General features: G+C 35.7%; 4 protein-coding genes, 1 long non-coding RNA gene and 1 pseudogene across 9 annotated transcripts in view; all 6 read left to right on the top strand.

The window, feature by feature from the left end:
- The first annotated feature begins 18,076 nt into the window (after window positions 1–18,076).
- Window positions 18,077–19,156, top strand: LOC120136855 (phospholipase A(1) DAD1, chloroplastic-like). The gene has a single exon (XM_039152799.1). It carries the CDS (start codon window positions 18,104–18,106, stop codon window positions 19,154–19,156), a length of 1,053 nt encoding a protein of 350 aa, XP_039008730.1. The 5' UTR covers window positions 18,077–18,103.
- Window positions 19,157–20,320: 1,164 nt separating this feature from the next.
- On the top strand, window positions 20,321–22,386 carry LOC120136726. Of its 2 annotated transcripts, none has more exons than XM_039152685.1 (2): window positions 20,321–21,001; window positions 22,369–22,386. In XM_039152685.1, the coding sequence occupies exon 1, from the start codon at window positions 20,380–20,382 to the stop codon at window positions 20,986–20,988; it is 609 nt and encodes a 202-aa protein (XP_039008616.1). In that variant the 5' UTR covers window positions 20,321–20,379; the 3' UTR covers window positions 20,989–21,001; window positions 22,369–22,386. The 2 variants fall into 2 exon arrangements, with proteins under 2 accessions (XP_039008616.1, XP_039008617.1); XM_039152686.1 differs by lacking the exon at window positions 22,369–22,386 and adding an exon at window positions 22,342–22,356.
- Window positions 22,387–24,321: 1,935 nt separating this feature from the next.
- On the top strand, window positions 24,322–27,058 carry LOC120136752 (RGG repeats nuclear RNA binding protein A-like). 3 transcript variants are annotated; one of them, XM_039152715.1, is made up of 8 exons: window positions 24,322–24,419; window positions 24,493–24,842; window positions 25,313–25,613; window positions 25,705–25,770; window positions 25,876–25,990; window positions 26,118–26,273; window positions 26,359–26,415; window positions 26,575–27,058. In XM_039152715.1, the coding sequence occupies exons 2-8, from the start codon at window positions 24,644–24,646 to the stop codon at window positions 26,749–26,751; spliced, it is 1,071 nt and encodes a 356-aa protein (XP_039008646.1). In that variant the 5' UTR covers window positions 24,322–24,419; window positions 24,493–24,643; the 3' UTR covers window positions 26,752–27,058. The 3 variants fall into 3 exon arrangements, with proteins under 3 accessions (XP_039008646.1, XP_039008647.1, XP_039008645.1); XM_039152716.1 differs by having other exon boundaries at window positions 24,352–24,419; window positions 24,510–24,842; XM_039152714.1 differs by lacking the exon at window positions 24,322–24,419 and having other exon boundaries at window positions 24,432–24,842.
- Window positions 27,059–27,512: 454 nt separating this feature from the next.
- On the top strand, window positions 27,513–29,171 carry LOC120136751 (annotated as a pseudogene).
- Window positions 29,172–50,524: 21,353 nt separating this feature from the next.
- Window positions 50,525–60,948, top strand: part of LOC120136813 — a 14,633-nt gene continuing 4,209 nt past the window's right edge. For both annotated transcript variants that reach the window (XR_005517379.1, XR_005517380.1), the window contains exons 1-3: window positions 50,525–50,535; window positions 59,728–59,732; window positions 60,943–60,948. The exon at window positions 60,943–60,948 is cut by the window's right edge and continues 66 nt beyond it. This is a non-coding gene — a long non-coding RNA (uncharacterized LOC120136813). The remainder of the gene's footprint in view (window positions 50,536–59,727; window positions 59,733–60,942) is intronic.
- Window positions 57,700–58,557, top strand: LOC120136812 (uclacyanin-3-like). The gene is made up of 2 exons (XM_039152771.1): window positions 57,700–57,932; window positions 58,184–58,557. Exons 1-2 carry the CDS (start codon window positions 57,776–57,778, stop codon window positions 58,555–58,557), a joined length of 531 nt encoding a protein of 176 aa, XP_039008702.1. The 5' UTR covers window positions 57,700–57,775.

Raw genomic sequence — 60,948 nt, 5'->3', positions numbered from 1 at the left:
TTCCAATTAGGTATCTGAATAGACTGGAGTAATCCTAAGAAAACCTAGTGTTCCACTTTAACCTGATGACAGACTAGACATGTAGCGACAAACTCTGACACTTCTCTTTTCATGCCCGACCACCAATACAACTAACGAAGATCCTGGTACATCATGTTACTTCTTGGGTGAGCTGAGAGTAGATTGCAATGTGCCTCAAGAATAATCTTATTATGTAATTGGGCATCAGCGGGTACACATAATCAATCCCTGAAGTAAAACACATCTCTATCATGTAACTCAAAACATGGGGCCTCACCCTAGCAAACCTGCTCAATCCGAGTCCTTAACCGGTCATCTGAGCTATACAACCTGTTGGTCTCACCTACCAATTTCAGTTAGACTCATAACTTAGCTAATAATATACCTTCATGGGTTAAACTTAAACGTGATAGGAGGGCTCGTAACTCTGTTATCGACTTCCTATTCAAGGCATTTGCTACCATATTTTCTTTAGTCGAATGATAATCTATCAAACAATCGTAGTCCTTAAGCAACTCAACCCACCTACGTTATCTCAAGTTCCACTCTTTTTACGTGAGTAGATATTTGAGGCTCTTGTGATCAGTGAAGATGTGCCACTTCTCACCAAATAGGTAATGCTGTCAAATCTTCAAGGCAAACACTACTGCTGCTAGCTCAAGTTTCTGGGTGGGGTAATTTTGCTTGTGAGGTTTAAGCTAACAGGACGCGTTAGCCATAACCTTACCCTCTTGCTCAATACACATCTGTGACTATTCACCGAAGCATTGCTGAAAACATTAAAGTCCTTACCTGATTCTAGTTGGGTCAATATTGGGGTTTGAGTCAATATGACTTTTAAATGTTCAAATATTTTTGCCACTTTTCATCCCAAACAAAGGATGCTCCCTTTTGAAGAAATTTGGTTAAAGGAGAAGCTATCATCGAGAAGCCCTAAATGAAACGATGATAGTACCTAGCTAGACCAAGGAAACTATGCACCTCTAACACATTTTTAGGTGGCTCCCACTTAACTATAGTATGAATCTTTAGAGGGTTGACTCGGATGTCGTTTGCTGACATAACATGACCTAAGAACGACACTTCTAGCAGCAAAAAATAACACTTCCCAAACTTGGCATACAACTGTCTATCTCAGATGGTTTAAAAGATGTTCCAGAGATGATGTTCATGCTCTTCTTCTAATTTGGAGTACACTAGGATGTCGTCTATAAACACTACCAATAACTGATCTAGGTACGAGTTCAAAACTTGGTTCATTAAGTCCATGAATATCACTGAGGCATTGTGAGTCTAAATGACATTACTAAGAACTCATAATGATTGTATCTTATTTTAGAAGTTATATTTTCTACAACTGTGTAACGTCCCAGATCCTGGGTTAGAAGTTTGGGCTAGCTCGAGATGGACCTTGGATTAATTTTAAACTTATAGGAAGCCTAGATCCAAAAACAAGTGAAATTGGGCTTCAATTTAGCCCAATAGAGTTTAAAAAAGGGCATTTTCAGCTTACAACCAAAGTTAGGAGGACCAAGAGTGTATTTAGACCTTGATCATAAATTAAAGCTGATTTTCCATTAAAATTGGGTGATATCATCTCCGAGCAAGTTTCATCTTTTTCTTCATTTTCTTTGTTTTCTCCTAAGCTTTCATCTTTTATATTCTTCTTATTCCTTTAAGTTGGATAGTTAAAGGAGGCATCTTGGTAGCCTTACAACTCTAGTTCTGTAACACCAAGGTAAGAAATAAATTTAACATCTTCAGAGCTTTCAATTGAGCTCTTAACTTACCATTTCACCATGGGAACCGAAAATGGGTTTTTGTGATGTTTAAGAGATTTCAAGGTTTCAGCCCGTTTTTAGTGATTTCTAGCCTTATAAAGTTTTTCTAAACCACTATTAACCTCTAAATTCAATTAGTAATCATAACTTTTCTTCTAGTTTAGTGAGAGAGGTTGGTCAAAGCTCTTAAGCAAGGGGGAATTATAAGCTCACCTTGGGTTGATCTTTGGACACTCCTAGCAATTTAGAATCATCAAGTAACTCACTCTTAACTCATCTATATCATGTGTAGATCATTTATATGATATATGATAGGATGCATGAGTTTGAGTATGTTCGTGGTAGATTTTAGTGTCTATGTGTTTCAACATTGTTAATGGATTCTTTATGACCTCTATTATCATACATAACATTTAAACATTAGTTGGGGACCTCTTTAGAGGTTTTTTTTATTATAGAAATATATGATTTTTATGCTAAAATGTTGCACTCTGTAGGTTGGGTCTTGATATTGGATAGTCGGTATCGAGACTGTTCTTTAGTCTGGGTAAAAACTCATGATTTCTGGACAATGGTGTTGATATCGAGTTAGGGGTGTTGATATCGAGTTAGGGGTATCGATATCGGGGTCATGGTCTCAAGACCACCAGGCTTGGTATCAAAACTAGGTCAGTGGTATCAATACTAAAGGGCCAATATCTATACCAACAAGTAGTTTTGGGCTAATAATTCAAATTGTAAGGGTTTAGACTCGAGGTACCCCAAACACTTCAGTATAAGACTAAATAAGTTTTTAAGCGATAACAATAGTTAATATTATAATAGTTGAAATAATAACAACTAGGATTACATAAAATTAGCCTTGTTAGACGCTTGAGAAACAACCAGGACACTCGAGTCTCTCTTAGCAGAATATGTCAGTCAGTGGATATCCAAGTCAGTGCCAAGGCACTTCAGTAGCAAACTGGGCGCAGGTGCCCCAAGACTCGACGGAGTAAGTTGGTGGGTGTATGTCTCCGATGCAACTCCGGATCTCACCCTATATACCTGAGGGTATCTCAGAATGGCTAGATAGGTATGTGAGCTCTGAGATGTAAAACCCTCAGCCACACCATGATGCCTACTCCGTAGTTAAATCAGTAGCTTGTATGTTAAGACCTATTATATTAGCTATCTCATTTAGTTAATGCATATAGTATAATATAATTATTAGTGAGACACTAAGCTCGTAAGCTCAACATTCAGAATGTGTTTCTGTTCGTAGGTTCTTAGGGGCAGATCATGGGGAGTTATTGTTACCAGACATTCTAGTGCAGCTGACCAGCATTCCAGAGACCTTTAGAGTATATCTTGAGTCATTCTTTAGAGGGCACATACTATTATGGAACCTTTATGTATTCAGTTGTAACTTTATTTGGTACTCAGTATTTGTATTTTGTGGATGTATTTTGGAAGTTCCCCATTGATTTGTAAACCCATATTATTATCAAGTTTATTTTATTACTATGGATGACTTAATTTTTTGATGATTTATAAGCAGTTTTTAAAGAAATAAATTTGGGTTACTATTTTGATAGTCCCTTTTAATATTGTAATCCATGGATCTTCGTGTCAGTCTAGATTTAAGTGTTACATATAGTGGTATCATAGCATTCAGTTTTAGTCGTTCCTAGGACCCGTATGTTAGAGTCAGTCAGTATCTGTAAATGTACATGCCTCTAGGAAGTCAAGAGTATTATCACAACTGAAATAAAAATGATGACCCATTTTTCTTTTAATTTCATATAGAACCTATAGAAGACGACCCAACATATATTTGGGATGGAATAGATGATAGTCATGCCTCACTGCCAGCAGATACCAATGAGGGATTTATCTTGGATACCTATGAGCGACATGCTCCAATATATATGGGGGTTGAGGAGGCTACCTTCTTTAAGGACCTCACCTCCGTACTTAGGTAGATCGCTAGGTCTCTCCTTACTTCGTAAATTGCACCACCTCCCCTACCAATACCCCTAGCTCAGCCAATGGCCATTCTCCATGAGTCCCCAGTAGAGTGTCTCTATAGATATAAGACCACTGAGTTTTTTGATCCAGAGGAAGACAACCATATAGCGGTCGACTAGTGGCTTAGAGAGACTCTCCATACCCTCAGACAACTTCATCTTACCCTATATAGAAATCTGGAGTGCGTCACCGCCCTTCTCAAGGGTGATGCCATAAATTAGTGGGAGACGATTCATATGGCTTAGGAGCCAGAGATGCCGATTTGTTAGCAATTCCTCTAAGAGTTTAGAAAAAAAGTATATTGAACAAACTCATATCGATGATTTGATGGAGCAGTTCCTACACCTAACTTAGTGATGGAGTATGAGTGAGAGTTTCTACAACTTAGTAAATATGCTTTAGAGTTGATTTTGATAGAAGAACACCGCTGTCACAGGTTTATATAGGGCCTTCGCTGTGACATTCTGACGCTCCTTGCAATTGACCCTTGCAGGGTATTCGCTCAATTGACCCATTAGACGAAGGCGGTAGAGAGGGTTCTAGATAGACATGCTATATAATTTAGTGAGACTATAGGATAAATTATGAAAGCTCCTGAGATAGTGAGGCCATTTCAGACTCCAGCCAAGAGAGTTAGAGACAGTCAAGGTTCGTCAAGACCTCCGGTAACGCAGTCGAGGAGGACCGAGTAGAGTTTGGGCCAAAGAGGTAGGTTTTATACTACGAGGAGACCATTGAACTTAGCCTCTTGGGGTAGCACTTGTGAGTTGACCAGTTGGTCAATGCTTGTGTATGATTTGTTTCCTTGGATTTTCATTTAATACAAATTGATCCTAATTCTATTTTTAATTTGTCTAATGCCTTAATTTGAGCATTAACTTTTAAATATTTTATTCTAGTAATGTATTATATTTATATATTAAATCCCCTAGATTTTAAAATTAATCAATTTGATCACCAAGATTAACTTTAATTCTTAATTTTTAATTAGATTTTAGTTTTAATTTAATAAATTTATTTCTCCGATCAAATTGTGACTCATGTCACAATATGATTAGAGGATTTTTTAATTTTAATTTAATTAATTTAATAAAATTTTAATTCAATCAAAAGGTGACACGTGTCACCTTTTGAATTGAAGTGAAAATGAATAAAGATGAGTTTTGAAATCTAAAGGAATCCAACTTGGGTCCTAAGCGTAACCTGCGCATGCCTTAACCATTGAGCTAATTCTCATGCTTATTAATGAGATAATACATATATTATATAACTTGTTCAAGTTTAGGAAGGAAAAAAATAAAATAACTTAATTAGATTTGAACCCAAATTGAATTAGTAATCAAGCAAACCTTAACCAATAAGCTAAATCTAATATTCATGAATAAATTATAATATATATATATATAATGATAAAAAAACGGATAAGTGAGAACTTATATATAAGCCAATTGAGAATATGACAACACTTAAATCACTAAAATAAATCTAATAGTTTATTTATAATTGATTTAATATTTTTTAACTAAATTTATTGTTTTCATATTTATTTTTTAATGATTATTTATGAAATCATCAAAAATAATTTAATATTGAAATTATAATCATAAGAAAAAATAATTAAGATTCAAATTATAATCATTCACATATAAATATAAAATAAACAACTTTAACTTTAATATATTAAATTAATTATAAATATCATATTAGATTTTTTTAGTAAATTAAGTGTTATAATATTTTCAATTGGCCTAGATTTATGTCCTCACTTGTCTATTTCTATCATTAACTATAATGTATAATATATAAAAAAGTTATTTTAATTGATTCCTATATATTAGATTTAGCCTATTGGTTAAGGCTTTGTTTGGTTACTAATTGATATTGGGTTCAAATGCAATTAAGTTATTTTAGTTTTATTTTTCTGCCTAAACTCAAACAAGTTATATAGTATCTTGATAACAAGTGTGAGAATTGACTCTACGATTAATTCTAAAATCAATGGGATTTAATCTACAAATTTGATACATGACTATAATAAAATATTTAAAGTTAATGCTCAAATTAAGACATTAGACAAATTAAAAACAAAATTTGGATTAAATTGGATTAAATGAAAATCTAAGGAAACAAATCATATACAAGTAGTTGTCAAAATGGAAGAAAACAATGCAGGGTGTCAGTGCCACAAATATGTAACTTTACAAGGACCCACAACATAATTATACCAATTTTGTTAACTCCACGTAGACACTTCCGTTAATTGTTAACGACATGTGGCTATATTGAAACTATTTAAATAATTCAATGGTCATATTGGCTCAAATTTGAAAATAGTGGTCATTTTGCAATCCAACTCATAGTTATGTGGTCATTTATAGTTTACCCGAGTAAATATATTGCCACAAGGAAAGATTAAAGGAGGACAACTATCTATTATATACATCTATCGATTGTAGAGTCTATCACCATATTGAGTCTATTATATTCATGTGAGGGATTATTGGAAAATTTTGATAATTTTAGAGCTTTGAATGAGAAATTGATCCAAACGTTGTTGAGGAAAATGTGGAACCAGCTGTTGGTTTGTACATGTGCAAACGTGCACGATGTGAGTAACGCGAATGTCCGAACTGGTCGGGCCTTACATAGGCTTGTGAATATTTTAACCCAAATTTAACATATTTTTCCTCAAATAAAGCATATCTTTTCAAAATTTGTTTTGGACTTAAAATGATAAATATTAAAAGATTCCTTTAATTCAATTAATAATTTTGAAATTTATTGTTATGATTATTGATTCTCTTTTATTTAATGTTTTATTAGGTAAAAAAATTCCAATAGTTTACACTGTGAAATCGCTATAAATATCATGTAAACTTACTAGGTTAAGACACAACTCAAACATCTCAAAAGAAAAAAAATATTTTCTTCTCCTCTAGTTTTTCGTTGATAGATGAAGGCAAGAGAATAGTTTGTGATTTCTGCAAAAGTGCAACTGCAGTTGATCATCTAATTGTTATATCTTGTGAGATAGATGACCAATGATCTCAAGCACCATAGGGGTGACTGAAAATCTGTCTTAAGAAAAATGCGTAATTGTACATCTCAACTCGTTTCTAATCGTATATTTATTTTTATACTCTTCCAGATTATTTAATAAAATATTCTTCTTTTATTTTTATCATCTCAAATTGTTATATCTTTTAACATAAAATTACATATTCACCAATTTTCTAATGATTTAGAAATAAAGACAAGGATTAAGGAAAATGGTACAACTATCATCATTTCATCTTCATCATTCTAGTGATTTAGAAAAAAAGAAAAGGAATAACGACAATGGTAAAACGATCATCATCATTGTCATATTTATCTTCATCGTTATCATCAAGTTATGATGCCACACCAAGAGATGAACATGCTAACCAGACAACGTGTAACTCAAACCTAACATGCAATATGTAAGTTCCATGTCTTTGTATAATATTTATTGATCACACACGCACTATAAGAAAATGGATATAAAAAGTTTTTCTTGCCTAACATGTCATTATCATACATGCTCATATAGATATACACGTGATTTTATGTTGGGAGTAAAACTTCTAAAATTTTAAAAGGAAATAAACATATAAAATTCTATAGGAGGAAACAGAATTATTAGTAAAAGGTATAAAAAATATTTAAAGTATATGATAATTTAAAAGTTTTAGAAGAGTAAGTGTTCCCGACAATCCCTTTCGATCTATCCCTAAATGCTCTTTAATAACGATGAGAATAATATCATTTCGTCTTCTACTTAGATTCAACTTTAATAATGAATTTAATTTTTGTATCGAATTAGTAGTTTTTTCTTGTGATAAAACAAAATGCAGACGTCAATTCAATTTCAATATACTATAATGGATTTTATTCATTTAATTTGTCAACTCCATGGAAAGTTCATACCGCATATGCAACTTCACATGATACTTTGGTCAGATGGCAATTATATTGGAAAGGAATGTAAGCTAAAAAGGCAAACTATATGCCCTATTTGTCACTAAAGTACTTTGCTTTACTTTGCGGCAATTTATGCAAAGAAACAATTGGTCTAGTGGAACAAGGCAATAGATCTCTTAAGTAAGATGAGTTCGAATCTTGACGTTTGTGAATGGAGCAAATTAGGTTGGGAGGGTCACCACTACCCTTAAATACATGATCTGGACTAAACAGTTAATAGATTGGATACCAATGATTAATTAAAAAATGACATTTTGTCACGGAAAAAAATTATAATATTTTAATGCAACAAATTACTCAGTTTTTTCGTCGAATTAATTAAGTCACTGAAAAGTAGAGAACTGTACTTTAAGGTAGATTGATCTTTCTATTGGAAAAGTTATGATAAATTAAAATTTTTGAATCATATTTTTAATAAGTAAAGATGAAGACTCAAACAATGAATTTACTGCTTCATATTTTATTTCATGAGATCTTTATAGTATTTCATACGCTCAAAATGGTTGAATGATGAATGAGAAATCGATGCTCAAAGTAGAATACTTGATAATTGTGTAAGGAAAATGAAAAACCTATACCCCACATTAGTAGGATAATAAGCATAAGAATGATTTATATACTCCAAACTCATAAGGTTAGGGGTATACTTGCATAATGTGAGTGACGTGATTGTTTGAAAGTTAAAAGCCCCAAAAATCAGAAACTTTCCATTTCTAGAAAGTTTAAACCCTTCTCCTCTCTCTCTATCTTCAATCTTTCCTCTTTCAGAAGGAAATTTTTAATCAGCATTTCTTCGTTAAATGTTGTTCCATTTTCGACACCTCCCACACCATCGTGTTCCTTGCGTCGTCCTGAGTCTATCGATGTCCATCTTGTCTCCGTTTTCACTAACGTGTGAGGGGGTAAGGAAGATCAAGTTTTTGACGTTACAAAATTGAGCTCTCAATCGTTTACCGCTATGAACCGAGCTTTGCAAGTGTCTCAAAACCCCTTAAAATGCATATATGATTTTTTTGTAATTTTTGCGACCCATAAAGGCCCCGCACACGCCCCCACGCGTCGTCGCTGCACGTGGGGAAGGTCCACCGCCTTGTGGGCTTCTAGAAGCTACCCGACCCGCCTACCTGATCCAACCCACCTGCCTGATCCGACCGTCCTGTCCTACCCGATCCAACCCGACTCAGTCCAACCCGAACCGATCAGTCGTTTATCGTTAACTGTTGATCGTCATTGACTTTTCTAAAAACCTCCATCTTAACTTTTTTTTGAAGTCCCGAGTGGGTATGGAGAGCAGGAGAGATAGAGACCGAGTTGGATGACTCAGGTATGAGATCAACAGTTGCTACCCACTAGGAGAGGAACTTTGATGCCTTGGTTGAGATAGCCAATATCGTTGAGTAGATAGAGCGAGTGGGTATGGAGAGCATGAGAGATAGAGATCGTGACTGATTAAGGATGCCTTCTGGTTTTGTTGACTCTTCTACATACCCCAACAAGAAAGGCATGGAGTCCTTTCAGAGAGTCGGTGCAAGTGTCAGGCCTGTGGCGTCAGGTTCGTTAGCTATAACGCCTTATAGTAAGGGTAGTTCTTCTGGGTTGCAACCTTTGCTGTCATGTGAGAATTGTAGGAGACGCCATTTTGGTGAATGCTGGAAGAAGTTGGGTACCTATTTTAGATGTGGTTCCGGTGACCATCTCCTGAGGGATTATCCAGAGCAAGCTCCTACAATTCAGACACCAGCTCGTACCCCCGCTCGTACTGAGAGTACAGTTCAGACTCAATAGGGGGTCATATTTAGGAGAGAGCATCAAGATCGGATAGTATAGGCTGAGCTTCCCAGAGTATGGGTCTAACAAGATCTGAGGCCAGACAGCATGGGTTGGTTTACGCTGCTAGACGTCAATAGGACAGCGATGAGCCTAATGTGATTATAGGTACTATTACTATTCATTCAATTCCATACTTTGCATTATTTGATAATGGATCTACCCATTCCTATGCATAACATTCCATTTCTGGGGGCCTTAATATTCCGGTTAAGAATACTGAGAGTTCGGTGGTAGTTCAGAGTCCTGTAGGTCAGTCCATAGAGTTAGATCGTATTTTTTAGAGGATGTCCTATAGAGATCCATGGGGAGATCTTTCTGGATGACCTGATGGATTTACCTATGGAAGTGTTTGAATTGATTCTTGACATAGATTGGTTGAGCAAGCATCGAGTTAATCTCGATTGTGAGACTAAGAGAGCTATTCTAAAGACTCCTGATAACAGGAAGAGTGTGCTTTGATAGCTGAGAGGATAATCAGGAAAGGTTCTGAGGCATTTCTTCTTATATTCTGGATGCTAGGAGTTCCCGATCTGACATTGAAGGCATCCAGACCATTAAGGAATTTCTCAATGTTTTCCCTGAAGAATTTCCTAGATTGCCACCGGATAGAGAAGTTGAGTTTGAGATTGAAGTCTATTCCAGTTCCACCCCAATTTTGATGGCTCCTTATCGTATAGTCCCAAGGTATCTTAAGGAATTGAAAGTCTAACTCTAGGAGTTGTTGGATAGGGGATTAATTTGAACCGGTGTTTCACCGTGGGGAACCCAGTTATCTTTGTTAAGAAGAAAGATGGGACATTGAGACTCTGTATTGATTACAAGAAACTGAATAAAATTACGGTTAAAAACAAATATCCCCTATTTAAGATCAATGATATGTTTGACTAGTTTCTATGGGCTTCTATCTTTTTGAAGATAGACTTGAGGTCTGGTTATTACCAACTCAATATGAAAGATTTTGATGTTCCAAAGATTGCTTTTCATACTCGATATGGTTATTACGAGTTTTTAGTGATGCCATTAATGTTAACTAATGCCCATGATGCTTTTATGGATTTGATGAATAGGTTATTTTGACCCTATCTAGACCAATTTATGGTTTTATTCATTGAAGACATACTGGTGTATTCTCGAACTGAAGCAAAACCTAATGAGCACTTGAGGATTGTTATGCAGACTCTGAGGGAACACAAGTTGTACGCCAAGTTGAGAAAGTGTGAGTTCTGACTCAGCGAAGTGACTTTTCTGGGGTATATCATTTCTACTGAGGTTATCCGAGTGGATCTGCGTAAAGTGGAGGCTATTTTGAACAGGAAACAACCCAAGAATGTCTCATAGATCCGTAGTTTCTTGGGCTTAACTGATTATTACCGTTATTTTGTCGAGAGGTTCTCCATTATTGCAGCTCCTCTAATGAAATTGTTAAGGAAAGATATTCCATTTTTCTGGTATGAGGATCAACAATCTAGCTTTGAGAAACTGAAGAATGTTCTAACTCAAGCCCCAGTGTTGATTTAGCCTGAGTCTGGGAAGAATTTTATTGTCTACAGTGATGCTTCTAACTCAGGATTATGATGTGTTTTAATTCAAGATGGGAAGGTTGGCGCTTATGCGTTACGTCAGTTAAAGCCGCATGAGTGTAACTATCCCACTCGTGATCTGGAATTAGATGTCGTGATCTTTGCTTTAAAGATCTAGAGACACTATCTCTACGGAGAAAAGTGTTATATCTATACCGATCATAAGAGTTCGAAGTATCTTCTTACTAAAAAAAAGTTGAATTTGAAACAACGTCGCTGGTTAGGGCTTCTAAAGAACTATGATTGTGAGATAGAGTATCATCCGGGTAAGGCACGTGTGGTGGCAGACGCCTTAAGCAGTAAGGCGATATCCAATCTGAGAGCCTTGTTTGTTAGTTTGAGTTTGTTTGATGACGACAGTCTGTTAGCAGAGTTACAAGTTAAACCAAATTTGGTCGAGGAGATTAAGGCCAAATAGCTCATTGATAGCTCCTTACTTCCCATTATTGAGCAAATTGAGCAGGGAACGAGCTTAGAGTATACTTTCGATGAGGATGGTATTACATGCTTTCATTGCTGTTATTATATCCTTAAAGATGATGAGTTGAGACGGGTTATTCTTGAGAATGCTCAGTTCCCGCATCTATTTCCATCAGGTAAATTTCAAGGACGAAATTTCTTTGAAGGGGGAGAGTTGTCACACCCCAAATTAGGGTTTAATTTTTTTAAATTTATTTCAAGGAATGAATTGAAATTTTAATTAAATTTAGGGACTATAGTAAAATTTTGATTAAATTTGAATTCAAATTAATAAATCAACTAAAACTGGAGGACCTATAGTGTAATTATACCATTTTTCAAATATGGGTTTAAAAGCCCCAAAAATCAAAAACTTTCCATTTATGGAAAGTTTAAACCCTTCTCATCTCTCTCTCTTCAACCCAAAAATGTAATAGACCGTAGACTAGCAGACTTGGCATTAGGAGGACAGACTACTCCTATTTTTGTACTACTGTATATCTCTATATGACATTAGTTATACTTTGGTGACATGTTTTTGTTATTGTCTTGGTATATTTGCATTAACAATTTTTTGTTTTATATATGTTTTATACAGTTTTCTGATATATATATATATATATATCGTTTGAATCTTTCTTGTGGCTTATTCCATATTATACTATTATATGGATTTTAATGTTATTTTAAATATGAAAAGAATTTTTGAATATGATATGTAACCGCCTAGAATTAGTCATAAAGTCTAAGTCAGGTATAGGGTATTACAATATCAAAAGATATGTAGGTTTTGTGATACTTTTTAGGAAGATTTAATAATGTGAAATTATAAAATATCAAAATTTATGAAGATTTAAAGCATAATGGACTTAAAAAATTGTCCATTAAACACCATAAATTGGTGATTTTTAGAAAGAATCGATTACAATTGGTTTCTTGAGATAATAACAGAGAAAATTAAAATTTTTTTTGTTAGATCTTACTATGTGAAAATAGGTATTTAAACACCATTAAATACCTATTTATTATACTAAACAGTGGTAAGGACAAGTAGAAAATGATTACAAAATAAAAGAGACAAAGATTTCACGTAGAAAACTTTAAACATGAAAAACCATAAGAAAAAAATTATTAATATAAAAAAAGAACATAAAAGGATTTATAGAAATTGACTTATTTCTAACCCTAATTCTTAGTATCTATTTATAGAGATAATTACTTGATTACAAATGAAACTTGCTTTGTAGAAATATATTTAAACTGGAATTTCTAATTCTAATCAACTTCTAATAGTATAAGTATAGTCTTATACAAATCAAATGTCTAATAATAATAAAAATCAAATTAGATTTGTCTAATTATCTTATATTTTTCACCAAACGAGTTCAAAAGAGGTGAAACCTGACATGAGCTCAAAATAAAAAAATATTAATAAACAACCTTACAGTCAAAAAAGAATCATAAAAAAAAATAATAATAAACTATGGACATCGACAAAATAAAACCCCATCAAGCATACCAAAAGGATCTTATGACCCTAGTGCGATTAGAGAAGAAAAATAGATGAAGAAGAGAAGAAATAAACAAAGAAGAGAAGAACAAGATTTAGGAAAGGAATTTTCATTCATTGATTGCCTAAGTTAACATTCTATGGCAGTACTCTATTTATTTGTTTACAGGTACCGAATCTAAAGCTTTGCTAGCTCTTGTCATTGGCTAACAACCTCAACTTTCACTGTTGGTATTAGGCTTCTCATTCTGGCCTCCTCAAGTACAAGATAAGTAAAATCCCTAAATCTTCAAATACAATCCCTAACCCTTCCTATTCGATCCCCAATTCTCCTCCTCTTCTCCGATTTCTATATCTCTTATGATCATAACAATACCCCTTCTATGAAAGGATCCTTGTCCCCAAGGATCAAAACCTAACAATTGTTCCTTACGCACAATATAGTTTACCCCAATGACGTTTTCCAACCTTAAGTTCATCCACTGCAACTGGTTGTACTTCTTCTCCCTATGTTTGTCAAACTTCATAGAAGATTGAACTTTCAACTATCCCTTATATTCAAACTTGAAAGGCTCCAATGAGGTAATGTGTTGATCTCCATATTCATTTTTCAACCAACTATCATAATTCATTATTTGCACCTTCGAGGACTCATATAACAAGTTATATGCTACTAACCCCATGCAATATAAAACAATGTATGTACCATAGACTCTTGTTGCTAGCCTTAATCCTTTTCGAAGAGAAAGTAAGGTTTGATGGTAAGGCTGAAACTTCAGGTAAATTCTGTCCTCTGTCTTTATACCTCCGTCTGTCAATTTTATTTTAGCAAAAAATTGAGATTCAAAAGTTGTTGTTTTAGTAACTAATTCCTGCTGCTTTCTTTGTTGACTTCTCATATAGTTACGACATTCCCCTTCCCTTGAAATGATTATTGTCCCCAAGGATCAAACAATTTATTCCTTACAATGATGTGCATCCCATTTTTTTCAGTCTTTGTGAAAACAATTTGCATACATAACTCATCTTTCCCGAGCAATGCCCTTGCCCGTGTAAGCACCCACTTAGTACCAATTTGATTTATTGCCTTGGATTCTAAAAATAAATCACTTGCCTCCTTGAAACCATTATTAATCCCAACAGACCTCGAATCAAGCTTTAAATAAGGAAACTTGTTCAAAGCATGAACTTCAATGCATGTTGCTCCAATATCATCCAATCTATTCTCAGACCAGAACCAACAAAAATCCATATTGCTTTCTTCTGCCTTTTGGTTATTCGTTGACCACCTATTGAGTACAAATGCCATTCGAAATCTGTTACACCTTCTTAAACCCCTAAATTCTTTTCATCTATAATTTTCAAAAGGTTTTCGATAATTTTCATATTAATCAAACCAGTATATTTCTTTTCCTTCCCCATTTCGACACATAGGACCTGTAAAATCTCCTGACGGATCCATGATTGTAGCCTTTCTGAGGCTCCACTTGTCCTCTTCGATAACTTGTATACAAGCTCCCTTATTTCATCCATGCTCAATTTACTACATTTTGATAGATCGAGTGTAACTACTTTTCTCTTAAATATTTGAATTGCTCGTGGGTTTAGTTTAATTTGTTGTTTCCTATAACCATGGCATGGGTCAAAACTAGAACCATATGAATAAACTACTCCTTTATCATCCATGAGAACAAGTTTGTGCTCAGCCCTCCATCCCGTATCATAATAAGTGGCAGTGTTCTTTCTCAACTCTTCTGGAATCTTCATTTCATTAGTCTTAAAAAGGTTAGGAGTACTTACTTGAGCATTCTTTGAATTGGTTTGCTCTTGTTCCTTGACTTCCACTAGATTGTCAAGAACACGAGCTGCTACACCTTCACGTAGCAACCCAATAAGAATATGCTCAAATCCAATATAGTTATGGTCAAGTTGGTGGGCTTCTTTCAACGAGTTCCAAAATATATTTGGCAGGAAGAGTAAATGGAATCTCCACAGCAACAAAACCACATCCCTTCCTGTCCTTGATGGTGGAATGAAGATTTGTGATTTTCAAAGAAACTTGGTGGTGCAAACTCCCATGATGGTTTTGACAGAGGTAATGAACATGGTATTTTAAAGAAATTGAAGGTTGTCGCAATTTGGTCCCTACAAACTGAGTTTGCATATTAACATCCACGCTCACCACACCATTATCACTTTTGTTTTCAATATCTATAACTTCCTCAAACTGTACAAGCCTTTTACCAAATACAAGACATATGTCATCTTCAACATGGTTCTTTATAGTCTCAATGGCATTGAAAGAACCTATACTCACTGTTTCATCATATTGAAAATCAAGTTCCTTATAACTTTGATATGTTTGGTCTCCAATATTTTTTACTTTTGATGTTGGCAATTTATCGAACACTTGGGAATCATCATGTTTTTGCTCACACTTTTTACCAGTCAGAATCTATAATATGTGCTCCACCTCTCTCTACTGCAACGCCATTTTGGATTCCAACATACTCAACCGACTGTCTTGCTTTTACCACCATTTAGGAGGGGTGGACTCATCAGCTGTTTGCTTGACCAACTTTGTTAAGTACTCCATCTGCTGTTGAATCGCAGAAAAAATAGAGGATTCAGCCATTGTTTTGCCAGGATTTGTGGCTCTGGATAACATTTGTTATGACCCTAGTGCGATTAGAGAAAAAAAATAGACGAAGAAGAGAAGAGATAGACAAATAAGAGTAGAACAAGATTTTAGGAAATGATTTTTTCATTCATTGATTGCCTAAGTTAACATTATATGCCAGCACTCTATTTATTTGTTTACAGGTACCCAATCTAAAGCTTTGTCAGTTGTTATCCTTGGGTAACAACCTCAACTTTCACTGATGATATTGGGCTTCTTATTCTTGCCTCCTCACGTGTAGGGTAAGTAAAATGCCCAAATCTTCAAATACAATTCCTAACCCTTACTCTTCGATCCCCAATTCTCCTCGTCTTCTCCGATTTCTATATCTTTCATGATCATGACAAAGGAATCAATGGAATGCATACATATATAAAAATGGAACAACCGAGGACAAAAGGAAAATGGGTGAGCAAGGAGGGCTGACTGACTCTTGATGATATCAGGTGTAAGCAAAATTCGACTAATATTTGACTAAGGGAAATAACAAAATTATCCCTAAAATGTGATTGATATTTTTGACTAATTCGTTTTGATAGGTGTAAAAGAGTGAGACATATAAGGGTAAAGAATGAAATATAAGTGTTGTTATTTGTTGTCTTTTCTAATATGACATTTTGAATGAGACAATTTTAAAAATCAAAATAGAGATATTTAGTGGGACTGGGGGAGTATTATAAATTTTTTTTTATAATTTTAGATTGAATTTGACTTATTAAATAATATTATAATTTGAAAATGATGAATATTTATATATGTATATCTTATATGATTAGAGAAAGTCAATAAATTTAATCTAGTTCACACCATAATATTATAAGTAACTATAACTAAATATTTGTCTAAAAACTCGAACAACTGGACTCGATAAAATTTGAAATAAAATTTGAGTCATAAAATATGATTCATCAATTCAAATAGTTTGGTTTTTTTACTCAATTCAACTTGATTGAATGTTGACCCCTATCCTTGAAAGGAACTTTTTTCTCATTCTTCGATACACCTAATTTTGGGGCTTGCTAGTAGAGGTGTAAATAAACAGAGCGTTTGGTGAACTGTTTGTAAAACGTTCGTTTATATTCGTTCATTATGCTAAATAAACGAGTATGAACAAAAATATTTATATTCATTTAATAAACAAACGAACACGAACAGAGATGTGTTTGGTTCATTTATGTTCACGAATAAGCTTATTTATGAGCTTATTTATTAGCTCGTTTATCGACTCATTCATTTATGTTCATGAACAAACTCGTTCATACAGTTCTCTTTTTCCTTTTATTTTTTTAAATTTTAAATATTTGTGAAAGTAGGGACTAAATTGAACACATGGTAAAAGTTGAAATTTAAACTATGAACTTTAAACAGTTTAAGCACTAGCGGCATAATTTTATCATTTTTATCTTGCAAATGAAAGGGTAAAACTAAAATTTGAATATATACGAACGATAAATGAACATTAAACGAATATGTTCATGAACGCTGACGGAACATGTTCGTGAACATTAAACAAACATATTTGCGAATAATAAATAAACAAATACAAACACATTAAAAAATAAATAAATCAATAATAACAAGATACTAAAAATTTAAACGAACACAAATAGAACATAAACACCTTATTGAACACGAACATAACCTTATTAGTTTAAATTCGATATCTTTTACACCCTACTTGCTGGATTGTGACTAGGTATAAGTTGTTAGTATTAAACCCACGTGGGCAGAAGAGTCAAAAACTCTCATGGTCGGAAAGAGGGAGATACAATTTTCATTTCCTTGAGTGTGGGTCCCTATTGAAATATTGTTCACTTTATTTTCATAAATTGGCCAAATCTCAATCATCATCACAATCAAGACTCACCTATATTTATTGGAAACCCCACGGCCGTTTTTCCCGTTAGTTTTCATCCTACCAAGTTTATGCCATGTAAGTTCCCACCTTCACTGTCTCTCCGCTTGTACCAACCACCGCCGTCCACGACTGTACCACCCTCTCCTCCTCCTATAAAACCCCACCATTTGACCTTGAGATAGACAGCATAAACATTAAGCTTTCTTCTCCAATATGAGAGTTGCTGCCATTGCTGTTACTTTCAACACATTCACTTCCCCTACTAAACACAGTCTTACCCAGATTCCTCTCAGGCTCACCAATCATGGGCAGCAAGAGCTTTCATGGAGTCATTTGAATCATTCTAACTCGGACAAACTCGCCAAGAGTTGGATGGAGTATCAAGGGATCAACAACTGGAAAGGCTTGCTCGATCCGCTCGACGATGTTCTACGAAGTGAGATTCTGAGGTACGGACAGTTCGTGGAAGCGGCGTATCGTGCTTTCGATTTTGACGACACTTCGCCGACTTTCGGGTCGTGTAAGTTCTCCAAGAACTCGCTGCTGACTCGGGCTTGCGTTAGGGAGACCGGTTATAAACCGACCAAGAACCTGCGTGCGACGTGTGGGATTCAGTTGCCGGATTGGATAGACCGGGGGCCGAGTTGGGTTTCTACTCGGTCGACCTGGATCGGTTACGTGTCGGTGTGTCAGGACAAGTCCGAGATCGCCAGGTTAGGTAGGCGTGACGTGGTGATCGCCTTCCGGGGTACAGCCACGTTCTTGGAGTGGGTCGAGAATCTACGCGCCACGCTAACCGATGTGGGTGGTCGTGACGGTGCCTGTGGGGCAATGGTGGTAACCGGGTTCTGGAGCCTCTACACTTCCGGGAACACCACGTGCCCCAGCTTGCAGCAAATGGTGAGGGAGGAGATCGGGCGAGTAGTCGAAACGTACGACGACGAACCCTTAAGCTTGACCGTAACCGGACACAGTCTCGGCGCAGCTCTAGCTATACTCGCCGCGCACGACATAAACTCGAACTTTAACAATGCACCGTCGATCACCGTCATATCGTTCGGCGGACCACGAGTCGGGAACCAAAGCTTCAGATGCCAACTAGAGAAAAGCGGGACGAAGATTCTACGTATAGTAAACTCCGATGATCTCATAACGAAAGTACCGGGCTTCGTGGTGGATAACAACGACATAAAGATCAATTCGGCGGTGTTTCCGAGCTGGGCTCAGAGGCACGTGGAAGATGCGCAGTTAGTTTACGTCGATGTAGGGCAAGAGCTGAGACTAAGCAGCAGGGTGTGCCCGCACCTGAGCAAAGGAGGCGTGGCCACATCTCACGAACTCGGCACGTATATGGAATTAGTAAATGGTTTTGTTAGTTCAAATTGTCCATTTCGGGGCACTACCAGTAGAGGTTTTTTTTATTAAATAGAGAATATGTAGAATTAGATACTGAAAAGTGAAGATAATAACCTATTAGCTAGGCATTGTACATGAAAAAAAAATTTATTAATTAAGGGTGTCATTATAAAAAAAAACCCTACAAATTCATTTTTTTTGAAAAGTACCCCTAAGAAAAAATGTTAGAAAAATACCCTCAAACTACACACATATGACTAACTCGCGTCTTGGGAAATGCGAGAAAAGGCCTCGACTTGTCAAAGTGTGATGTACGTCCAACGTGGACGACCTTTTCAGAGAGTGCAATTTAATATCATGAGATATCGACACTTTATCGCATTCGCATAAGATTTAAAATTTAAAATTTCAAAAGATTTTCGAACCTCACGCTTCATAGAACGCGTGGTACCTTTAACCTCGCTTATGGGGTGGTGTGAGGACAGCTATAAATAGGCCCCCCAAAACCAAAATTCTCACACCATTCTCCAAAAAAAAATCTCTCACATATTTTCTCTATGTTATTATTATGGCGGGAACACTAAGGCTTGATCATAGGCATGTATGAGATTATTAGCGGATAAAACTGGAGGTAATTTTTATTTATTTATTTATTTGAAGGGGTATGAACGTTCGTTGGTGTGTTATATCAACCATTTCCTGAGCCCTCATGTCGATATAGTTGGTGGTACGAAGTTGCATCTTCCATTGATAAACGCGTTGTTAGAATGGTAGAGACCGGAGACGCACACGTTTCATTTTCCTTGTGGGGAGGCGACTATTACCCTTGAAGATGTCGCATTCCATCTTGGACTACATGTTGACAAAAATTCTATTACCGGTATTGCCCATAGGCACTAGAGCGGCTTGTGTGCATAACTGCTCGGAAGTTCTTTGACAAGTGACGATATGGATGAAGGAAGATCTACATTCAATTTTTGGACGACAATTTTTTGGAGTCACCTGTTTGATGTTGCTCCAGAAATTAAATAGGTAATTTATGAAATCAATGTTTATTTATTTATAATATTAAAATTTTATTTTAGTTTATGTTATTGTAATTTTTTTACGATAAATTTAAAATTTATTCGTCCCATTTTTATTTTGTTGCAATTTACTCATGCTCATATTTTACAAGTTATTAATAGGGATCTTGATGCTTGATAAATCCCAGAACAAATACATATGATGTGGCATCTACGCGTTTCTCTTCACAACAGAGCCGAAAATTAGGGCTTCGAACTTCAATCTCAATGGGACGAGAGCTGGACCCAGAGATATGCGCTTGCATTCTCGAATTCCTTGTCCATAAATCACCCGACGATATGTTGTTGAAGAAACTCATCCGAGTTTTCCCGCCTCTTAACCCCTCTCCGCGCTTGAAGAAATCACTACTACTCCGTTCTATCCAAAACGTGATCACCGCAGGAGAGATTCCCGAGAAGCTACTCGACTATTTAGAGATGATATCGCGCATCGAAACTAAGCAAAGGGTCCCGATTCCCGACTCCATGAGGGATGCTTATTGCGCCGTCGCAATGGACTGCACCACCAAGTTTTTGGCCGGGTCCCCTGATTCGACTGTATTGTATTCTGATGCCGTGAACAGAATCTGGAGGGGTCGGATTGAGAATCTGGAAAGATCCGAGGCATCCGGTTTGGTTTCCAAGAGACTGAGGAACCTTCGGCGTCAAGTTGAAGCTGCCTTTGGGGACGAGGAAGTGGTCCGCCGTTTAGTCGCAATCAATACTCGAGCCGACGCCTTCTTCAGCCTCAGGCTTTATTTACGCGAAGCGGTTGCCACGATGGGGCCGCCTCTCCTTGAAAGAGCATGGTTGGGGTTCACAGTGGGACAAAGTTGAAATTCTTCGGAAGGTAAATTTGCTTATTAGTCCACTTTGTATATATGTATGTATTATGGCTGAACCCATTTCCAAATATCATTTTGGAGTCACATCGTCTGCTACTACTTGGATGTGGATTTTGTATTTAAACCTATGGTAAATGATATGATGTGGGAAACTTTTAAGCTTTAAATCGACATGAAACATACTGTGTCTGAGTGCATGAGAGCCATAATTAGGAGTCTTGAAGAATCTTACTTAGCAATATGGTTAAACTTGTTGGCAAAGCCTATTATAATCAGGCGATGTACCGACGAATTTCGGGGTGCGGTGGGAGCATTTCACTCTCATGGAGGCTCCCTTGGCATTAACAGTGACAGACACGGTTAAAGGCAATGTCTTGTTCATGACCAAAACTTTCTGTGCTCTATGTGAAAATCATTGCCTCTTAGAAAGCAAACAATCCGGGAATCAGAATTTTAGTCTATCTCCATAGGCAAACTAGATTCTATTCTACCAGTTGTAAACCTGCATTTGAGCATTCACCTATTAGTTGAAAAGCAACAAAATAGAAGTTACCTTATTTTGTTTGTGGGACAGCAAGGGAAATGTAGTGACTTGGTTATATAATAAGATAGGAACAAAACGGAAACTGTCAGACGAAAACAGAACTAATAGATAGGGTTGGTCTCGACGGAAGCAGCTTGTATAAGATTTTTGTTTGCAGATTATACCATCATACAAACTTGGGTAGAGATACCTAACATAATTTCTGTGTTGTCCCGTTGTAATACCGTCCCCGATACAAGTAGTGTTTCATCTTTGAAACTTCTTAAAAACTTTGCCTAGTGTTACAGCCGGATTGATTTCTCTATCACATATAAAATGGCTGTCCCTTGTTTCCACATGTAGGGGAAGGTAAGATAGTAGGCTGCCCCCACATTAGGTTGAGAGCAGCTTCCGTAGGAGACCTCCAAATTATAAAATGCTCTCCATGAGACTCAATCCCACGACTTCAAGGTTAAGAACATTTTAACAAAGGTAAAGTTTTAGAAAGAATGCACAAATAGGAAGAGAAACAAAGTCGAATATGCTAATTCATCTGTGCTGAAATTGCCACTTTTTTCCTTGCAAGAATTCAGACAATTTCCTTTAGTTTGACAATTGAAGATAGACCTCCCATGTATTTACACATCCCAAAAAACCCTCAAAGTAAAAACAACAATTACCGCCTCACCGGACTCTTGCAAGTTTCTATCTCACCCGAGAAACCACTGGAAAGCCTATTTGGAGATTATTCAGAGTCGGAGTTCAAGTCACCTCCATGCTTTGGCATGCCTCTGCATTTCATCTTCCTCACTCCTCTGGCAGGCTGCAAGCTGTGATTTCTTTTTTCAGCAAGGGGATACCCGAGCATCCAGAACCGGACCATGGTCAGGTTCCAAATCGGGCGGTACTATATCAACCAGAGTTAGGGGTGTAAACGACCAAAGCGTGCAGTGAACTGTTTATGAATCAATCGTACAAAATATTTTTTATGTTCATTTAATAAACAAATACATAAAAAAGTTGTCTCCGGTTCATTTATGTTCACCAACGAACTCGTTTATTGACTTGTTTATTTATGTCAATGGACAAGCACGTTTACATGATTCTCCTTTTCATTTTACTTATTTTATGTTTTCAATATTGATGAATGTTGGGTCTAAATTAAACACATGGTAAAAATTAAAATAAAAATGTGAATTTTAAAGAGTTTAAACACTAGTAGCATAATTTTAATATAATTTAAATTATTTATGATTGATTGAGTCTTAATTCGATTAATAATATAATATGTAGGACATAAGTTCGAACATATTTTTTTTAAAAGATCTAGATCTAAACTCATACACACATGTAGACTACGTTGCTTAAAATCGGATCATCTAGAGAGAATAATATATTTTTTTTATCATTATGACTCCTCCAAAGTTCAAATTCAAAATACTTAAATATAAAAAATTTTCTAATTTAGAGGTATAAAACTCTTGGCTACATAACACAATTAGAAGTAGATTCTACTTGTTTCACCAATTCTGTTTTCCAAATCATTCAATGTAGTAACAACTGAATCTCTTATTCCTTATCTTATAACTTGTACTCAATGGAAAAGGGAAATTATTCCAATTGAAAGGAAAAAATATAATAAAAAATAGGGTGAATTACGCATTTAGTATCTAAACTATCAGTTTTGGTCTATTTTAATACTTTAACTTTCAATTTTTTTTCATAACCATACCTGAAGTTTAGATTTTGTTTTGTTTTAGTAACTATCCGTTAAAAAAGTTAGTTTTTGTTTCATTTTAGTACATCGTTCAAAATTTAACGTTAGATTTTACATTTTTTTGAAAGTTTAGACATTAAAACGAACTAAAATTGATAGTTTAGATACTAAACACATTAAGTTTTTAATGACAGATACTAAAATAAAATAAAAACTAGATATGATTTTGAATTTTTTTTAAAAGTTTAGGTATTAAAACAGACCAAAACTGATGTAGTTTTGAAATCATTTGAAAGTTTAGGTACTAAATACGCAGCTTACCCTAAGAGTGTGTTTGATTCACGGAATGAAAGATTACCAGTGGGAATAAAAGATTACTATGGAATAGGATTAATGAGAATGTTGTATTTTGTATTTGGTTGGTTTAGTAGGAATGTAAGATTACTGTGTTTGGTTAAAGGAATAAAAGATTATTGGAATGTATATTTTACCAAATTGTTCTTATTATATATTTGTTTTTTAACAAGTTGAATTCTACTATAATATTACAATAATTAATTTATATATTTTCTTTAAAAAATTTAAATTCATAATTTTTTTTACAAAATTAAAAAGATAAATTGGTTTAATGAAAGGGTAAAATTTTATTTTAACCCCTGAACTTCATATAAAATTTTAATTATAGATTTTTTTATAAACCTAAAATTATTTAAGGATAAATTTGTAATTTAACATTCGTAGAATTTTTATTATTCAACGACAGAAGAATGATATTTTTGAAAAAAAAATTAAAGACATTTTAGTCCAAAATATCGATAATCTAATAATACCTAAGGGAATAAGTAATCACATTCCGGTAATATATTCTAAAAAAAATCACTGTTGATAATAAAATATTACTAAAAATAAAATTACCGATCAATAAAACAAAAAAAAATTGACTATTTCGTTCCTCCGATAATACAACATTCATTGAGTTAAACGGGGCCTAAAAATTGATGGAAATGTCGGATCCATCTCATGATGGCATATTCGTAAATCCGGGGAAAGCTTAGTCCAAGAATTGGAAGCCACCCTCCCCCAACAACTCTCCACTTTCGAGTCCTCAACTAGTGATAATATTATAATCTCTATGGAGTGAGCTTCCTACACGCAACTGCAGATACATTTTCATAGAGATTAGGTTTCTCTCTCTTTTCTTTTTTGTGGTTAGGTTTCTTTCTCTCTCTTAACTTCATTTTTCCTTTTTTTTACAGATCTATTTTATTTGAAGGTTCGTTTCATTTCATTATAAGGAAAATCTCAATGGAGGTTTCGTTGTAGTGATAAAGCAAAGATCATATCTTTGGGAGGAGAAAGAAAGGGTTTGGAGGGGGTTTGGTTTGGGTTCATTTTTTAATTTGAGAGATGACGAGCTTGAACCCTTTTGGTTTGTTGGGTGATGATGATACCGGGGAACTATCATTGTTGATCGCTGCTCAGCAAAAGGCGGCTTCCGTCGCCGCCCCAAAGAAGGGGCCGGCTCAGTCTCAGGTTAAGACACAGCCTGCTGCTCAGAGTAAACAAGCTAAGCTTCCCTCCAAACCTCTTCCTCCCGCTCAGGCCGGTAAGTTTTTCCTTAATAAAAATGTTACTCTCTTTTTTCTTTCATTAATTTTGCTGAAATTATTATTTTATTACATATTAACTGTATGCGTTAAGTTTAAGTTACTTCGTTTCAATGGTCTTAGCTCTGTGCAGGGACGGAGGCATGATTTTGTTAGGGTTTGGCGAATTTCTAGAATTTAAGGAGACGAGTTTATAAAATTCTACTGGCGAAAATGGATTATCGATAGAAAATACAAAAAAAATATCTTAAATATATGATAATTTGAAATTTTTTTGAGTTTGTTTATGTTAATTATGTTTGGGTTTTAGGTCTGGTAAATAGAATGTCGAGTCTGATTTGTTGCTGTTACTATCCAATGATGTTCTGTCGATAGGGTTCTATTTCTGGTTTCTTGAGCTGTGTTCAAATAGGTGCTATTGACTTTTTGAGGCTTCACACTGACGTGTGCATTTTGGTCTTTTTGGAAGTGAGGGAGGCAAAGAATGAAACTGCAGGAGGCAGAAGTCGTGATGGACGCGGATATGGGCGTGGTGGATACAGACGTGATTTTGCAAATGACGAGAACTCTTTCAGCGATATTGGTGCACATGCCGGTCAAGGTGCACCTGAAGATGGAGTGAGTGGGAAACCCTCTGGTAGGCGTGGTGGCGGCTATGGTGGTCCTCGACCTAACCGTGGTAGCCGCTCTGGTGGTTTTAATAACGGGGAAGTTGGAGATGGTGAGCGACCTCGCAGGTTGTATGAATGCCATAGTGGGACTGGACGCGGGTAAAAAGAAATGTTTTTGCTTTGATTTTAGATTCGACGTTTCATTTAAAGCTTGAGACATGCATTTTTTTTTTCTTGTTCCTGCCTGCAGAAATGATCTCAAACGTGAAGGCTCTGGTCGTGGAAATTGGGGAAGTAAAACTGATGAATTTGCTCGGTGAGTTAGTTATCTTTAGTGGTTATGATCCCGGCCTTAAATGCTATGGTAAAATCAAATGAATTTAATCAGTTGCTTTTGTTCTTCTGTTTCTGACTTGCTCAGGGTGACTGAAGAAGACAATGACGGTGAGAAGAATTTAGGTGATGAAAAACCAGCCGGAAATGCTAACGAGGAAAATCCTACCGATGAACCTGAAGAAAAAGAACCCGAGGAAAAGGTAGATTCCCCCGACTTCTCGTCATTTTTAGATAGTTATTAGTGTGTTCAACCTTTGCTAACTGTAAACTGAAGCTACTAATAATGGACGTTACTTTGTACAACTGTCAATGTCGCTATTTTAATAGGAGATGACTCTCGAGGAGTATGAGAAGGTGCTGGAAGAGAAGAGGAAGGCTCTCCTGGCTCTTAAGACCGAGGGAAGAAAAGTAGATGCCAAGGAGTTTGAGTCTATGCAGCAGCTCTCAAACAAGAAGAGTAATGATGAGGTCTTCATCAAATTGGTGAGGTCGGGAAGTCCAGTTAATGACTGTCCTATTAGTCGCAAATATGTATTATCTATATGTTCCTCGTAATTGTCTTATACAGGGCTCGGATAAGGATAGGAGAAAAGAGGCTTATGAGAAGGACGAGAGAGCAAAAAAGGTATTTTACTTCTGTTTATCGACCTGCATGTCTGACTTATGTGCTGCTTTCTTTTTCTGGTTTTAGCATTTTGCTATTCTGTCTCGAGATTTGCTTAATGTCTTTACGGCTTATACCGGTTACTTATCCTCGTATGCTGATGTGTGGTGCTGGTGGCAGTCGGTCAGCATTAATGAATTTTTTAAGCCTGCTGAAGGGGGGAAGTACTACAACCCTAGTGGTCGTGGATGTGGTCGTGGTTCAAGAGGTTTCGGTGGAGAAAGTGCAGCTAGTAACAATGAGGCAGCACCTTCCATTCAAGACCCAGGGCAGTTCCCAACTTTGGGGGGCAAGTGAGATTTCTCTAAAACTCGACATACGATCTCTCCGTGTTGGTTTGTTTAAATTTTGGGCAGGGAAATGTGCTTCTAATAATCTGTTGCCAAAGGATTTCATGTTTAAAAGATGTACATTTTGTTTTGTTGTAATGCCCCCATTGTTATGGTGTGTTATGTCTCATAAGAAAAATGGGAGCCATGTGACTATAAATTAGTAAGTTGCACCTTTTGTTTTGAGAATAGATGGAACTATCTGCTACTTACATTGGATATAGTAGCAATTTAAGGGAAGCAATTGCTGTGATTAGTAATCTGTTCTTATGCCATTGCTGTATTCTTCATGTAGCCATAGGCTTTGAATTTATCAAGCAAATAGGGTCGATGGCATTATAGTGTAAATAAGCATGGAAAGGCAATGTGTTGGTAAGTACCCGGGAACCTTATTTGGGGTTCACGGCAACCAACACATTTGATACGAAGAATATTGCTTTACTTGCAATCTTTAATGGAGATTGATTCACTCATACATTAAGAATCTAATGTACATTCTTTTGGTATACTTTTAAGTGTTTAGATGAAAAATAATTTACTTTAGATACTTAATTGTTTAAATAATTTGATTAACTAAGTTTTTCAATTTAATTTACAGTTAACGAAAAGGCTTGAGAACCCAGACAAGACAACAGACAAGTGCTTGATTAACTAAGATTATCTCGTTCTATTTGTATGCTTTAAAAGTTAAATATTTAAAATTATCTTCTTTAAAAGAGAAATTTCCATGTGCTATTTCAAATCATGAAGGGTGTGTCTCAAAAACAAAATGGGGTTCCTCTAAAGTTCTCGGATTTGCTCGAGTTGTCGGCTTAGAATGATCTGAACGGCTTCAAATTTGCTGTTGAAGAAGGGGTCGTGACATTAATGTGTCATTCTTGTGGCATGGAAGGAAAATAGGTTCAAAGAAGAGGGGTTTGAAGAAAGAACACCCCTTTTGATTGCTTCAATCTTCGGATGCAAGGATGTGGTGAATTATATCGTTGAAAGTGGTTGTGTTGACGTTAACAAGGCTTGTTGTTCCGATAGGGTCAGGGCTCTCCATTGTGCTGCTGCTGGCGGTTCCTCTTGTTCTCCTGAGGTTGTTAGAATCTTACTTGATGCTTCCGCAGATATGAATTTAGTTGATGCCAATGGAAATCAGCCAGGTGACTTAATGCTCCAGCTTGTTGCAAGTCAGATTTTAGCTCCAGAAAGAAGATATTGGAGGGTTTGTTGAAAGGAAGTATTGGTATTGGCGAAAGAGATGGTTTGCATGATCAAGTAACGACTGAGATGGAAGGGATAGAGCAGCAAGCCGATCCAACTCCCCTAGTTTGGAAAATTGAAAATGAGAAGAAAGATTACCCATACAATCTCACTCTTCCCGACATCAAGAACGGGATATATGGGACAGATGAGTTTAGGATGTATGCCTTCAAGGTCCAGCCTTGCTCAAGTGCTTACACTCATGATTGGACTGAATGTCCATTTGTTCACCCGGGGGAGACTCCAAGGAGGCGTGATCCTAGAAGAGATCTTTATAGTTGTGTCCCTTGTCCCGAATTCCGTAAGGGGTCGTGCAAGAATGGCGATAACTGTGAGTATGCACATGGTATTTTCGAGTCTTGGCTTCATCCCGCACAATATCGAACTTGTCTATGCAAGGATGAGACTAATTGCACTAGGAGGGTTTGTTTCTTTGCTCACAAGCCAGAGGAGCTCCGTCTCTTATATTCTTCGACGGGTTCAGCCTTGCCTTCACCTACATCCTATGCGGTTAGTCTTGATCGTGATTCAATAAGCCTACTTGCTCCTGCCTCTCCATCTGTTATAAAACCTTCAACACCGACACCACCCTTGACTCCTACTGGAATCTCTTCTATCGGTGTAGGGATGTGGCTGAACCAGTCTAACAACATACCTCTTACCTTGCAACTTCCGAGTAGTAGTAGGTTGAAAGCTGCACGACGTGCTCGAGGTAAGGATTTAAACATAGAAATGCTTAACTTAGTCATCAGAGCCTCAAACAGCAGCAACAACTAATTGATGAGATAACTGATATTCCCTCCCCGACCGAATAGGTATGGAGAGATGAAGTCGACTAACATCGAAGATATTTTTGGATATCTTAGTACTAGTACCAAGTCCTCATTGCAAGGGATCTCACTCGAGGCTACTTCTCTTCAACGACAATCACCGATCGGAGTTCAAGTACGTCGAATATTAATCACCAACTCCACTCTATTTACCCAACGAACCGAGCATCCTCCCCAGTTATGACACCTCCAACCTTTGAGGTTTAACAGTCGAGAACAACAGCATCATCAGTTTCAAATTCACTGTATACGACTCTATGGAATGAAATGGAGAATTCATCGCGCAACACCAAAGAACTAAGAATCACATAAATGAGTGATCTTACAAGACAAAATGATATGTGCATGACAAAAGGCGAGACTTGATCAAATAAAACAGAATTTCTTTACTTCACACTATAAAACAAGATCCAATAAAATTGCACATGAGCAAAAACAAAGGCACATAAACATCTCGAATCGAATCATTCGTATTAACCTATAGATGCAATGTGATAGATATGGACGAACGTTTGATTTTATGTTCAATAGAAAATACATAAATATATATATATATATATATATATATGAACATTTTAAATTTTTAAGGACTAATCACCCCATTCGACCCCACCTAAGTCCATCTATGGTGACAGATATAGTTCTCGAAGGGAACATCTCTGACAGATAAGTGTAAAAAGACCTAAAACTTCATTATAATTCGAGCATTCTAAAAATCCTATCATTTTGATCATTTTTGACTACAAAATCAACCAATTTTTGTCATCGTTTCTTAGAATCGTATTTTTTTGTTTCAGAAATGGGTGAGAGATAGTCTCCCATTAAAAAGAAATTTTTAGGTATTCGACCTACCTAACCCAAAGGTCGATGGTGACTCACTCTATCCAATTTAATCCAAAATCACCAATTTTTCCAAATTAAATCGTAACTGTTTTTTAAAATAATATTTAATTGTTTCACCTAAAAAAATGATTATGACAGCTTGGCGACTCCACTGGGGAATTTGTTTTAGAAAGTCAGGCTGTAAGTTGCTTACCCATTTTCGTTGTGGTGGAGATTATGAGTTCGAGTCTTTAGTTAACTTATGATCCATTTATTGAAGTTTTTAATTGCTTCAAGGACAATTTTTGCTTTCAGTTCTGTCCAAGTTTTGTTGAGAGTTTTTATTTGTTCGTCTTTTGAGTCTAAGGTAGGTACGCTCCTCCTCACAAAAATCACGTGCATTTATATAATATAAGCTCTAGACCCTAGGTTCGATCCAAGTAAGTCAGGGTGAATGCTTTACTCTCATAAGAATTTATTTTTCGTATGAGTTTTAACAAATAACTCATGTGATACATACTTTATACTTTTGTAGGGATCTATTCCTTGTATGGGTATAAGGCAGTGAATCCCCTCAAATTGAACTCATTCCGTTTGAAACATGTAATAGGTGAGGATCGAGGGTTTGACAGCCCAAGGGGGCACCGACATCAAGGACAATTCAAGTACCCTTTCCTGATATAGTTGAAACCATGCATATAGAGAACCTTAGAACTGTCGCCCTAGGTAGAAGCATGTCAAACCTCTGTCCATTAGTAGGTACCCAAAATAGGCATACACGAAGGAGGATAGAGAGCTTGGGTAAGATCATTTTGATGAATTTTATTCGGGTAGATAACATAGAAATAGATTCAAGTTATTTATTTTTTTTATTTTGAATTTATTCACTTGTTTTGACTAATTGTTTTGTTTGTTTTGTTTTGCTATTTTTTTCTTCATACTGCATATACATATCATTCGAAAAGGCGGTTGATCTGTGAGTATCGATAAAGTGGAAAGACTTTCATGATGGAAAGGAGTTTCCTAAACAACGAAGTGAATCCGACAGATGTAAGGAATTGTCTGAAACGAAGCAGAAAGATCAAGGAGATAGCCTTCCAAGGAACTACTTGTCAGAACTATCTGATTATACACCGACCTCCTTAAAATAGAATAAACTTTAGGGATTGAAGACGATTTGGGAAAGTTGGAATTTGGCTGAGAGACAAGCTTTTCAATAAATTTATGGGGACATATTTCATCTGATATATGTCAAGGTAGACTCTGTCCTCATTCAAAGTATGATACAGTTTTGGAATCTGGCTTATAGTTGCTTTACCTTTAATCGAGAGGACATGACTCCGACCCTTGAGGAATACAACTTTTTGCTGAATTTTTCAAGTGTTAAAGTGAACCAAATCTACTCTCGGTCAATAAGAGGGCCTTCGTTTAAATAAAAGCTCGCAAAAATCTCAGGCACGAGCGATAAATGGATAAATGATCGTTTGCAACGAAAGGGAGAAAGCGAGGGAGTACCATGGTCCACTTACAAAATATAGCTGAAGAACACGTAGATGAAAATGTACGGAGAGATGTATTTGTTTTGGGAATATATGGTTTGATAATTTTTCCAAAGTGCTTTGGGATTGTCGAGCTGGCCGTAGTTGACTTGGTTGAGAAGTTAAAAAGAGAAATAAATCTGGTACATGCGATTCTTGTTGAAACTTCCGATCTTTGAATATCTGTAGAAGGTTGGGTGGAGGTCGTCGTCATGCTGCCAGTCGTCGTCGTCGTCGGTGGCCGATGACCACCAAATTTCAAAGGGAAGTCCGTCTTGACCTCCCCATCTCCGATCCGGGGTCAGTTTTGCGATAATCGGCCCCAAACTCCCCAAATCTAGCTAAAAATATTCGGTCTTCTTCACCCCGATCCGCCATTGTTTACAATTGGATCGAGCCCAAACCGAAGTATGTTGGTCGAAGGTAATATTTCGCTCGTTCATATTTTATTGTATTTTTTATATTTCAAATGCTAAAAAATCAAAACATGAAGAAATGTTTACCTTCAATATTCTGCCTTTTTATTTCTTTACTATTTCGTTCGAAATCCCTTTGAACTCTCCCTTATTACAGATATGATTCAGGTTTATATACCCTTACAAATTACATTAAAAATACCCCCACTTGTTTGTTATTGGACCACTTTTGCTAGTGGTGGTGGTAGGTATGAGCTACTTGGTTAGTGTAGAAAAAATGATAGTGGAAAATGATTTGTCAACACATTTTGGTGGAAAAGGTAGTAGTGAAAAAATTAGTTGTCAACAGCTGCCCCTCTTTTCCCATTCTTGTGTCAACAAGAATAGGGCAAAGACGAAGAGACAATGTATTTTTCGTCCGGTCAACTTCATGGTTTGAAATATGATAAGGGATCTGTTCTGCTGTCACTCAGGGAATATTAGATATGAGGATGTGGATCCATTCCATTGTCACCCAAGAAATATTGAATCGAGGCAGACTTGTTCCATTGTCACTTATGGAATATCAAATCTTGAAAGAGAGAGATCTGTTAAAAAACAGTTAAAGGAAGTGATGTGCCCGATTTCATTGCAAGTAGGGCTTCTGAAGAGTATGAACCACTGAACTTCGATTTTTCAGACGAAGATTTAATGGTTATTTCAATTGAGGAGGCAATTTCCTCTACTAATAAATAGTGGAAGATGAATTTCGATGGTGCCTCGAATGCCTTGGGGGCATGAGATTGGGGTAATTCTCGTCTCACCTGGTGGAAAACACTATCATTTCACCAGCCGATTGAATTTTGATTGCACAAATAACATGGCCGAGTATGAAGCATGTATTCTGGGTCTTTGAGCTGCCATTGAGCGTAAAGTGAAAACACTCAAAGTATACGGGGATTCAGCACGGGTAATTTATCAACTCAGAGGTGAATGGGAAACAAAGGATATGAAGTTGGTGGAATACCGTAAGTTGGTCCTATAGCTCATTAAAGAATTTGAGAGAGTGACATTCCTTTACCTCCCTAGAGAAGAAAATCAAATGGCAGATGCTCTGGCCACTTTGGCAGCAACCTACAAAGTCGATGAATATTCAAGCAATATGTCTATTACGATGCAAGCTTACGGGTATCCAGCCTATTGCTATAGCATATAAGAGGAAAAGGATAGAAATCTCTGGTATTACGACATCCTGCAATATAATAAATATCAAAGCTACCCTGAGCATGCTACTGAGAATGACAAAAGAACTATTCGAAAAATGGATGTCGGATATGTGCTTGATGGTGATATCTTGTACAAGAAGTCATGATCAAGTCTTGTTGTGATGTGTGGATGCCAAATAAGCCAGAATCATTGAAGACATGAAGAAGTATGCAGTACCCATGCTAATAGACATGCAATGGCTAAACAAATAATGAGATTTGGATATTATTGGTCAACCCTGGGAATCGATTGTATCAATTTCGTCAAAAAATGTCACAAATGCCAGATTTATGGAGATAAGCTCCACACCCCCTCCTCATCCATTGCACGTAATGACTGCTTCATGGCCATTCTCTATGTGGGGCATAGATGTCATTAGGCAGATTTCACCCAAAGCTTCTAATGGCCATCGTTTCATATTCGTGGCAATAGACTACTTCACTAAGTGGGTAGAAGCGGCCTCCTATGCAAATGTCACTCAGTCAACAGTTTGCAAGTTCTTGAAGAGAAATTATTTGTCGGTATGGGCTACCAGAAAAGATCGTCACCGATAATGCCTTGAATTTAAACAATAAGATGATGGAGTCAGTATGTAAACAGTTCCAAATTAAACATCATAATTCCACCACTTATCGCCCAAAGATGAATGGAGCGGTAGAGGCAGCCAATAAGAATATCAAGAGGTCATACAGAAAATGACTGAGACTTATAGAGACTGGTATAAGAAGCTACCATTCGCTCTGTTTGCCTATCGAACTTCAGTGAGGACGTCTACTGGGGCAACTTTGTTTTCTTTAGCTTATAGAATAGAGGTTGTGTTACCCATCGAGGTTGAGATTCCGTCATTACGAGTGTTGTCCGAGGTTAAGCTAGATGAAGCAGAATGGGTGCAAGCTAGGTATGACCAGCTGAATCTGATTAAGGAAAAAAGATTAAAAGTTATATGCCACAAGCAAATGTACCAGAAACGTATGATAAGGGCACATAGCAAAAAGGTTTGCCCACGAGAGTTTCAGGAGGAAGATCTGGTACTGAGGAAGATTTTTCCAAATAAGAAAGATTTTCGAGGTATGTCAAATTGGGAAGGACCTTATGTGGTAAAGAATGCCTTTTTTGGAGGAGCTTTGATCCTCACCGAGATGGATGGACCAGAGCTACCTAACACTGAGAATACTGACACAATCAAGAAGTACTTCGCCTTAAAACAAAAAAGAAAAGAGAAAGAAAATGAAAAAGATTAAAAAAGATAAAAAAGAAAAGAAAATAAAAGAAAAGAAAAGAATAAACAAAAATAAGGGTTCAAGATAAAACCCGTAAATGACGTCTTGGAACCAGAGAAGGTCTCGTGTTGAAAACCCACAAAAGCGTCTTGAGAATTGTGTGAATTCAGAATTTGTGCATGGTGGAGTCTCTGAATTAGTTTTGAAGACTTGAAATGGTAGTCAGGGTTAGGGTTGTAAATCGAAAAGCTTGGGTAACAAGAAAGTAAACGAGATTCAAACACTGGCTTATGGCATCCAACAGTCAGGAATTTAGCAGTACATGGGAAACTTCACACCCTTACGCATTACCATAATCCTCAAGATCCCCTTGACAGAAGCTACACTCGAGTCCTCTTACGGCGTGCCATTTCAAAAAATTTCGTACTATTGATATATGAAGACGTCTACTATATTTTTTTTATTATTCCAGTTAAAAGTTTGTCATGTATTCACCCAAAAACTCTTTATTTATAAATAAAAAGATGTTTTTAACCGCGTTGCAAGTATCCTGATTAAAAAAAACATGTAGATTAACTAGGGAAACATGAGATCATTGTGCATTATTGTATAAAAAGTTTTGGAAAATGCAGATATTTCGAAGCCGAAAATGGTTTTAGCATAAGGCTTACGCAATGTCAGACCACAAGAAGTTAAAGCCTTGGGATACACGCGAATGCTCAATAATGTGGGATAACCCAAGAGGTTTTGTCACTGATTAAATAACGGGTCATGAGAAGCACATGGGTTCAAAGAGTAAAGAGAATCAGAGTCAGGCTTAACTAAAGAGTGTCCAACCAGGGTTGTCGATCGAGATGAACTGTTGTTGATTTTTCGTGCCCAAATCAGACTGAAGTACAAGGCCGTTAAAAAAAGAAAATTCTCATTTGAAAAGAAAATGCCCTCAAAATAATTGCATTATTGCACACATTTTAGGTATAAATAGGGTCATGACATAAAATGCATAATAATGAGTGATTGCAGGTTCTCTTAAAAGAACGGACAGAGATGTAAAGACCCAACATAAAAATAACCAATTCAGATTTCCATGTTTGGTCGTAACAAGATAAGCTTCCGCAAGAGAAATATCTTCCAAAAATTATCATACCGAGACTTTCAGGTATGAAGTTTTTGAATCCTCAAACACATACTTACAAACGTTAATGTTTAATTTTCAGGTTCGATCCCAATTCATTGGATCAACTCCCTCAAATCTGATATTCCCTTTCAAAGAAGCGGAACAGATTTCTTTCTTCCAAGATTTGATATTCCCTGAGTGACAACGTAACAAGTCTACCTCGATTCAATGGATCAATTTTCCCAGATCTGATATTCCCTTTCAAAGAAGCGGAACAGATCTATCTATTCCAAGATTTGATATTTCCTGTGTGACAGCAGAACAAGTCTACCTCGATTCAATGGATCAATTTTCTCAGATCTGATATTCCCTTTCAAAGAAGCGAAACAGATCCCCCTCTTCCAATATTTGATATTTCCTGAGTGACAGCAGAACAAGTTTACCCTGATTCAATGGATCAACTTTCCCAGATCTGATATCCCCTTAGAAGAAGCGGAACAAATCCATATCTTCCAAGATTTGATATTCCTTGAGTGACAGCAGAACAAGTCTACCCCGATTCAATAGATCAATTTTCCCATATATGATATTCCCTTAGAAGAAGCGGAACAGATCCCTCTAAAGATTTGATATTCCATAAGTGATAATGGAACAAGTCTGCCTCGATTCAATATTTTTTGGGTGACAGTGGAATGGATCCACACCCTCAGATCTGATATTCTCTAAGTGACAGTGGAACAGATCCCTTATCATATTTCAAACCATGAAGTTGATCGGACGAAAAATGCATTGTGTCTTCGTCTTTGCCCTATTCTTGTTGACACAAGAATGGACAAAGAGGGGCAGCTGTCGACAACTAATTTTTCCATTACTACCTTCTCCACCAAAATGTGTTGACAAATCATTTTCCACTATCATTTTTTCTATACTAACCAAGTAGCTCATACTTGCCACCACCACTAGCAAAAGTGGTCTAATAACAAACAAGTGGGGGATATTTTTAATGTAATTTGTAAGGGTATATAAACCTGAATCATATCTGTAATAAGGGGCGAGTTCGGAGGGATTTCGAACGAAATAGTAAAGAAATAAAAAGATGGAATATTGAAGGTAAACATTTTATTCGTGTTTAATTTTTTAGCATTTGAAATATAAAAAATATAATAAAATAACGAACGAGCGAAAGATTACCTTCGGTCATTGTCGTTCACTGTGTTGGAGGGCTCTGTTCGAAGATCTCACCGTTGGGAATGAAGAGGAGACCGTGTAGACCAACATACTTCGGTTTGGGCTCGATCCAACGGTGGACGACGACGAATCGGGTGAAGAAGGCCAAATAGTTTTAATTAGATTTGGGGAGCTTGGGGTCGATTTTCGCAAAATCGACCCCGGATCAGAGATGGTGAGGCCGAGACAGACCTCCTGATGAAATTTGGTGGTCATCAGCCACCGACGATAGACGAAGGTAAGCGGCCGGCCACTGGCCAAAATCCTAGAGAGAAGTTAGCTTCTAGCTTCTCTTTCTAAAAAATTAAAATAATTTAAAATTAAAAAAATTAAAAAAGAAATATGTTGGTATATATAGGCAAAGTTTCGGGGGAAACTACCCTTTGGATCCCCCTAACTTTGTCGTGCTGGCGACTCTGTTGGGGGACCATTTTTGTTATTTTTCTATTTTATATTTATGGTATATAATTTTTGGTTTAATCTCGTTTTGTCCTAGTTTAGTCGTATTTTTGCATGTTAGTCCCTATAAGGATTGTTTATGAAATTTACCCTTTTTATGCAAGATATTTATTTTTACGGATATTATATTTTTAGCCCCTATATTTTGCATGTTTATATTTTGATCACCACATATCATATTTATTTATTTATTTTAATTCGGCTATGTAGTTTTAATTTATTTTAATTTAGCCCATTTTATTTATTTATTTCTATTATTTGCAATTGTAGCCTTAGATATTGAAAATGTTTATTTTAGTCACTTGTATATTTTATTTTATTTTAATTTTGGTATGATATTTTTTTATTCATGTTTTAGTCCTAATTTTGTTTTTATTTTAAATTTTGCATGTTGTTTGCATTGTATTTCATTTTAGTCCTAATTAATTTTATATGATACCCTCATCAACATTACTTGATTCAATTCAAAATAAATTGACTAAGGGTAATATTCGAGCATTTTAATATTGTCATAAAGTGATTGTCTTAACGTATAAAAAAGTTACTTTTGATAATTTTAAAATGAAAGTCTATTCCGCTAAATGACACAAATTAAATCGAAATCATTTTTAAATTTTTGGGGATCGAGGAAAAGACCGTATTCTATTAATTAAATTCATTGAGAAAAGATTGTTAGATTAAATCTAAGGTCTTGTCTCGAGATATTTAATTAATCAAATATCTTTATTCTCGTTAAATATTGGTAAGATAAATAATATAATTGATTGCTTGATCGGTTTTTTAATTTGTTCTTTTGCATGTGTTTTCAAAGGGTTTTCAAAATAATCAAAATAATAATGTTCAATCATAAATAATTAAATATTATTATTTTCTCTCTAAAAATTATTTTAGGTGTTATTATTTTGAAATTTAGAATGAAATTTTAATATTTCTTTATTTCGATTAGAGTAAGAATCGATTGCTTCAAGGTATAATAGAGCGGTTCTTCTCGATAGGAAATAATTAAATATTATTATCTTTCATCCAAAATTTTGAAATATGTTATTTTAGGGGATCTTAAATTAAATTAGACTAAACTAGTACATTTTTTTGCAAAGATAATTAATCGACTAGGTACCGATTTAGGGCGTTGTGGGGTTGCTAATCCTTCCCCAAGTGTAACCGACTCCCGAACTTAAATTTTGGTAAAGCAGACCCCAAGTTTGTCTTTTCAATTAAAATTAATATTTTATTAAAATGGAAAATTTATTTTTGGGTGTCCAATAACACCTTAATCAAATATTGATGGTGAGTCTGCGAGCCACGTTTTATCACTAACCGATCGATACAAAAATCATTTTTGAAGCGGGACCTTCCCTTTTCTCCCCCAGAAAAAGACTGTTTTGATAGCTTGGCAGCTTTGCTTGAGACATTTTTAGAGAGTCAGGTCGATAGTCGGTTAATTAATTGTCTTTGCAAATAAAATTACAAGTTCGTTCTAATTTGGTTTTTGATCCCTTGTTTGGTTTTAAATAAGTTTTGTTTGTATTATTACTCGTAATTTGCTTAACCATTAAATAGTTATACTGATATATTTGCTAATGTTTTCAGAGTAAATAATTGTTTAGGGTCTTGAGTCTTATGTTCAGTGTTGTTTGCTTTGTTTTCGTTTTTCTTCACACACTGCACAGCTGCATTTGCATAACATGAGCTAAACCCCCGTTCTGTCCTATTTAAGTAGGAGTAAGAAGCTAATCTCTCGTGTGGTTTTCATATCCGTGTGGGATAGTGAATCGCTCCTTGGGCTCACGCCTTATGATCCCCGTGAGGTTTTCACCTCCGCGTGGACATAAGGAAGTGTGTCCCCTCACATTGAACTCAATCTGAAAGCCTATGATGGGTCAGGATTGAGGGTTCGGCAGCCCAATGGGGTACCGACAAAGGATAATTCGAGGACCTCTTACTTTAGAATCGAACCCAGCATGTAGTAAACTTAGAACCTAGATACAACCTTACCTAGACCATATGATCCTGTGAGGAGAGTTCACAAGGAAAAGCTTATTTGAGCATTCTTTAAAATAATTTTAATTTCTCGAATAAATGTATGCGAACTAGAAATCATATGGTTATGTTTAAAATCTTGGGTAAGCATGCGAACTAGACGACATGAGGTTATGATATTCTATAAACAAAGCATATGGGTAGAAATCATGTTTGGGTAGGATCTATTAAAGCATGATTGGGTAGCTAACATATGGGGTAGGTTTTATCGATAAATTGAATTATATTTATTCAATTCATTTATGATTACTGACCAATTTTCTTTCATTTTGTTTATTTTGTCCTCATTTTGCATTGCACTATTCATTTCATTAGTGTTTATCCATGATCGATGTTCATATAGAAGACTAGTAATATAAAATGAATGATTCAAAAAGAGGTAGAAAACAATGCAGACTTCTTGAGATGGTCCGAGCAGTTCTCGCTAACAAATGGAGACAGTTTATCACCAAGGTATGTATCAGAGTTGAGAGGGTATACTCACATCAATGTTTGTCAGAATGATCTGAATTGGCTGAAAGAGATTTGGGGAAAGTAGAAAGTGTCCGATAAGAAGTTGTTTTATCAACTCCATGGTGATAATTCATATCTCCTTGATGTCTGGATTGATCGGAATCTATTTAGAGCTCTGGTTCAGTTTTGGAATCTCGCTTGTAGCTCTTTTACATTTGGTCGAGTGGACCTAAACGCCTACTATAGAGGAGTACCATGCCTTGATTCGCTGTCCGAGGTTCCAGGTAGACAAAGTATACACCAAACCGCTGAATACTCATTCGTTTAAAAAGAAACTTATTCTGATGACTCGCATGAACGAAGAATGGGTTATGAGAGGCATAAAAAAGAAGGGAGATCGCGAATGCATTACTTGGACCCTTCTGAGAGAATTGATTAACCGTCATCCTGACAGAAGAAAGAAGATTGACTTCTTTACTCTAGGTATCTATGGATTGGTCATTTTCCTGAGAGTTCTCGGGCATGTTGATGTATAAGTGGTTGACCTGTTCGAAAGACTGGATAGACATGTGGATCATGTTTCATCTATCCTGGCAGAAACATTTTGTTCTCTAAGCTCTTGTCGACGAGAAGGAGAATGACGCTTCATAGGTTGTGCACCATTGTTGTTAACCTGGATCCTTAGTCATTTCAAACACATCGAGAGAGCACATGGTCGGGTCTTCTTAGAAGGTTTTTCACTGTTAAAGGATTTCATTTCTCGGGAGTGACCTGGGGGTTTCACTGAGGATAAGTGGATGGTCATTTTCAAAGACATCCAAGACAGTGATATTTTGTGACGTGCCTCATGGAACGTCTCATCAGACATATTGTATAGATATGGAGACAGAGATTGGGTTCCATTATCGTTACTGATTTCCCGACAGTTTGGGTCAAGGTAGTTTATTCCGGCAACAGGGGAGTTATCTAAGTTTGAGTTCGCATTTAGGGGAGAATTGTATAAGAATAAAGTTAAAGGGGTCGCCGATGCTTGGAGACGCACCCATCGGGTAAATCTCTTTACTTTTGATTTAAGGTTGTCTTGAGGGTACGAGGAGTGGAGAAGCAACAGAGTCAATGATAATATTCCGATAGGCAACCCATAGAATATTCAACCTATGGAAGAACGCCTCAGGGTGATCCCGTCTCTGCTCGAGCAAGTCAGGCCTGATTTTGAGGACGAAAAGAAATAGTGGAGGAAGACGCTACAAAGGTTAGAGGATGAATCATACCAGAGGAGCGTAGAAATCGACATCCAAAAGAGTCGAGCTGACCGGATCGAAAAAATAGAGAAACAACTCAGATTGGATTTCAATGATCTCCAGTTATCATACCAGCGAATGGTCAAGGATCATGTAGCTGCTAGCTCAAGTACTTCTTCTGCTGAATGGAGATAAAAAGTGGCAGGATTAAAAAGAGAAGTTGGGGAAAGTAGTGAAAACTCGAGCAGAGCAGACATTAGGCAAAGCTACTCTCGAGAGAAAAGAATGCCCTTGAACAACAACTGCAAGAGAATCAAACTCAGAATGAGAAATTGAAGAGTAGAGTCTTGAACTTAGAGACTACTTTCCGACGATATCGAAGTTGAGAAGGTAGTTCAAACCGTGTTGAAGTGGAAAGATTGACGAAGCGTGTGAATGAACTAGAGGCTTTAGTTCAAGATTTTCAAAGAAGAGCAAATGAACTTCCATTAGTCCCTTAATAAGGAAGGAGTTATACAATGGCGCTATCGTTGGGAGCAGACTCAGTGAAGAGTTAGGCAAAGGGAGGATCTCATCGCAAGATACCTATAACAGGCTCAAGGAGTGGCTCAGTATTTGGTTGACCTATCACAGGAAGCTGATGATGTGATCGAAGGGTTAGAGCTAGAGACTGAAGAAGGTCATAAAATCTTGGAGTTACTGGGACACATCCAACAATTAGGAGAGATAGCTCATATATATATGTGATCTGTTTAATCCTTGTAATCGAGCTTCGTTTCCTATATAAAAAGTTGTTCTAAGGAATCGTCCCAGAATCAACACCTTGCATTGCATTTACCTTACATTCATATTGTATCTACATCACATTTACTTTGACGAATAACATTTTAATCACATTTTCACACCTCATTAATAAAACACCAATGTTAATAAAAAGATTATGTGACAGAATACTGGACACTCACAAGCATCTGTACCACACGCGAAAAAAGGCAATGGATGACAAAATTGTCCAAATAGAGAAGGCTCAAACTGAAATGCAAGAGAATTTAAAGAAAGCACAAGAGGATATGCGCGAGCAGATGATGAAGACTCAAAACGACATGATGGAAAATCTGGTTAGTTTGCTACAAGGAGATAGTATAATCCGAGGAAAAACTCTAGTTATCGGTCATGCTATCGAGGAACCGTTATATCCCCCTAGCTTCACACCACCGCGTGTCCGTGTATAACAAGCAATGACTTTCTAACCGGAAAAAAATACAAGTGAACCTACCTGGCTCTTCTATAAACCAGCAACCAATTGAAGATGTCCCTGATTTGGATGAGGAAGACAAAAAAGAACATGATAAGGAGCTTAAAAAAGAATTGAAACAAATGAAGCATGAATTCCGAGCATTGAAAGAAGATGCTAGCTTATATGAAATTGACACCAGAGAGCTAAGTCTGGTCCATGATTTAGTGCTTCCACCGAAGTTCAAAGTTTTAGACTTCGAGAAATTTGATGGCATCAGTTGTCCTTCTGCACACCGGATGCTTGTAAGTGTTCAGTATTCTGCCACACAATCTTTTTATTAACATTGGTGTTTTATTAATGAGGTGTGAAAAATGTGATTAAAATGTTATTTGTAAAAGTAAATGTGATGTAGATGCAATATGAATGTAAGGTAAATACAATGCAAGGTGTTGATTCTGGGACGATTCCTTAGAACAACTTTTTATATAGGAAACGAAGCTCGATTACAAGGATTAAACAGATCACAGATACATCTGAGCTATCTCTCCTAATTGTTGGATGTGTCCCAGTAACTCCAAGATTTTATGACCTTCTTCAGTCTCTAGCTCTAACCCTTCGATCACATCATCAGTTTCCTGTGATAGGTCAACCAAATACTGAGCCACTCCTTGAGCCTGTTGTAGGTATCTTGCAATGAGATCCTCCCTTTGCCTAACTCTCCACTGAGTCTGCTCCCAACGATAGCGCCATTGTATAACTCCTTTTTGATATAACAAAACATTTGAATAATTTTAAGATTTTTTTAAGAAATTATTTTTGAAATCGATTTTGAAAACCTTACTCCCCCTTACTATAGCACATCGTAAATTTTCTCCCCCATTTTGTTAAATCAAAAAGACTCTATAAAACGATTTAAACAAGGTTTTTGAAAGACATTAGCCAATTGATTTAATAATTATAAGCTGCTAAGATCACAATCAAAAGAGAGATTAGCCATTAGTTTTCATAAACAATATTCATAATAAAATGTGAAATGGCATAATTGGTCATATATCTAATGATGCAAAATGAATAAAATTCATACAAAATATATATAAACTTAAGTTCAAACATCCAAGCATCCAAGCATCCAAACAAATATAAACATCCAAATCAAAAAGTTTAACAATCCATGTTTTAAAAAAAACAAGAAAACATGACAAGCAAGTCTACTCCATCGGAGGATCGGGAGGAGGAGGATAATGAGCTAGAACTTCAAGAGTCAGAGCATCCATACGATCACGCATCTCCCTCTGAAACTCAGAAATCGTAGACTCAATGGAGGCAAAACGTAGATCAAACGACTCGAGTAAAGATCGGAAATAAGGTGGCGTTTGATCATCTTGCCGAGCTGGTACTTCCTCGTCAATATCTCTCATAAGCCTTTGAAGCTCTGGATCATCATCAGCGTCAGGAGCTGGAGGAGGAGGAGGAGCACGAGAAGAACTAGGAGCAGCTCGAGAAGAACTAGCTCCCGGAGTTGGCTTATTGGGTCGAAAGACCCAAAGACCGGTTCGCTCATCCTGAAACCAATCTGCTTTCTTCAAAGATGTGAGGTTGATTTGATTTTGGAGAGGGATAGGAGTGTCGAGAGAAACGTTTAAACCAAGTTTGATAAACAGGTTACTAAGTAGACAACCGTAGGCTAAGGTTTCAACATGTTTGGAAGGGACAATATTAACAATGTCTACTAATTGGCTGAATATAATTTGTGGAAGATTTATTTTGATTTTATTTTTAATGCAGTACATCCACCACAAATCCCTATTACGAAGAGTGGAGTAACGACCAGCCGATGGTCTAAACCACCAAGAAATAATGAAGTGAAGAAAACGGTCGTGATGAGTTCGAAGAGAACTGACACTCGCATGAGGGATATAGGGATAATTCACATTCTCTTTTTCATCAAAAGCACCATTATCATCTAATCCGAAATGAGTAGCAATGGTTGCGGAATCAACCACAATGTATTATCCTAAAAGGTAGGATCTAATACCGATGGTTCCACATTGGGTTTCATTTTGAATGCATACCGCATTTGAATAAAAAATACGGACAAGTTGATGAAAAACGATGGGTTGAAGAGAAAAGAGTTTATCAAACTTCCACCTTCTAAGAATTGAGAGGTATTCAAATTCAATTTTGTTCATGGCTTGAAGCGAGGGAATACGTTCTTCCCGAATTCTATAGGATTGGAAAGACTCAATGTATCTATTATAAAGTTCGTTTCTATGACGCTCTGGCATATTGAAACAAACACTCAATAAGCCATTAGGAGCTTGAGGATCAGGATTAGGTTGAGGAGGAACGGGATTAGGATGTTGAGGAACAGGAGGACGGTTTTGGTGAGATCGACTAGAGGATGACCTAGGGCGTTTAGGATTTGACATGGTAAGGGAAATTTGAAAAGGAATATCACCTGCAATTTTAAAACACATGTATGCACAACAATTAATCCCAAAACTCAAATGAGTCCTCAATAATTCAAGGTCCTTTAACAAAGTCCTAATGGGCAAAGTTTTGAAAAACTATTTAAAATTAATATCATAATACGCATAGTTTTCATGAAACTAACATAATTGAATCAAAAGTATCATTAACTTTCGAAATAATAGTAATAATTTTTTTTTAATTCGAAATTTCCAAATAATTTTGAAAAATTATGCGTTTTTGATGAAATTCATTGTAGAAACTAGTTTAGAATCATCATATAGCCAATGCCATAATTATTTCAAACTAGAACTAATTTAAACTAGTCCTAAGTTCAAAAATTTAATGAAATAGAGTTTTTGTGAAAATACCTTGAAAAATTTGGATTGAGGGGAATGAGGAGATGTTTTGTGCGATTTAATGAGTGTAGCAGGTTTGTAGGATAAAAATCTTGAAGAATCCGATGATTTCCCGAAGGTTTTGAGCAAAATGGAGATTTAGGGTGAGAAGGGGACGAACGGTCGTGAGAAGTTTAGAGTTTAGGTTTTGAAAAATAAAGAAGATGAAGCCTTTAAAACCTAAAACCACATCGATGCATATTCAAGGATGCATCGATGCATCGATGCATTGCTAAATAATTTGGCTCTAATGGTAATGGAAACTCATATATCAAAAATTAATTATGTTCAATCAATCAAAATAATCTTCAAACTTTATTTGAACATAAAATTAATTTTCTTCACTAAGAATCACAAACTCCCCCTAACTAATAGCAAGAATGCAATCAAAAATTATTATTTATAAGCATTTTTCATTTATTCTTAAAAGTGCTAAAATTATTTTAAACACTAAGTGAAGATAGGTCAGTTAAACCTAATTCTCTCCTAAGTGTCAAAAATATTTCCTTGTCTAAGGGTTTTGTAATGATATCCGCTAATTGATGCAAAGTATCAACATATTCTAGAACTACATCTTCCTTAGTGACATGGTCTCTAATGAAGTGATGTCTTATTTCAATGTGCTTAGTTCTAGAGTGTTGGATGGGATTTTTAGTGAGACAAATAGCACTAGTATTGTCACACTTGATAGGAATGGTACCTACTTCAATTCCATAATCAAAAAGTTGTTGTTTCATCCATAAAACTTGTGCACAACAACTACCAGCTGAAATGTATTCCGCGTCAGTGGTAGATAATGCAACACAATTTTGCTTCTTTGAAAACCAAGAAATCAGCATATTTTCAAGGAATTGACAAGTACCGGAGGTGCTTTTCCTATCTAATTTGCATCCTCCATAATCCGCATCAGAAAAGGCATGCAAGCTAAAGCTAGAGTCTCTAGGATACCAAAGTCCTAAACTAGGAGTGTCCTTAAGGTATCTAAAGATTCTCTTAACAGCTAGTAAATGTGATTCCTTAGGACATGATTGAAATCTAGCACATAAGCAAACACTAAACATAATGTCCGGTCTACTTGCAGTTAGATAAAGCAAAGAGCCAATCATTGACCTATATAATTTAACATCTACACATTTACCTCCTTCATCTAAGTCAAGCTTTGTTGAAGAGCTCATTGGAGTGTCATGAGGTTTCCCATTTTCCAGTCCAAACTTCTTGAGCATATCTTTGACGTACTTAGCTTGATTAATGAAGATGCCATCTTTTCTTTGCTTGATTTGGAGTCCCAAGAAAAATGAGAGCTCCCCCATCATGCTCATCTCAAACTCACTTTGCATTAGCTTAGAAAATTCTTGGCAAAGAACATCATTAGTAGAACCAAATATTATATCATCAACAAAAATTTGAACTACTAATAAATCTTTACCTTTATGCTTTAAAAACAATGTAGTGTCAACCTTTCCTTTTGAAAAACCTTTTTCAATTAAAAAATTTGACAATCTTTCATACCAAGCTCTAGGAGCTTGTTTTAAGCCATAAAGAGCTTTTGTCAATTTAAGAACATGATCTGGAAATTTTGAATCTTCAAAACCTGGAGGTTGTTCCACATACACTTCTTCTTTTATAAAACCATTTAAAAATGCACTTTTAACATCCATTTGATATAATTTAAATTCATGAAAACATGCAAATGCTAATAACATTCTAATTGCTTCCATCCTAGCTACGGGAGTGTATGTTTCATCATAGTCTGTGCCCTCTTCTTGAGTATACCGTTGAGCAACAAGTCTAGCCTTGTTTCTCACTATATTACCACTTTCATCAAGTTTATTTCTAAAAACCCATCTAGTACCTACAGTAGATTTATTACTAGGCCTTTCAACTAATGTCCATACTTTACTTCTCTCAAATTGATTTAATTCTTCTTGCATAGCCATAATCCAATGTTCATGTTTTAATGCTTCTTTGATGTTCTTAGGCTCTATGCATGAAATAAATGCAACATAATTACAGATATTTCTAAGAGAAGATCGAGTAGTTACCCCTTTTGATGGATCACCTATAATTTCACCATCCTTGACATAGTTGTACTCTCTTGGAAAAGATACTTCCCTTTCTTCAATGGTTGGATTCTCGAGGGTATCATGAGTTTCCTCATCCTTTGTTTCTTCCTTTGATGATGATTCTCCAACATCATGTCTAACGTCATTTGTTTGTACAATACCTACATCATCATTAACACAAAAATCCTTCCGCGGAAGGAGATTATCATCGAAAACAACATGTATAGACTCTTCTACAACTAAAGTTCTTTTATTAAATACACGATAAGCTTTAGAATTTAAGGAATAACCCAGAAATATTCCTTCATCACTTTTAGCATCAAATTTGCCAAGGTTTTCTTTACCATTGTTTAAAACAAAACATTTGCATCCAAAAGGATGAAAGTAGCTAATGTTAGGCTTTTTATTTTTGAGAATTTCATATGGAGTTTTCTTTAAAATTGGCCTAATCATTACTCGATTTACAACATAACAAGCGGTATTTGTGGCTTCCGCCCAAAAATATTTTGGCAAATTATTTTCACAAAGCATGGTTCTAGCCATTTCTTCTAAAGTTCGATTTTTCCTCTCAACAACTCCATTTTGTTGAGGGGTTCTAGGTGCTGAAAAATTGTGGCTAATACCATTAGAATTACAAAACTCAATAAATCCAAGATTTTCAAATTCAGTTCCATGATCACTTCTAACACTAGTGATAGAGTAACCTTTTTCATTTTGGATTATTTTTGAAAATGTGATGAAATTTTCTAATGCTTCATCTTTAGTACTTAAGAATATAACCCAAGTGTATCTAGAATAGTCATCTACCAAGACAAATGCATATTGTTTTCCTCCCAAGCTAGTAGTTCTAGTTGGCTCAAAAAGATCTAAATGGATCAATTGTAATACTCTACTAGTTGATACATCATTAATAGATTTAAAAGAAACTCGTTTTTGTTTTCCTTTAGCACAAGCATCACAGATTTTATCATTATCAAATTTAAGCTTAGGCAACCCTCTTACTAAGTCTCCTTGAATTAACCGTTGCAAAACACTCATACTAGCATGTCCTAGTCTCCTATGCCATAACCAACTATCATGCTCATCCTTAGCAACTAGGCATAAATTAGTCATATTAATAGAATCTAAATGCACCATGTAAATGTTTCCTATTCTATGACCAACAAGCATAATCCGATTAGATGCAATGTCAATGACTTTACAACCATTAATTTCAAATAAGACATTGAATCCTTTATCACACAATTGACTAATACTCAAAAGATTATGCTTTAATCCATTCACATACAAAACATTTTTAATTTGTATGGAAGAGGTATTACCTATAGTACCAATGCCTTCAATATGCCCTTTTGAATTGTCTCCAAAAGTCACTTCTCCTCCATTTTTGGCGTTAAGCTCAATGAACCGGCTTTTGTCTCCGGTCATATGTCTTGAGCATCCACTATCAAGGTACCATGAATTTGAATTTATTTCCCGTGCCTTGTAGCAATGCTCTTTTCCCTACAAACATAGATTAACTTTTGATTTTTGGTACCCAAATTCTTTTGGGTCCATATTCATTAGTTTCCAAAATCCTAGTCCCCTTAGGTATCCATTTGTGTAGGATATTTTTATCTTTAATAGTAATGAGTTCTTTAGGAACCCACATACTTCTAACGATTTTTCCATTAGAGGTTCTTTGGGGACCTCTATGATTGTAGTTTCTAAAACTTTTTTTTAACAAAGTTGGATTTTGAATTTCCACCTTTTTCAAAATGTTTTGTTCCAACTTTATCAAAAGAAGTTTTAAGATCATCAATTTTCTTTTGATGATCATCATTGATCTTTGAAAGTAAATTTTGCAAATCTAAATTTTTCTTTTCAAACTCTTCTAGTTTGATTTGCAAGTCTTTGATTTTACTTTCAAGATCGTTGTTGGTTTTGGATATGAGTTTGTTTTCATTTTTAAATTTTGAAACATCATTTTTATATTTTAAAAACAGTTTCTCATAATCCGAAGCTAACCCATTGTATTCCTCAAATAACTCATCATAAGATAAATCATCAAAATCGGATGAGTTAGATGTTACCTTAGAATCTTCCCCGAATGCCATCAAGCACAAGTTTGCTACTTCTTGTTCCTCTTCATCGGAACTTTCTTCATCGCTCCATGTAGCTACATGAGCCTTGTGTTTATTCTTTGATTGACCCTTTTTCTTTAATTGTGGGCAATCATATTTGACATGCCCTGGCTTTTTGCATTAATAGCAAATGATTGGGTCCTTCTTCTTTGGTTCATTTTTGAGGCCTTCGTTTCGTTTGAATTTTCTTCCTCGGTAAGGTCTCATCATTTTTCTGAACCGTTTGGCAAACAATGCCATTTCCTCGTCATCATCATCATTATTAGAATCACTCTCATCTTTTGTGGATTTGAGAGCAACTCCAATGTTTTTCTTCTTCTCCTTTTCCTTTGGTGTCTCTTCAACTTTATCAAGGTCCACCTCATCTTCAAGCATCATCTCATGAGTGAGGAGTGAACCGATAAGTTCTTCAAGAGTTAAGGACGATAGGTCCTTAGACTCGATGATTGCCGTCTTCTTTGATTGCCATGATTTTGGGAGGGAGTAGACTAACTTCCTTACAAGCTTTTCATTTGAGATGATCTCTCCATATGATTTGAGACCATTGACAATCGTTGAAAATCTATCCGTCATATCTTTGATGTCTTCATTTGGTTTCATCCTGAAATTTTCATAGATATGCGTTAGAATACTAATTTTTGATTTCTTTACCTCATCTGTACCTTCATGTGTGACTTGAAGCTTGTCCCATATTTCTTTGGCGGTTGTACACGATGAAACTCTTCCATATTCATCTGGGCCAAGAGCACAAAAAATAATATAGATGGCTTTGGAGTTGAGCTGGAACATTCTTGTTTCTCCTTCACTCCACAACCTTGGATGAGTGATAGGCTTGATGTATCCTTCTTCTACGGTATTCCATGCTCCCATGTCACTTGCTTGAATGAAGTACATCATTCTATTATTCCAATAGGCGTAATTAGCTCCATTGAAGAAAGGAGGCTTGTTGACGGGCATCGAATCAAGACCGGAGTCGTAATTTGAAGTGGAGGCCATTGATGACTTTGTAATCGATGTAACTCTTCCCGAATCGACTCAAGAGGCGATTAAACCTTCAAATGAGTGAGGCTCTGATACCAATTGTTGAGTTAATCGATCGACGGAATCGGCCAAGAGGGGGGTGAATTGGCAATTAAAATTTCGTGGAAGCTTTTGCAGAAAATTGAAAGTAATTGCACAACGATTTACAGTGGTTCGACTTTCTCAAACAAAGTCTACGTCCACTACCTTAGCTATCCACACTAAGGATTTTCCAACAAATTCACTAATTTGTTCTTTCTTTTGAGGCCAAAGAGATAACCTTACAAAATCCCTCAAGAGTATACCCCAACTCTTGAGAACACTCTTTTTCCCAAAGAGAAGATTACAAATTTGAAAACTTACAAGAAAACCTCACAAGGTAAGATGTTTGCACAATTCTAGAACAAAGAAAAAAACACTCAAAGATAAATACGATTGAGTACAAAAGTGTTCTTGAAAGCAAATGAATATTGGATGAAAAATAGGCTTAAAATGCTCAAACTTGAGGTTTGATGCTTTCTCTTTGATTCTCTCTTGATTCTAGTTGCTTGATGTTTCTTGTTGTTGATCAATGGCTTCAGAACTTGTTTAAATACCCCTTGAATCAATTCTGAACGTTGGTGATAATTAGTGGAGTCAATAGAGCCGTTATTGTGTGAAAACAATTAATTTTCTAGGTGGAGCGTCTCATGCATCGATGCATGATCAAGGATGCATCGGTGCATTCGTGTAAAATTCAAATATTTTGACCGTTGGAACACTTGATGCATCGGTGCACCAAGTGTGCATCGATGCATGAAATGCATTCGATGTTTGAAAATAGCCTGAGTGCATCGATGCATGGATTGTGCATCGATGCATCAAATGCATTCGATGTTTTGAAAATATTCAGAGTGCATCGATGCATGGAGAATGCATCGGTGCATGGAATGCATTCGATGTTTCAATTAATTCATCGATGCATCGATGCATGGACTGATGCATCGGTGCATGCCTTTGAATAATTGATTTAAGGCTTGTTTTTGGTTCAAAATACTTTGTGAAAAATTGTTTCAAAAATAGTTTAAGTATAAATCACAATTTTACACATTTAGTAAGGATTAAAATTGATCTTGAAAAACTTGGAGTAATAATTTGATATTCGGTTAATTGAATCGAATATAAATTTGTAAAATCATTTGTAAAATCTTAAAATTTATTTAACTTAATTTGTTATATCGAAATATCAAAAATGTTTTCAACAATCACCCTGAGGTGTTCTTCCATAGGCTGAGTATTCTCTGGATTGCCTATTAGAATATTATCATTGACTCTGTTGCTTCTCCACTCCTCGAACCCTCGAGACACCATTAAATCAAAAGTAAATAGATTTACTCGATGAGTACGTCTCCAAGTACCAGCGACCCCTTTAACTTTATTCTTGTACAGTTCTCCCTTGAATGCGAACTCAGACTTAGATAACTCCCCTATTGCCAGAATAAACTGCTTGACCCAAACTGCCGGGAAACCAATAACGGGGCATACCCTATAGATCCCCAAATACCTGGTAATATAACCCAATCTCTGTCTCCACATCGATACAATATGTCTGATGAGACGTTCCATGAGGTACGCCACAGAATATCACTGTCTCGGATGTCTTTGAAGATGACTATCCACTTCTCCTCAGTGAAACCCCCGGGCCACTCCCGAGAAATGAAATCCTTCAACGGTGAAAAACCTTCTAAGAAGACCCGACCAGGTGTTCTCTCGATGTGTTTGAAATGACTAAGGATCCAAGTTAGCAACAATGGTGCACAACCTATGAAACGTCATTCTCCTTCTCGACGACAAAAGCTCAGGGAATTGAATGTTGCTGCCAGTATAGTTGGAACATGATCCACATGTCTATCCAGTCTTTCGAACACGTCAACCACTAATACATCAACATGTCCGAGAACTCTCGGGAAAATGACCAATCTATAGATACCTAGAGCAGAGAAGTCAATCTTCTTTCTTCTGTCAGGATGACAGTCAATCAATTCTCTCAGAAGGGTCCAAGTAATGCATTCGCGGTCTCCCTTCTTTTTTATGTCTCTCATAACCCATTCTTCGCTCATGTCAGTCATCAGAATAAGTTTCTTTTTAAACGAATGAGTATTCAGTGGTTTGGTGTATACTTTGTCTACCTGGAACCTCGGACAACGAATCAAGGCATGGTACTTATCTATAGTAGGCGTTAGGTCCACTCGGCCAAATGTAAAACGACTATAAGCGGGATTCCAAAACTGAGCAAGAGCTCTAAATATATTCCGATCAATCAGGACATCAATGAGATATGAAATGTCACCATGTAGTTGATAAAACAACTGCTTATCGAATACTTCCCATCTTCCCAAAATCTCTTTCAGCTCGTTCAGATCATTTTGATAAACGTTGAGGTGAGTATACCCTCTCATCTCTGATACATACCCTGACGATAAATTGTCTCCATTTGTTAGTTGGGACTGCTCGGACCATCTCAAGACATCTGCATTGTCCTCTACCTCTTTTTGAATCATTCGTTCCATATTACTAATCTTCTATATGGACATCGGTCATAGATCAACACCAATGAAATGAATAGTTCAATGCAAGATGAGGACAAAGTAAACAAAAGGAAAGAAAATTGGTCAGTAATCATAAATGAATTGATTAAATATAATTCAATTTATCGATAAAACCTAACCACGTGTTAGCTACCCAATCATGCTTTAGTAGATCCTACCCAAACATGATTTCTACCCATATGCTTTGTTTATAAAACATCCTAACCTTATGTCGTCTAGTTCGCATGCTTACCCAAGATTTTAAACCTAACCGTATGATTTCTAGTTCGCATACATTTATTCGAGAAATTAAAATTACACTAAAGAATGCTCAAATAAGCTTTTCCTTGTGTACTCTCCTCACAGTATCAAATGGTCTGGGTAAAGCTATATTTGGATTCTAAGTTTACTACATGGTGGGTTCGGTTCTAAAGTAAGAGGTCATCGAATTGTCTTTTTTCGGTACCCCTTTGGGCTGCCGAACCCTCAACCCTGACCCATCACAGGCTTTCGGATTGAGTTCAATGTGAAGGGACACACTTCCTTATGTCCATGTGGAGGTGAAAACCTCACGAGGATCATAAGGCGTGAACCCAAGGAGTGATTCACTATCCCGCACGAAGGTGAAAACCACACGAGGGAATAGCTTCTTACTCCTACTTAAATAGGTCGGAGCATGGTTTTAGCTCATGTTATGCAAATGCAGTGTGTGAGGAAAAGAGAAAACAAAGCAAACAACACTGAACAAAAAACTCAAGACCTTGAACAATTACTTACTCTGAAAACATTAGCAAACATATCAGTACAACTATTTAGTGGTTAAGCAAATTACGAGTAATAATACAAACAAAACTTATTTAAAACCAAACAAGGGATCAAAAACCAAATTAGAACGAACTTGTAATTTTATTTGCAAAGACAATTAATTAACCAACTATCGGTCTGACTCTCTAAAAAAAAGTCCCTAGTGGAGTCACCAAGTTATTGAAACGGTCTTTTTCCGGGGGGAGAAAAGGGAAGGTCCCGCTTCAAAAATGATTTTTGTATCGATCGATTAGTGGTAATACGTGGTTCACAGAGTCGCCACCAATATTTGATTAGGATGTGATTGGGCACCTAAAAATAAATTTGCCATTTTAATAAAATATTAATTTTAATTAAAAAGACAAACTTGGGGTTTGTGTTACTAAAATTTGAGCTCGGGAGTCGGTTACGCATAGGGAATGATTAGCACTCCCACAACGTCCTAAATCGGTACCTAGTCGATTAATTAATTTTTTTTGCAATAAAATGTACAAGTTCAAGTCTAATTTAATTTAAGATCCCCTAAAATAACATTTTTCAAAATTTTGAATGAAAGATAATAATAATTAATTATTTCCTATCAAGAAGAACCGATCTATTTACCTTGAAGCAATCGATTCTTATTCCAATCGAAATAAAGAAATATTAAAATTCCATTCTAAATTTCAAAATAATAACACCCAAAATAATTTTTAGAGAGAAAATAATAAAATTTAATTATTTCTGATCGAACATTATTATTTTGATTATTTTGAAAACACATACAAAAGTCAAACAAATTAAAAACAAATGATCAAGCAATCAATTATATTATTTATTTTACCAATATTTAAAGAGAATAAGGATATTCGATTAATTAAATATCTCAAGACAAAACCTTAGATTCAATCTAACAATCTTTTCTCAATGAATTTAATAAAAAGAATATGGTCTTGTCCTCGATCCCCCAAATTTTAAAAATGAATTCGATTTAATTTGTGTCATTTAGCGGGATAGACTTTCATTTTAAAATTATCGAAAGTAACTTTCTTATACATTAAGACATTCACTTTATGACAATATTAAAATGCTCGAATATTACCCTTAGTCAATTTATTTTGAATCGAATCAAGTAATGCTGATGAGGGTATCATATAAAATTAATTAGGACTAAAATGAATTAAAATGCAAACAACATGCAAAAATTTAAAATAAAAACAAAATTAGGAGTAAAACATGAATAAACAAAATATCATACCAAAATTAAAATAAAACAAAATATACAAGTGACTAAAATAAACATTTTCAATATCTAAGGCTACAATTGCAAATAATAGAAATAAATAATTAAAAGGGGTTAAATTAAAATAAATTGAAACTACATAGCCGAATTAAAATAAATAAATATGATATGTGGTGCTCGAAATATAAGCATGCAAAATATAAGGGGCTATAAATATAATATCTCTAAAAAAATAAATATATGGCATTAAAAGGGTAAATTTTAGAAACAATCCTTATAGGGACTAACATGCAAAAATATGCCTAAACTAGGGGGACTAAAACGAGATTAAACAAAAAATTATATAACATAAACATAAAATAGAAAAATAACAAAAATGGTCCCCTAGTGACTATTTTATAAAAGCGCGGCAAAGTTAGGGGGACCCAAAGGGTAATTTCTCCCGAAACTTTGCCTATTTATACATACATATTTTTTTCATTTTAAATTTTTTAGAGAAAGAATCTAAGATTTCGGCCGGTGGCCGGCCGCTGGTGACCGATGACCACCAAATTTCGCCGGAAGGTCCGTCTCGGCCTCCCTATCTCCGATCTGGGGTCGGTTTTGCGACAATCGGCCCTAAACTCTCCAAATCTAGCCAAAATTATTCGGCCTTCACCCCGATCCGCCATCGTCCACCGTTAGATCGAGCCCAAACCGAAGTATGTTGGTCTACACGGTCTTCTCTTCATTCCCAAAAGTGAGATCTTCGAACGGAGACCTCCAACACAGTGAACGATGCCGGCCAAAGGTAATCTTTCGCTCGTTCATTATTTTATTGTATTTTTTTTATATTTCAAATGCTAAAAAAATCAAAACAAGAAGAAATGTTTACCTTCAATATTATGCTTTTTTATTTCTTTGTTATTCTGTTCGAAATCCCTTCGAACTCCCCCTTATTACAGATATGATTCGGATTTATATACCTTTACAAATTACATTAAAAATATCTCCCACTTGTTTGTTATTGGACCACTTTTGCTAGTGGTAGTGGCAGGTATGAGCTACTTGATTAGTATAGAAAAAATAATTGTGGAAAATGATTTGTCAACACATTTTGGTAGAGAAGGTAGTAATGAAAAAATGAGTTGTCAATAATAATAATAATAATAATAATCCATTATTATTATTATTATTATTATTATTATTATTATTATTATTATTATTATTTTAAAGCCCGAACAAAATCGGATGTCTACAACAGTAACTTGACATTGAGCCTTACGTGAAATAACCTGAAATTTTCAAAACACGAACTAAGCCGGCTCAAAAATAACCCTACCACTCAATTTGGAGCTCTTGTAATCTTAGTTATTTGAATACTAATACAATTAGGCAAAAAAATGGTTTGCGGAACAATGTGATGTTGAATGGCATTTTAAGGCCGGTTAGGTTTATTGTTCGATCTTATTATAAAAGAAAGATTAGATCAATAAACGCAGTTCTATGATATTTTACCACAAAGTCTCGGTTCGTATTGATTGTGTATACTTCCGTGTCGCTCATTAAAAATTGCCTCTAAATGCAAATGGCAAGCCAACCCGCCATGAACAACGCTAGGCCTCGTACGGTACAGATCCGAGGACATCCTGTTGAACAAAAGAGTGGCTGCTGCTCTTCCTAGAATGTCAAATGTCGAAGTGGGAAGCTCTGTTTCTTCTGCATTATGCCGCTGCGGGTGGCGGCACGGTTGTGTAAGATTAAAGTGTTTCTTAAATCGTCAGTTGCACTGTTGCAGACCTTTTTTATATTGGACAAAACCTCAGAAGTAGAGGATATCATTCATTTCTAGTTTCTACGCACTTTTTAACGTGAAGGCTTTGTACAATGTATGATTGCTTGCTTGTTGATTAAATAATAATACAATTAGTTATTTATATTTACATTTAATCAATGTAGTCCTAATTTTAAATGATTTGACATATTTAACCTCTAAATTTACAAACTTCATTAATTTGGTCCATCCGTCCTCTCCCTTCAATCCCATGCTGTTGCTACCAATCGTTTGAAACACACCATGGATGTTTTAAACATGGATTTAATCAAATATTGTGATAAATGCTCTCCAATTCCATATCAAAGGGAAGATTTGGTAATGCTAATTTAGTAGCATCGGTTAAAGGAATCGTTGTTGTTTTTAGATGTTATGGATTCGAGCACCAGCGACTGCAGCATGGTGATTGAGCGTTCATTGTCAAATAGTTGAGAGTATTTAGAACAGATATTACTTTGTAATCAAATTAGCTTAATAAAAAAATTGATACCGGATTTAATTTCTCAAAATGTAAAATACCCTTTTCTTTTGCTACAATGCAAATTACACTCTTACTTATATCCAACCAAGCCTTCCCATCGTAACAGTTGATGATGGAAGAAATAGATTATGTTGTTCGATTAGTGATTCACCTATTCTAATTTGGGTAGAAAATCATTGACGGTGAAAAAATGATCGTTAGTCAACTAATTCTGTAGAAGACAAGGAAGAAGAAAAACGGTATAGGGAGGAGATTGTTCTAGGTTGAAGGTAAAAGAATCCCAAAAGAAGGTAGGGGTTCAAAAAGAGTAGAAAAATTCTCATTCTCGTAGTAGTGCCTAAAGGTCTCTATAGCTACCCTAGAAGAAGGTGACAAACATAAGGTAATTATTTGGATAAATAAAATATAAGATTCTGAACAGGTATTTTTTGAACATAAATTATCTTATAATCACCCTAAAATATTCAATAAAAAGAATCAAATCGAATTGCTTAACCGTAACAATTTCAAAAATTATGAAAATTTTGATATAATTATTATTCAAGTAAAAAAAATGATTACATGACTAATTCGAGTCTGATTCAATTTATGCAACATCACATCATCATTTTGTTTAGGGTTATGTCAAATGTGGCGTATGGCCGAAGATTCTATGCTTAGTTCAATTTGAAACTTTTGACTCTCAGTAAAGAGACATATGTTAAACAAGGAATCGAAATTAACAGCAGCCATTAATCCAATAATTTAAGAAATCAAATATTTAAAAAAAATATGGGCTGCTGGCCTAACCTATCAAGACAATACCGTTTTCATTTTTTCATTGGAATCAAAAGAGAATCTGTACATCTATCTATCTATCTATATAATATTATAACGTGCTAATTGTCCCTTCACTGTCCTTGTTCCTTCTCTAAGTAAACTAGGCTTTGAAGTTTAAACATGGGTTTTGCAGCAGCTTTCCTCCTCCTCCTCCTCCTGGCGGCTCCGGCAGCTCATGCCGTCCAAAATACAGTCGGAGACAGTGCTGGTTGGACCACCACCGGAGATCACGAGGGTTGGGTTCAAGGGAAGACATTCACTGTTGGCGACACGCTTTGTAAGTTACTTACTAAACATGTCATCATAACATATTGTAGAATTTAATTAAGAAATAATTACAAAAAAAATATCCCTGATATTTGATTAAATAGTCACTTTGATCCATATTCTTCTTTTTTGGAGCATCTTGACCCAACATTTATTTTAGGATAAAATGACCATGAAAATCATTAGTCAATTTGTTATTAAATTAAATAAAATTGATGAATTTTTGTACGATTCTGATTATGTAACTCTCTTTTATTGTAGTGTTTAATTACAGTAGCAGCCATGCAGTCGATGTAGTATCTAAAATCGATTACGACAACTGCAATTCCGATAATGCTCTGAGCTCTCACAATGACGGAAACACGGTCATCACACTGTCGAATCCGGGGCCGATGTACTTCATATGCCCCACCATAGGACATTGTGCCAGTGGCATGAAGCTTGCGGTCAACGTGGTAGCAGCCGGTGGCAACTCTCCGTCCACCCCGTTCGGTTCACCTACTACTCCCGGGACAACACCGAGCGGTGGCTCAACACAATCGCCGCCGTCACCACGGCCGAGCAGAGCTCCTAGCATCATGAATTCTGGTTTCGTGCTACCCGTGTTGGGAGTCATTCTTGCAGTTATGAGCTAAGGGAGAGGCAGTGCTGTTGGGTTATTGGCTTTTATTTTCTTGTGATTTTATATTATTTTTCCTTTTATGAACCAGAGACGTTGATTTATGTTCTTCTGATTTTCTAAATAATTTACCTTAATCATAATAAAAATATATATTTTATAATTTTATATTATTAATATTTTAATAATACAATCGTTCTATTTGATATTCTATTCACCAAAAATATAAGTCAAGTTTTGATAAAGTTTTAAAATATATAATATAATTAATAACTTCAAAAAAATGATATAATTGATATAACTAATATTTTAAATCAATATGAATATTAAATTCATTTTATATTTTACGTGTATAACAAATATTATTACATAAAAAATATCAAATAATAGAAACATTTGACAATTACAGCGACCTAATCGATGTATTTAGTTTGGTTCAGTAAGACATCATTATCATTAACTAACTGAATTTTATTCTCTCTCATATTTTATTAAACATACTTTCAATTCTTCTATTTTGCTTAGTGAACTTTACAGATTGAATCATTTTATTCACTCAACTGTTAATTTTTTAACAGTGTTATGACATGGCACAAGCATCAAAACGGCGTCGTTTTAAAAAACTCAAATATACACCAAAACGACTTCGTTTTGAATCTTCTTCTTTCCCCATTGTCGCTATCGGCCATCAAGTCATTTTTCATTTTGGCCACCGTCGACGGTCGTTGATGGTGGTCGCTTGGTCCCAAAATTCATGGTTCGGTTCGTCTCGACCCCCTGAGTCTGAATCTTGTAGTTATTTCACCGGAAAATATACGTTTTGGCTTCCTCACTTTCAATCTCTGATTTGTGGACTTTGTAGATTTGGACTCAAGGTGTCGAGACGAAGTGACTGATGAAATTTGAGACCGAACGGTCACCATCTACAATGTTCGATGGTGGCCGACATTGGCATCTTGCCACATTTTGTTTTTATTTTATAGTTGGGTGAGCAAAATAGGAGAGAGTGTAAAGTTCAGTGAGGAACTGTGTAATTTACCCTTTATATATCAATTATTTTTATATTAAGTAATGATAAAAAAATGACACATCATTGGAGAGATAATGATATAGTAAGCAAAATGATTCAATTTGTAAAGTTTGATGACCAAAATAGAGAAATTGAAAGTTCGTTGAGTAAAATAAGAGAAAGTAAAGTTCAGTGAAAAATGATATAATTTACTCTATCTTTTATTAGTCTTTCATATGTCAACTAAACCACAAAGATAGTAAGTATAGGTTAAATTATAATTTAATTCATCTATTTTAAATTTGGATAAACTACACGTTCAGTATGTCAATTATCACTTTTATTTCATTTTAGTTACTCAAATATTATTTTTTAAAAGCATAGCTAACATTACGTTTGAGTTTTATTTTGGTCATCATTTGTTAAAAAAATTAGCAGAACTAGTGATGCGATATTTAAAAAAATTAAATGAAAATGTGGCATTACATTAAAATATAATAGAAAATGTGATAACACACATCATCATTACCATGAATTTTTCAACAGTGAATGACTAAATCATAACGTATGTATAATTTTGAAATAAAAAATAATGAGGTGACCAAAAGAGAATAAAAATAAAAATTGTGATACTAAACAAATAGTTAATCTTTTAATTAATAATGTTATTGATTATAAAATTAATCGTTTAGATTAATTAATAATGTTATTAAAATAAAAATATATCAAATTGAAATATATATAAAATTTCAAAAGTTCATAAATTTTTGTATCAAATTAATAATGTTTTTTTTTCTTCTTAAGTCTACTAAACGTCAATAACACGTAATCAGCTGGGCACGAGTTTTTGGAGTTCGAGTTCAGGCCGGACGGGGAGCTCCGATTTGCAAACAACTCCAACTACAAAAACGACACCATGATCCGCAAAGAGGTCTTCCTCACGCTTTCCGTTCTCAAGGAATGCGGCCGCATCATCACCGAGAGCGAGGTCCCCTCTCGTTTTCAAACCTTCCCTTGCATTTTCTCTTCAATTCAACTTTGTCTAGGGTTTGGGATTATCCATCTTATTTGTGGTGAAAAACTAGTTCCTTTTCCCTCATTATATATATAATTTTCTGATTTTACTACTTTAGTTTTCCAAATTGCCCAGCTGTTTTTTTCTCTTCTTTGATAGGTTAAAGGATTTAGTTTTTAGTTGATTAATGAGTATATCTGTGATCAATGGTGGTTTCTGGGTGTTTTAACGCTCAGGGTGGTTTAAGGTTGCAGTTTTTATTGATTATGGTTTTTTGATATTGTTCAATTCTATTGTTTTGTCAATGTGGATCATGAGGGAAGATGATAACAACTGGCCAGAACCTGACCGTGTTCAGAGCAGTAAGGACCCGGAAGATCGGG

The sequence above is a fragment of the Hibiscus syriacus genome, unplaced genomic scaffold (assembly GCF_006381635.1).
Source record: "Hibiscus syriacus cultivar Baekdansim isolate YM2019G1 unplaced genomic scaffold, ASM638163v2 tig00110637_pilon, whole genome shotgun sequence".
Lineage (NCBI taxonomy): Eukaryota > Viridiplantae > Streptophyta > Magnoliopsida > Malvales > Malvaceae > Hibiscus > Hibiscus syriacus.
This window is presented reverse-complemented; position numbering and strand designations above follow the sequence as displayed.

Excerpts from the sequence above, each read along its gene's own strand:
- LOC120136855 (XM_039152799.1), top strand. The coding sequence starts at position 18,104 with ATGGAGTATCAAGGGATCAACAACTGGAAAGGCTTGCTCGATCCGCTC.
- LOC120136752 (XM_039152715.1), top strand. The coding sequence starts at position 24,644 with ATGACGAGCTTGAACCCTTTTGGTTTGTTGGGTGATGATGATACCGGG. Across the intron at positions 25,771-25,875 it reads AAAACTGATGAATTTGCTCG|GGTGACTGAAGAAGACAATG; the intron begins GTGAGTTAGTTA and ends TGACTTGCTCAG. Across the intron at positions 26,274-26,358 it reads ATGAGGTCTTCATCAAATTG|GGCTCGGATAAGGATAGGAG; the intron begins GTGAGGTCGGGA and ends TGTCTTATACAG.
- LOC120136812 (XM_039152771.1), top strand. The coding sequence starts at position 57,776 with ATGGGTTTTGCAGCAGCTTTCCTCCTCCTCCTCCTCCTGGCGGCTCCG. Across the intron at positions 57,933-58,183 it reads CACTGTTGGCGACACGCTTT|TGTTTAATTACAGTAGCAGC; the intron begins GTAAGTTACTTA and ends CTTTTATTGTAG.
- LOC120136726 (XM_039152685.1), top strand. The coding sequence starts at position 20,380 with ATGGGACGAGAGCTGGACCCAGAGATATGCGCTTGCATTCTCGAATTC.